This window comes from Phyllobates terribilis, unplaced genomic scaffold (assembly GCF_046119375.1).
Source record: "Phyllobates terribilis strain yellow unplaced genomic scaffold, ASM4611937v1 Scaffold_2__4_contigs__length_985480577, whole genome shotgun sequence".
NCBI classification, from domain to species: domain Eukaryota; kingdom Metazoa; phylum Chordata; class Amphibia; order Anura; family Dendrobatidae; genus Phyllobates; species Phyllobates terribilis.
This window is the reverse complement of record NW_027362762.1, coordinates 214,829,953-214,902,041: the sequence shown is the minus strand read 5'-3', so window position 1 is coordinate 214,902,041 and position 72,089 is coordinate 214,829,953.

The following is a 72,089-nucleotide window of genomic DNA, read 5'->3' as shown; positions in this document are numbered from 1 at the left end:
CCAAGGCGTACAGAGCGAGTTCATTCCAAGTGTCCAGCTTGGATACCCAATAATTAAAAGGCACAGAGGAATCACGGAGGACGCTGGTACGGTAAAGGTATTCCCTCACCATCTTTTGAAACTTTCCACTCCTTGTGAGAGTACCCCGCGCCTCAGGGCCTGTAAGCTGGGCGGGTCTCAGAAAACTGTCCCAGAATATTGACAGTGTTCCCCTGCCTCTGCTGGATTGGAGTTGCGTCTCTCTCGCTTGTACGCCTTGGTTGGGCAACGAACTGTGACCTCTGCCGCTAGTGTGTTCAGATGGGAATTTTTTTAACAGTTCTGCAAGGGCCTTCTGGTACTGCCACATTTTTGAAGACCTCTCCACCTCAGGAATAAGAGAGTGAAAGTTCTCCTTGTAGCGGGGGTCTAAAAGTGTCACCAACCAGGAATGACTGTCACCCAACATTTTGACAACGCGAGGGTCACGGTTAAGGCTGCGTAACATAAAGTCAGCCATGTGTGCCAGACTGGTAATGGGCAAGACTTCCGTGTCCTCACCAAGATGACGAGTGACCATGCTCTCCTCCTCCTCCTCCCCCCTGTCCTCAGGCCACCCACGCTGAACTGACTGTATGACAGTTGTACAGGTACTACCGTCTACAGCGCATGATACCAGCTCCTGTTCTTCCTCCTCCTCTCCCTCTTTGTCCCCCAATGCACGTTGGGATGAGATGAGGCTGGGCTGTGTGTAATCGCCCACTATGGCTTCTTGATCCATCTCATCATACTCTGGCTGCAATGCCTCCTCTTTAATTCTCTGCATAGAGCATTGCAAAAGACAGACAAGTGGGATGCTGACGCTAATGATGGCGTCATTGCCACTTACCATCTTGGTGGACTCCTCAAAGTTTGTCAGGATGGTACATATGTCAGACATCCAGGTCCACTCCTGAGGTCTTATGTGTGGAGTCTGACCTGAATATCGACGGCCTTGTTGCAGCTGGTACTCCACAACTGCTCTCTTCTGCTCACAAATCCTTTGCAACATGTGGAGGGTAGAGTTCCAACGTATGGGGACATCACACACCAGTCGGTGTGCCAGAAGCTGCAAACGCTGCTGCAACACAGCAAGGGCGGCAGAAGCTGTAGCCGACTTGCGAAAATGAGCTGACAGGCGGCGTACTTTGACGAGCAGATCTGGAAACTCGGGGTACGATTTAAGAAACCGCTGAACCACGAGGTTAAGCACATGAGCCAGGCATGGTACGTGTGTGATCTCGCCTCGCCTCAGAGCCGCCACCAGGTTACGGTCATTGTCACACACGACCATGCCTGGATGTAGGTTCAGCGGTCTCAGCCACAGATCTGCCTGCTCTTTCACAGCTGTCCACAACTCACAAACAGTGTGATGTTTATCACCTAAGCTTATGAGTTTCAGCACAGCCTGTTGCCGCTTGGCTGAGGCAGTACTGAAGTGCTTCCAGCTTGTAACTGATGTGGTGATATCTGAGATGGAGGCTGAAGATGAGGAGGAGGAGGAGGATGATGCGCAGGAGCTGTACACTGTGGGGGCAACTCTGACTGACATAGGGCCCGCAATCCTCGGTGTGGCGAGGATGTGTTCCGTCCCAAGGTCCGACTGGGTCCCGGCTTCCACTATGTTTACCCAGTGTGCCGTCAGGGAGATGTACCGTCCCTGGCCACAAGCACTTGTCCACGTGTCCGTTGTCAGGTGGACTCTCCCAGTAACTGCATTGTTGAGGGCACGTCAGATGTTTTGGGACACATGCTTGTGTAGTGCGTGGATGGCACACTAGGCAAAATAGTGTCGGCTGGGGACCGAGTACCGAGGGACGGCCACCGCCATAAGGTTGCGGAAGGATTCCGTCTCCACCAGCCTAAAAGGCAGCATTTCCAACGCAAGCAGTCGCGAAATGTGCGAATTTAGGACTGTGGCCTGTGGGGCGTTGGCTGCGAATTTGCGCTTTCGTTCAAAGCTCTGGGATATGGACAATTGAACGCTGCGGTGGGATGTGGACATTGATGCTGTTTCTTGAGAAACTGCCATAACAAGTGAAGACTGAGAGGAGGGGGCATATTTGCATGCAGTATGGACAGGGGATTGCCTTGCATGCACAACAGGGGGTTCTATTACATGCACAACAGCGAAAGAAGCAGTGGTGACACCCGCTGACACTGGTCGTGGACCCTGGGGTTCGCCCCACAAAGTCGGGTGCTTTGCTGACATGTGCTTGATCATGCTGGTGGTGGTCAGGCTGGTAGTTTTGTCACCCCTGCTGATGCTGGCATGGCAGGTGGTACAAATGGCCTTTTTGGGGTTATCAGCAGAGTCTTTAAAAAAATTCCAGACTCTGGAAGACCTACCGCTTGTACTGGCAACGTCCCTCATGTTGGTGTTACAGGGAACTGTTGCTCGCCTTCTGTGTGCAGCCACCACACTGCTTCTTCCTGCCTGTTGGGGTACTCTGCCTCCCTCCCCCTGTGTGCTGCTGGCCTCGCTCTGCGTGTCCTCCTGCCACGTTGGGCCAGTTACTAGATCATCCACCACCTCCTCCTCTTCCACTTGCGCACCACGATCCTCCTCCTCACTTCGTGGCAATTGTGTCTCGTCATCGTCCACCTCTTGTGACAAAATTGCCAGCGTCGACTTCCTGTGGCCGTGGCTGTTCAAATATTTGGGCATCGCTACATGGGATCTCCTCTTCCACCACTTCAAGCGGAGTAGGCGAGGGGCACAAATATGGAAATGGACCAGTGAGCAACTCTTCAGAGTGTCCAAGTGTGGGATCAGTTGCTGTCTGACGACACTCGGCATGTTGGGAGGAAGGAGCATCAGGGTGAGGAGGAGTATGCAGTCGAGACTCACGGCTACTAAAACTTGACCGTGTGGAAGACAGACCGGAGGTGGTGGTGCCCAGGTAACTGGAAGTATTATCTGCTATCCAATTAATAACCTGTTCACACTGATCAGTTCGCAATACTGGTGTTGTAGTGTGCTTCCCTAGTAATTTGGTCAAGAAGTGGGAGCGAGAAGATGTGGCTGTTGGTTGTGGCACATTTTCACCTTGGCCACGGCCCCATCCTCTACACGCACCATCACCAGAGTGTCCAGTTCCACGTCCCTTGCCACGCGCCTTGCCCATTGTAAATTAAGTAAAATAGCTTACACTCGCACTATCAATGGAAAAAGGGTAATAAAAAAGAGATTAGAACCGTGGAAGAGGAAAACCACAGTTCTATTTCTCTGACCTACACCAGAATCTTTTAAACAGATATATTTGTGTCTGAACACTGAGCGAGACAATCAATTTTTTTATTTTTTATGTAAAAAAGGCAAAAAGGTGGATAATACAGAGATTTGAACCGCGGAACTGCAAAACCACAGTTATAGTTATGTGGCCTACACCAGACTCTTTTAAACAGATATATTTGTGTCTGAACAGTTAGGGAGACACTATTACTGTTTTTTTTTACGGAAAAAATGCCAAAAGCAGGATAATACAGAGATTTGAACCGTGGAACTGCAAAACCACAGTTCTAGTTATCTGGCCTACACAAGACTCTTTTAAACAGATATATTTGTGTCTGAACAGTCAGGGAGACATTATTACTTCTTTTTTTTACGGAAAAAATGCCAAAAGCAGGATAATACAGAGATTTGAACCGTGGAACTGCAAAACCACAGTTGTAGTTATCTGGCCTACACCAGACTTTTTTAAACAGATATATTTGTGTCTGAACATTCAGGGAGACACTATTACATTTTTGTTTTACGGAAAAAATGCCAAAAGCAGGATAATACAGAGATTTAAACCATGGAACTGCAAAACCACAGTTGTGGTTATCTGGCCTACACCAGACTCTTTTAAACAGATATATTTGTGTCTGAACAGTCAGGGAGACACTATTACAGTTTTTTTTTTAACGGAAAAAGTGCCAAAAGCAGGATAATACAGAGATTTGAACCGTGGAACTGCAAAACCAAACTTCTAGTTATCTGGCCTACACCAGACTCTTTTAAACAGATATATTTGTGTCTGAACAGTCAGGGAGACACTATTACTGGGGTTTTTTTACGGAAAAAATACTAAAAGCAGGATAATACAGAGATTTGAACCGTGGAACTGCAAAACCACAGTTGTAGTTATCTGGCCTACACCAGACTCTTTTAAACAGATATACTTGTGTCTGAACAGGCAGGGAGACACTATTACTGTTTTTTCTTTATGGAAAAAATGCCAAAAGCAGGATAATACAGAGATTTGACCCGTGGAACTGCAAAACCAAAGTTCTAGTTATCTGGCCTACACCAGACTCTTTTCAACAGATATATTTGTGTCTGAACAGTCAGGGAGACACTATTACAGTTTTTTTTACGGAAAAAATGCCAAAAGCAGGATAATAAAGAGATTTGAACCGTGGAACTGCAAAACCACAATTCTAGTTATCTGGCCTACACCAGACTCTTTTAAACAGATATATTGGTGTCTGAACAGTCACAGACACACTCAATTTTTTTTGGAGGGGGGGAATACCAAAAGGTTAATAAGACGCGTATTTGTACAGTCTGACTGAGGGAAAAAAAAATACAGGATTTAGATAAAAAAAGAAAGGATTTTTCCTGGCCCCTGAGACCGGGGGATAAGTCTAGCAATTTGACTAACAGGAGCACACAGGACTGTAATGCAGCGTTTGCTGGTATAACCACTGCGTCTCCTATACAGCCTGCCTGCCTGCCTATCTGGGATGGATATTAGTCCTGAGAAGGACTGTTTGTTTGATTTGGCAGGCTTTAGAGACCCTACACTAACTATTTCGCAGTATAAATCTCTCCGTAGCTCTGCAGCACTGACCCTACATTGTCTGATCCGGAGCGACTGTGTCCAAGATGGCGGCGCCCGGTTTTAAATACTCGAGGTGACGCTGTGTGGCCAGCCAATCACTGTAATGCCCACAAACAACATGGCTGCGGCATTACAGTGATTGACTGGCAATCCCTGCATGTTCATTGGCACTGTAAAGAGCGCCAAACGTGCAGGGCGGAGACCCGAGCTCCCGCCCGAGTAACCCGGAAATGCTCGGTGCTCGCCGAACATCCCGAGTAGTAAGATGCTTGGGCGAGTACCGAGCAGTGTCGAGCATGCTCGCTCAACACTAGTTATTAGTATTACAGTCCTGGAAAGTACCTTTAATGTAAGAAAGAGTATTTGTGGTGTCTTCCTTCTCCAGATCAAGTCAAGAAAGAATAATATTAGCCTGTATAAATATTTTTTTTGATCCAGTTAGAGGAGAAGAGATAAATTATTGATAATAAACAAAAGCTGTGGGATGATAATGGTTCTTAACAGATATATTCTGTCATCCCTGGATAAAGGAAGTTAAATTCAAGTCTTGACTAGAGATGAGCGAACCTTACAAGGTTCGGTTCGATTTTGATTGGCGAACTTCCCGATGTTCGTCGAACAGTTTGTTGAACATATCCGAACCCCATTGAATTCAATGAGAAATGCGATAATTTACTGAACTTTGGCCGAATGTTGCCCATTTTGAGTAAAACGCTCGGGGCTCCGAACACAGATCCGAATGTGCAATGTTTGTGCCGACTTTGAGATTGACGAACGTTTTCCGAACAAGTTCGCTCATCTCTAGTCTTGACTTTGTCTAAAATATATATTAGTAGAAGTTTAATATGAAAGTCAACAAAGTTCTGAAAATAGAAGTACCAGATGCCTAAAATTGCAGATAACTTCTACAATAGTTATTCCACCTTGGCCCCTGACTTCAAGAAGAAAAATTGTCAGTAAGTATAGACAGTGCTGACTGAGAAGCCAAAATATTTTTGTAGCAGAAAAGCAGAATCTTCAGAAGATATTATAACTACTGATGAGCGATCGTGTTCGCTACTGCTCGGTACTCGCCCGAGCATCACTGTGCTCAACAAAATCGGCGAGTATTTCCTTGTTGCTCGGGCGGGAACTCGGGTCCCCTCCCTGCATGTTTGGTGCTCTTTAGTGAACCAATGAACATGCAGGGATTGCCTGCCGTGCACTGTAATGCCGTAGCCATGTTGGTTGTGGGCATTACAGTGATTGGTTGGCCGCACAGCATCATCAGGTCTATATAAGACCTGGGGCTGCTATGCTCGTCACTGTCTACCCCGGAATCAGGCAGAGTAGGGAGAGGTGCTGCTGCGTCAGGGAGAGATTTCCTTGTTTATAGTTAGTATAGGTATTCCACAACATATATATATCGAACTGAACTAACAGTACTTCTGAGGACTATTCCAGCTGCATATATTCAGAGGTGATAGCAGGAGTTAGGCAGGCAGGCAGTGTATGTGGCAAACTGCAGTGCATGATACAGCACAAGAGGGCCCATTGAACATCCTGTTAGTATAGGTATTCCTTCTGAGGACTAATCCAGCTGCATATAATCATTGCTAAGCAGGCAGGCTGTGTATGATACAGCATAAGAGGGTCCATTGAAGGCCCCATCTGCTGCTGCTGTAATAATTACAGATATTTGTAGACAGAGCCCCGCATATCAGGGGCCAGGGCCAATTTTTTTTAATCTTAATCCTAGTTATTTGCTTAAAAAGCAATCCAGAGTACACCATTTTTCTGCTCCATTTGCTTGTTCTCACTGCAGAATAAAGCCAGATATGTTCCATATTTCAGCTATAAAAATCCAGAAATTTGAACTGAACGTGGAAAATACTGGCCTCCTTTTCAATTCGTTGCAGTGTGTTGGTCAAGCTATTCACACTAGGTCTCTGTGTAGAATAATATTAGTAAATTACAGGCTTGCTATTTAAAACCGTGGTTCTCTGTCAGACATATCACCTATAAGAGTGTTGCAAAATCAGACATTTCTTCTATTTTCCTTTTGTTGCAGAGTGTTGGTCAAGCTATTCACACTAGGTCTCTGTGTAGAATAATATTAGTAAATTACAGGCCTGCTATTTAAAACCGTGGTTCTCTGTCAGACATATCACCTATAAGAGTTTTCCAAAATCAGACATTTCTTCCATTTTCATTTTGTTGCTGTGTGTCGGTCAAGCTATTCACACTACGTGTCTGTGAAGAATAGTATTAGCAAATTACAGGCCTGCTATTTAAAATCGTGGTTCTCTGTCAGACGTATCACATATAACTGTTCCAAAATCAGCCATTTCTCGTGAACGTGGAAAATATTGTCCTACATTAAAAATGGGCAAAGTGCATGGCAAGGGACCGGGAAGTGGACGTGATGGTGATGGTGAATGCAGAAGCCTAGGACGTGGCCATGGGCAAGCTGAAATTGTGTCACAACAAACATCCACATCTTGTCGCTCAACCTTCCTGTCCCAATTATTAGGGGACCGCAGTACACCACTATTGAACCCAGAGCAGTGTCAAAAGGTTGTTGGTTGGATAGCAGATAATGCTTCCAGTCACTTTGCCACCACCACCCTTTCTTCCACACGGTCAAGTCTCAGTAGCCGTAAGTCTGGACCGCATATTCCTCACCTTGATCCTCCTTCCTCCCACCATGCCGAGTGCCCGGAGACAACTGATCCCACACTTGGACACTCAGAAGAGCTGTTCACTTTTCCATTTGTAGATTCGGGCCTCTTGCCCAGCCAGCTTCAAGCGAGTCAAGATGAGAAAGCGTGTAGCGATGCCCAAATATTGGAGCAGCCACGGTCACATGAAGGCGACGGTGGGAAAGTGCAATTACTGTCGCAAGAGGTGGATGCTGATGATGATGAGACACAATTGCCAGAAAGTCAGGAGGAGGACCAGGGTGTGGAAGTGGAAGATGCGGTTTTGGATGATATAGTAACTGACCTAACCTGTCAGGGGGACATACAGAACGAGAACAGCAACACACAGGGGAAAGAAGACGTAGCACCACAACAGGCAGGAAGAAGCAGTGTGGTGGCCGCAGACACAAGGTGGGAAAGCATTCCTCGTAACGCCAACACGACGGAAGTTGCCAGTACAACTGTTAGGTCTTCTCGAGTCTGATTATTTTTTAAAGACTCGGCAGATAACCCCAAAAAGGCCATTTGCACCACCTGCCAGGCCAGCATCAGCAGGGGTAGCAAAACTAGCAGCCTGACCACCACCAGCATGATCAGGCACATGGCAGCAAAGCACCCGACTAAGTGGGCCAAACCCCAGGGTCCTGTAACAGGATCTGCGGGTGACACCACTGCTTGTTCCACTGTTGTGCATGCACGCCAATCCCCTGTCCATGGTGCATAACAAGATACCTCCCACCCTGCACCTGTGGTTGAACACTCTCATCTAGCACCATCAGGAAGCACATCCACTTCCTTGTCCCAGCGCAGTGCTCAGTTGTCCCTACCCTAGTCCTTCGAACGCAAGCGCAAATACGCAGAGAACGCCCCACAGGCCACACTACTAAATTCACACATTTCGCGAATGCTTGCGCTAGAAATGTTGACTTTTAGGCTCGTAGAGACGGAAGCTTTCCACAACCTGATGGTGGCGGCCGTACTCGGTACCCAGCTTCCACTATTTCTCCTGCTGTGCCGTCCCCGGATTACACGAGCACGTGTCTCACAACATTAGACGTGCCCTCAACAACGCAGTTATTGGGAAAGTCCACCTAACCACGTACACGTGGACAAGTGCTTGTGGGCAGGGACGGTACATCTCGCTGACGGCACTCTGGGTTAATATAGTGGAAGCCGGGACCCAGTCGGACCTTGGGATGGAACACGTCCTTCCGACGCTGAGGATTGCAGGCCCTGGGTCAATCAGGGTTGCACCCACATTCTAAAGCTCCTGCACCTCCTCCTCCTCTTCAGCCTCCATCTCTGAAATGACTAACATCAGTCACAATCTGGAAGCACTGCAGCCCTGCCTTGGCCAAGCGGCAACAGGCTGTTCTGAAGCTAATATGCTTAGGTGACAAACCGCACAATGGTGAAGAGTTGTTGACAACTCTGAAAGAGCAGGCAGATTTGTGTCTGACACCGCAGACCCTACAGCCAGGCATGGTCGTGTGTGACAATGGCCGGAGCCTGGTGGTGGCTCTGAAACAAGGCGAGCTCACACACGTACCATGCTTGACCCATGTGCTTAACCTCATGGTTCAGCGGTTTCTCAAAACCTACCCGGATCTGCCGGCTCTGCTTGCTAAAGTACGCCGCCTGTCTGCCCATTTTAGAAAGTCAGCTGCAGCTTCTGCCGTCTGCCGCCCTTGCCATGCTTCAGCAGCGTTTGCAGATTCCAGCTCACCGACTGATCTGCGATGTCCCCGCGCGTTGGAACTCTACATTGCAGATGTTGGGAAGGATTTGTGAGCAGAGGAGGGCAGTTGTTGACTACCAGCATCAACAAGGCCATCGGTATAAAGGTCAGAATCCACCGGAAGACCTCAGAAGTGGACATGGATATCAGACATATGTACCATCCTCCAAAACTTTGAGGACACCACCAAGATGGTGAGTGTCAATGACGCCATAATTATCGTTACCATCCCGCTTCTCTGTCTTCTGAAACGCTCTCTGCTCACAATTAAAGAGGATGCATTGCAGGCGGAGCACGATGAGATGGAGCAAGGAACCATACAGGATGATTCCACACAGCCCAGCCTCATCTCATCCCAACATGGATTGGGTGACAATGAGGAAGAGGAGGAGGAGGAGGAAGAACAGGAGCTAGTTTCCTACGCTATAGACGGTACTACCTGCACAACTGTCATACCGTCTGTTCAGCGTGGATGGCCTGAGGACAGGGAGGAGGAGGAAGAGGAGGAGAGCATGGTTAGTCATCCTCTTGGTAAGTACACGGAAGTCTTGCCTCTTTGCAGTCTGGCACACATGGCTGAGTTTATGTTACGCTGCCTTTCCCGTGACCCTCGCATTGTCCAAATTTTGGGTGACAGTCATTACTGGTTGGTGACACTTCTAGACCCACACTACAAGGAAAACTTTCTGTCTCTTATTCCCGTGCAGGACAGGCCTAATAAAATGGGGCAGTACGAGAAGGCCCTTGTTGCGGAATTGTTAAAAAAATTCCGATCTGAAAACGCTGGCGGCAGAGGTCACAGTTCGTTGGACAACCAAGGACTACAGGTGAGAGAGACACAAATGCAATTCAGCAGAAGCAGGGGAACACTGTCAAAGTTCTGGGACAGTTTTCTCAGACCCTCCCATCGCACAAGCCCTGAGGCGTGGGGTACTCTCACAAGGAGGGAAACGTTTTGGAAGATGGTGAGGGAGTACCTTGCCGACCGTGCCAACGTCCTCTGTGATTCCTCTGTGCCTTATAATTCTTGGTTATCTAAGCCGGACACGTGGAATGAACTGGCTCTCTTCGCCTTGGAGGTCCTGGACTGCCCTGCCGCTAGCGTTTTGTCAGAATGGGTTTTTAGTGCCACTGGTGGAATTATAACCGATAGGTGCATCTGCCTGTCAACTGAAAATGCTGACAGGCTGGCTCTTATAAAAATGAACAAGGTCTGGATTGGGCCAGACTTCTCAACACCACCGAATGATAGCAGCGTAAAATAAACTCAAATACAGTGTCTTTTTTTGGGAGATCTAACTGTATTCCCATGTACCTCTGTCTTCACACCCAGACATGGGTATACGCTTCCTGATTTTGTCTATTTGCTCTTGTCCTCCTCCTTCTCCGCATCCTCCACCACCATATCACCACCATATGTTCCATATCAACATATCTACGTCTCTTGCAAGGGACATTGGAGTTCCTCCAAATTTTTGTCAGCCATTGCTACACTGCATAGGCAAACAGTATGGGAGACCCACTTCCTAATAATGGGAACATTGTTTTCAGGAGGCCCTCCAACCTTTACGAGGGGCATTGGAGTTCCTCCAAGTTTTTGACAGATGTTGCTTCACTGCATAGGCAAACAGTATGGGAGACCCACTTTCTAATAATGGGAACATTTCTTTCAGGAGGCCCAGGCTCCAACCTGTACGTCTCTTGCAAGGGACATTGGAGTTCCTCCAAATTTTTAGCAGCTGTTGCTTCACTGCATAGGCAAACAGTATGGGATACCCGCTTCCTAATAATGGGAACATTGTTTTCAGGAGGCCCTCCGACCTCTATGTCTCTTGAAAGGGGCATTGGAGTTCCTCAAAAATTTTTGACAGACATTGCAGTCACCGCATAGGCAAATAGTATGGGAGACCCTCTCCTTTCTAATGGTAATATGTTGTTACTGAGGCCCAGCTCTTTGTGTCTTTAAATTGTTAGTGGGATTTTTCCTAAATTTTGGCAGCCGTTGGACTCACTGCATACCCAATAACTGAATAGCAGACCTTCTCCTTTCTAATGGGAACATGTCATTACTGTGGCCTAGCTCTGTGTGTCTTTAAATTGTTAGTAGGGTTTTTCCTAAATTTTGGCAGCCGTTGCACTCACTGCATACCCTATAACTGTATAGCAGACCCTCTCCTTTCTAATGGGAACATGTCGCTACTGTGGCCCAGCTCTATGTGTCTTTAAATTGTTAGTGGGGTTTTTCCTACATTTTGGCAGCCATTGTACTCACTGCATACCCTATAACTGGATAGCAGACCTTCTCCTTTCTAATGGGAACATGTCGTTACTGTGGCCTAGCTCTATGTGACTTTAAATTGTTAGTATGGTTTTTCTTAAATTTTGGCAGCCGTTGCACTCATTGCATACCCTATAACTGAATAGGAGACCCTCTCCTTTCTAATGGGAACATGACGTTACTGTGGCCCAGCTCTATGTGTCTTTAAATTGTTAGTACGGTTTTTCTTAAATTTTGGCAGCCGTTGCACTCACTGCATACCCTATAACTGAACAGCAGACCCTCTCCTTTCTAATGGGAACATGTCATACTCGTTACTGTGGCCCAGCTTTATGCTTCTTTAAATTGTTAGTGGTGTTTTACTAAATTTTGGCCGCCATTGTACTCACTGCATACCCTATAACTGGATAGCAGACCCTCTCCTTTCTAATGGGAACATGTCGTTACTATGGCCCAGCTCTATGTGTCTTTAAATTGTTAGTAGGGTTTTTTCTAAATTTTGGCAGCCGTTGCTTCACTTCATAGGCAAACAGTATGGGAGACAAACTTCCTAATAATGGGAACATTGTTTTCAGGAGGCCCAGGCTCCAACCTCTACGTCTCTTGCAAGGGGCATTGGAGTTCCTCAAAATTTTTGGCAGCCATTGCTTCTCTTCATAGGCAAACAGTATGGGAGACAAACTTCCTAATAATGGGAACATTGTTTTCAGGAGGCCCTCCGACCTCTACGTCTCTTGCAAGGGGCATTGGAGTTCCTCCAAATTTTTGTCAGCCATTGCTTTACTGCATAGGCAAACAGTATGGGAGACCCACTTCCTAATAATGGGAACATTGTTTTCAGGAGGCCCTCCGACCTCTACATCTCTTGCAAGGGGCATTGGAGTTCCTCCAAATTTTTAGCAGCTGTTGCTTCACTGCATAGGCAAACAGTATGGGAGATCCACTTCCTAATAATGGGAACATTGTTTTCAGGAGGCCCTCTGACCTCTACGTCTCTTGCAAGGAGCATTGGAGTGCCTCCAAATTTTTGACAGACATTGCAGTCACCGCATAGGCAAACAGTATGGGAGACCCTCTCCTTTCTAATGGGAATATGTTGTTACTGAGGCCCAGCTCTTTGCGTCTTTAAATTGTTAGTGGGGTTTTTCCTAAATTTTGGCAGCCGTTGGACTCACTGCATACCCAATAACTGAATAGCAGACCTTCTCCTTTCTAATGGGAACATGTCATTACTATGGCCTAGCTCTGTGTGTCTTTAAATTGTTAGTAGGGTTTTTCCTAAATTTTGGCAGCCATTGCACTCACTGCATACCCTATAACTGTATAGCAGACCCTCTCCTTTCTAATGGGAACATGTCGCTACTGTGGCCCAGCTCTATGTGTCTTTAAATTGTTAGTGGGGTTTTTCCTACATTTTGGCAGCCATTGTACTCACTGCATACCCTATAACTTGATAGCAGACCTTCTCCTTTCTAATGGGAACATGTCGTTACTGTGGCCCAGCTCTATGTGTCTTTAAATTGTTAGTAGGGTTTTTCCTAAATTTTGGCAGCCGTTGCACTCACTGCATACCCTATAACTGAATAGCAGACCCTCTCCTTTCTAATGGGAACATGTCATACTCGTTACTGTGGCCCAGCTTTATGCTTCTTTAAATTGTTAGTGGTGTTTTACTAAATTTTGGCCGCCATTGTACTCACTGCATACCCTATAACTGGATAGCAGACCCTCTCCTTTCTAATGGGAACATGTCGTTACTATGGCCCAGCTCTATGTGTCTTTAAATTGTTAGTAGGGTTTTTTCTAAATTTTGGCAGCCGTTGCTTCACTTCATAGGCAAAGAGTATGGGAGACAAACTTCCTAATAATGGGAACATTGTTTTCAGGAGGCCCAGGCTCCAAACTCTACGTCTCTTGCAAGGGGCATTGGAGTTCCTCAAAATTTTTGGCAGCCGTTGCTTCACTTCATAGGCAAACAGTATGGTAGACAAACTTCCTAATAATGGGAACATTGTTTTCAGGAGGCCCTCCGACCTCTACGTCTCTTGCAAGGGGCATTGGAGATCCTCCAAATTTTTAGCAGCTGTTGCTTCACTGCATAGGCAAACAGTATGGGAGATCCACTTCCTAATAATGGGAACATTGTTTTCAGGAGGCCCTCTGACCTCTACGTCTCTTGCAAGGAGCATTGGAGTGCCTCCAAATTTTTGACAGACATTGCAGTCACCGCATAGGCAAACAGTATGGGAGACCCTCTCCTTTCTAATGGGAATATGCTGTTACTGAGGCCCAGCTCTTTCTGTCTTTAAATTGTTAGTGGGGTTTTTCCTAAATTTTGGCAGCCGTTGGACTCACTGCATACCCAATAACTGAATAGCAGACCTTCTCCTTTCTAATGGGAACATGTCATTACTGTGGCCTAGCTCTGTGTGTCTTTAAATTGTTAGTAGGGTTTTTCCTAAATTTTGGCAGCCGTTGCACTCACTGCATACCCTATAACTGTATAGCAGACCCTCTCCTTTCTAATGGGAACATGTCGCTACTGTGGCCCAGCTCTATGTGTCTTTAAATTGTTAGTGGGGTTTTTCCTACATTTTGGCAGCCATTGTACTCACTGCATACCCTATAACTGGATAGCAGACCTTCTCCTTTCTAATGGGAACATGTCGTTACTGTGGCCTAGCTCTATGTGTCTTTAAATTGTTAGTACGGTTTTTCCTAAATTTTGGCAGCCGTTGCACTCATTGCATACCCTATAACTGAATAGGAGGCCCTCTCCTTTCTAATAGGAACATGTCATTACTGTGGCCCATCTCTATGTGTCTTTAAATTGTTAGTACGGTTTTTCCTAAATTTTGGCAGCCGTTGCACTCATTGCATACCCTATAACTGAATAGGAGACCCTCTCCTTTCTAATGGGAACATGTCGTTACTGTGGCCCAGCTCTATGTGTCTTTAAATTGTTAGTAGGGTTTTTCCTAAATTTTGGCAGCCGTTGCACTCACTGCATACCCAATAACTGAATAGCAGACCCTCTCCTTTCTAATGGGAACATGTCATACTCGTTACTGTGGCCCAGCTTTATGCTTCTTTAAATTGTTAGTGGTGTTTTACTAAATTTTGGCCGCCATTGTACTCACTGCATACCCTATAACTGGACAGCAGACCCTCTCCTTTCTAATGGGAACATGTCGTCACTATGGCCCAGCTCTATGTGTCTTTAAATTGTTAGTAGGGTTTTTTCTAAATTTTGGCAGCCGTTGCTTCACTTCATAGGCAAACAGTATGGGAGACAAACTTCCTAATAATGGGAACATTGTTTTCAGGAGGCCCAGGCTCCAAACTCTACGTCTCTTGCAAGGGGCATTGGAGTTCCTCAAAATTTTTGGCAGCCGTTGCTTCACTTCATAGGCAAACAGTATGGGAGACAAACTTCCTAATAATGGGAACATTGTTTTCAGGAGGCCCTCCGACCTCTACGTCTCTTGCAAGGGGCATTGGAGATCCTCCAAATTTTTAGCAGCTGTTGCTTCACTGCATAGGCAAACAGTATGGGAGATCCACTTCCTAATAATGGGAACATTGTTTTCAGGAGGCCCTCTGACCTCTACGTCTCTTGCAAGGAGCATTGGAGTGCCTCCAAATTTTTGACAGACATTGCAGTCACCGCATAGGCAAACAGTATGGGAGACCCTCTCCTTTCTAATGGGAATATGCTGTTACTGAGGCCCAGCTCTTTCTGTCTTTAAATTGTTAGTGGGGTTTTTCCTAAATTTTGGCAGCCGTTGGACTCACTGCATGCCCAATAACTGAATAGCAGACCTTCTCCTTTCTAATGGGAACATGTCATTACTGTGGCCTAGCTCTGTGTGTCTTTAAATTGTTAGTAGGGTTTTTCCTAAATTTTGGCAGCCGTTGCACTCACTGCATACCCTATAACTGTATAGCAGACCCTCTCCTTTCTAATGGGAACATGTCGCTACTGTGGCCCAGCTCTATGTGTCTTTAAATTGTTAGTGGGGTTTTTCCTACATTTTGGCAGCCATTGTACTCACTGCATACCCTATAACTGGATAGCAGACCTTCTCCTTTCTAATGGGAACATGTCGTTACTGTGGCCTAGCTCTATGTGTCTTTAAATTGTTAGTACGGTTTTTCCTAAATTTTGGCAGCCGTTGCACTCATTGCATACCCTATAACTGAATAGGAGGCCCTCTCCTTTCTAATGGGAACATGTCATTACTGTGGCCCATCTCTATGTGTCTTTAAATTGTTAGTACGGTTTTTCCTAAATTTTGGCAGCCGTTGCACTCACTGCATACCCTATAACTGAATAGCAGACCCTCTCCTTTCTAATGGGAACATGTCATACTTGTTACTGTGGCCCAGCTTTATGCTTCTTTAAATTGTTAGTGGTGTTTTACTAAATTTTGGCCGCCATTGTACTCACTGCATACCCTATAACTGGATAGCAGACCCTCTCCTTTCTAATGGGAACATGTCGTTACTATGGCCCAGCTCTATGTGTCTTTAAATTGTTAGTAGGGTTTTTTCTAAATTTTGGCAGCCGTTGCTTCACTTCATAGGCAAACAGTATGGGAGACAAACTTCCTAATAATGGGAACATTGTTTTCAGGAGGCCCTCCAACCTCTACGTCTCTTGCAAGGGGCATTGGAGTTCCTCCAAATTTTTGACAGCCATTGCTTTACTGCATAGGCAAACAGTATGTGAGACCCACTTCCTAATAATATGAACATTGTTTTCAGGAGGCCCTCTGACCTCTACGTCTCTTGCAAAGGGCATTGGAGTTCCTCCAAATTTTTAGCAGCTGTTGCTTCACTGCATAGGCAAACAGTATGGGAGACCCACTTCCTAATAATGGGAACATTGTTTTCAGGAGGCCCTCTGACCTCTACGACTCTTGCAAGGAGCATTGCAGTGCCTCCAAATTTTTGACAGACATTGCAGTCACCCCATAGGCAAACAGTATGGGAGACCCTCTCCTTTCTAATGGGAATATGTCATTACTGTGGCCTAGCTCTGTGTGTCTTTAAATTGTTAGTAGGGTTTTTCCTAAATTTTGGCAGCCGTTGCATTCACTGCATACCGTATAACTGTATAGCAGTCCCTCTCCTTTCTAATGGGAACATGTCACTACTGTGGCCCAGCTCTATGTGTCTTTAAATTGTTAGTGGGGTTTTTCCTACATTTTGGCAGCCATTTTACTCACTGCATACCCTATAACTGGATAGCAGAAACTTTATTTTCTAATGGGAACATGTCATATTCGTTACGGGGGCCCTGCTCTATTTGTCTTTAAATTGTTAGTGTGGATTTTCCTAAATTTTGGCAGCCTTTGCAGTCACAGCATGGGCATTACCACTATAGGAGACTCGCTCCTTTATAATAGGAACATTTTTTTTTACTGAGACCCTCCTCTATGTCTCTTCAAAGGGGTATTGGGTTGCGTCTAAATTTTTGCCAGCCCTTGCAGTCACTGCATATGCAATAACAGTATAGGAGACCCACTCGTTAATAATGGGAACAACAAAGCATAGCCGGCTGATGGCTCTCTAACAATAGCGAGGGCCGACTGCTGGCCCTTTAAGAATAGTAAGGGCCGCCTGATGGCCCTATAAAAATAGACTTTGTGACTTTCAGAGTCCCTTCATCATAAATGAAACAGGATGTGTCTGATGATGTGTCACACATCACATGGCCAGATAAGGTTGTAAAATGTTAAAATGACATTTCCTGGTGAATGCATTTGTCTTAGTTGAAAGCAATGCAAAAGTGCAAAAACGCATCAAAAACGCTATGTGTGAACATAGCCCAAGGTGTGGAGGAGCATTTTTGTTTTTTGCATATTTATTTTGCCTTATATACAAGTCATTACCCTGGAAAGGATGTTCCTTAACATATTTCCCAGGAAAATACAATTTGTTTTCATTTTGGTATGTTTTATTGTGAGTCTGTAAAAGTGGCGTAATACCTCTGACAACATTGACCTGGGAGTCAGAAATGCTTCCAGGGGTCTTCCCCATGCTGTTCCCATTTCATTTGAGCACTGTTTCCATCGATTTGAGCAATTTTTAGGCCCTCTGCAGATCGCTGGGGTGAGTCACCGGAAAAATGCTCGAGTTTCCCACTTGAGCTCTTTACTCGGACTGAGCACTCGAGGATTCCAATTTGCTCGACTCGAACAACGAGTACCGAGCATTTTAGTGCTCGCTCATCACTAAGCAGACCACCTGCATAAGGGGAAATTCTGATATCTCTCTCTTTGGCTGACATCTTAACTTTTGACATACAGGTTCATCTCACTAAATTATATAATCAAAAAGTTAATTTATTTCAGTTCTTCAATACAAAAAGTGAAACTCATATATTATATAGAGTCATTACAAACAGAGTGATCTATTTCAAGTGTTTATTTCTGTTAATGTTGATGATTATGGCTTACAGCCAATGAAAACACAAAAGTCATTATCTCAGTAAATTAAAATAATTAACAAAAAACACCTGCGGAGGTTTCCTAAGCATTTAAAAAGGTCCCTTAGTCTGTTTCAGTAGGCTCCACAATCATGGGGAAGACTGCTGACTTGACAGATGTCCAGAAGGCAGTCATTGACACATTCCATAAGGTCTCAGAGTTCCAATTTTCATTTGGAAATCAAGGTCCCAGAGTCTGGAAAAAGAGTGGAGAGGCTCACAATCCAAGCTGCTTGAGGTTTAGTGTGAAGGTTCCACAATCAGTGATGGTTTGGGGAGCCATGTCATCTGCTGGTGTAGGTCCACTGTGTTTTATCAAGACCAAATTCAGCGCAGCCGTCTACCAGGAAATTTTAGAGCACTTCATGCTTCCCTCTGCCGACAAGCTTTTTGAAGATGGAAATTTCATTCTCCAGCAGGACTTGGCACCTGTCCACACTGCCAAAATTACCAATACCTGGTTTAAAAACAACAGTATCACTGTGCTTGATTGGCCAGCAAACTCGCCTGACCGTAACCCTATAGAGATTCTATGGGGTATTGTCAAGAGGAAGATGAGAGACACCAGACCCAACAATACAGATGAGCTGAAGGCTGCTATCAAAGCAACCTGGGCTTCCATAACACCTCAGCAGTGCCACAGGCTGATCGCCTCCATGCTGAGCCGCGTTGATGCAGTAATTGATGCAAAAGGAGCCCCGATCAAGAATTGAGTGCATTTACTGAACATACATTTCAGTAGGCAAGCATTTCGGATTTTAAAAACATTTTTCAAGTTGGTGTTATAAACTATTATAATTTACTGAGATAATGACTTTTGTGTTTTCATTGGCTGTAAGCCATAATCATCAACATTAACAGAAATAAACACTTGAAATAGATCACTCTGTGTCTAATGACTCTATCTATATATAAAATTGTCTTATCCCGTCTGTCTGTCTGTCCAGGAAATCCCGCGTAGCTCATTGGTCCGGCCGCTGTCTGTCCAGGAAATCCCGCGTCGCTCATTGGTCCGGCCGCGGCCAATCAGCGACACGGGATTTCAGAAAAACGATTGCGGCTGTTAGCGGCTCATCTGCCGGACGGAGGTCAGCGGCGATGCAGCCGGGAGATGAGCGGCGCTAGCAGCAGAACTACCCCGACCGGCGGCGCCGCTGACCTCCATGCAGCTAACGTCGGGAGATCAGCGGCTAGGACCGCTGATCTCCCGACGGCAAGTGTGAAAGGAGGACGGGGGAGCGGCGCCGCCGGTCAGGATGCTTCTGCTGCGAGCAGCCGCTCATCTCCCAGCTGCTCGCAGCGGAAGTACCCGCACAGGCAGCGCCGCTCCCCAGTCCTCGCTAATACGACGCTGATTGGTCGCAGCCGCCGGACGCGACCAATCAGCGATATGGACGGCAAATTGAAACAACGCTCTGCTGATTGGTCGCTGCCGCCGGCCGACCGCGACCAATCAGCAAGATTGGCGCCAAATTCAAACAACGCTCTGCTGATTCGTCGCGGCCGCCGGCTGCCGCGACCAATCAGCGAGATCGGCGCGAAATTTAAACACCGCTCTGCTGATTGGTCGCAGCCGCCAGCCGACAGCGACAAATCAGCGAGATTGGCGCCAAATTTAAACACCGCTCTGCTGATTGGTCGAGGCCGCCGGCTGACCGCGACAAATCAGCGAGATTGGCGCCAAATTTAAACAACGCTCTGCTGATTGGTCGCGGCTGCCGGCCGATCGCGACAAATCAGCGACATTGGCGCCAAATTTAAACACCGCTCTGCTGATTGGTCGCGGCCGCCGGCTGCCGCGACCAATCAGCGAGATTGGCGCCAAATTTAAACAACGCTCTGCTGATTGGTCGCGGCCGCCAGCCGCAAACAATCAGCGAGATTGGCGCCCAATTTAAACAACGCTCTGCTGATTGGTCGTGGCCGCCAGCCGCGAACAATCAGCGAGATTGGCGCCAAATTTAAACAACGCTCTGCCGATTGGTCGCGGCCGCCAGCTGCCGCGACCAATCAGCGAGATTGGCGCCAGATTTAAACACCACTCTGCTGATTGGTCGTGGCCGCCAGCCGCGAACAATCAGCGAGATTGGCGCCAAATTTAAACAACGCTCTGCTGATTGGTCACGGCCGCCAGACGCGAATAATCAGCGAGATTGCTGCCAAATTTAAACAACGCTTTGCTGATTGGTCGAGGCCGCCGGCCGCGACCAATCAGCGATTTTGGCGCCAAATTTAAACACCGCTCTGCTGATTGGTCGCGGCCGCCGGCCGACCGGGACCAATCAGCGAGATTGGCGCCAAATTTAAACAACGCTCTGCTGATTGGTCGCGTCCGCCAGCTGCCGCGACCAATCAGTGAGATTGGCGCCAAATGTAAACAACGCTCTGCTGATTGGTCGCGGCCACCAGCCGCGAACAATCAGCAAGATTGGCGCCCAATTTAAACAACGCTCTGCTGATTGGTCGCGGCCGCCGGCCGACCGCGACCAATCAGCGAGATTGGCGCCAAATTTAAACAACGCTCTGCCGATTGGTCGCGGCCGCCGGCTGCCGCGACCAATCAGCGAGATTGGTGCCAAATTTAAACAACGCTCTGCCGATTGGTCGCGGCTGCCGGCTGCCGCGACCAATCAGCGAGATTGGCGCCAAATTTACACAACGCTCTGCTGACTGGTCGCGGCCGCCGGCCGACCGCGACCAATCAGCGAGGTTGGCGCCAAATTTAAACACCGCTCTGCTGATTGGTCGCGGCCGCCAGCGGCGACCAATCAGCGAGATTGGCGCCAAATTTAAACCCCGCTCTGCTGATTGGTCACGACCGCCAGCCGCGAACAATCAGCGAGATTGGCGCCCAATTTAAACATCGCTCTGCTGATTGGTCGCGGCCGCCATCCGACCGGGACCAATCAGCGAGATTGGCGCCAAATTTAAACAACGCTCTGCCGATTGGTCGCGGCCGCCAGCTGCCGCGACCAATCAGCGAGATTGGCGCCAAATGTAAACAACGCTGTGCTGATTGGTCGCGGCCGCCGTCCGACCGGGACCAATCAGCGAGATTGGCGCCAAATTTAAACAACGCTCTGCCGATTGGTCGCGGCCGCCAGCTGCCGCGACCAATCAGCGAGACTGGCGCCAAATGTAAACAACGCTCTGCTGATTGGTCGCGGCCGCCAGCCGCGAACAATCAACGAGATTGGCGTCCAATTTAAACAACGCTCTGCTGATTGGTCGCGGCCGCCAGCTGCCGCGACCAATCAGCGAGATTGGCGCCAAATGTAAACAACGCTCTGCTGATTGGTCGCGGCCGCCGGCCGACCGCGACCAATCAGCGAGATTGGCGCCAAATTTAAACAACGCTCTGCCGATTGGTCGCGGCCGCCGGCTGCCGCGACCAATCAGCGAGATTGGTGCCAAATTTAAACAACGCTCTGCTGATTGGTCGAGGCCGCCGGCTGCCGCGACCAATCAGCGAGATTGGCGCCAAATTTACACAACGCTCTGCTGACTGGTCGCGGCCGCCGGCCGACCGCGACCAATCAGCGAGGTTGGCGCCAAATTTAAACACCGCTCTGCTGATTGGTCGCGGCCGCCAGCGGCGACCAATCAGCGAGATTGGCGCCAAATTTAAACCCCGCTCTGCTGATTGGTCACGACCGCCAGCCGCGAACAATCAGCGAGATTGGCGCCCAATTTAAACATCGCTCTGCTGATTGGTTGCGGCCGCCATCCGACCGGGACCAATCAGCGAGATTGGCGCCAAATTTAAACAACGCTCTGCCGATTGGTCGCGGCCGCCAGCTGCCGCGACCAATCAGCGAGATTGGCGCCAAATGTAAACAACGCTGTGCTGATTGGTCGCGGCCGCCGTCCGACCGGGACCAATCAGCGAGATTGGCGCCAAATTTAAACAACGCTCTGCCGATTGGTCGCGGCCGCCAGCTGCCGCGACCAATCAGCGAGACTGGCGCCAAATGTAAACAACGCTCTGCTGATTGGTCGCGGCCGCCAGCCGCGAACAATCAACGAGATTGGCGTCCAATTTAAACAACGCTCTGCTGATTGGTCGCGGCCGCCAGCTGCCGCGACCAATCAGCGAGATTGGCGCCAAATGTAAACAACGCTCTGCTGATTGGTCGCGGCCGCCGGCCGACCGCGACCAATCAGCGAGATTGGCGCCAAATTTAAACAACGCTCTGCCGATTGGTCGCGGCCGCCGGCTGCCGCGACCAATCAGCGAGATTGGTGCCAAATTTAAACAACGCTCTGCTGATTGGTCGAGGCCGCCGGCCGCGACCAATCAGCGATTTTGGCGCCAAATTTAAACAACGCTCTGCTGATTGGTCACGGCCGCCAGCCGCGAACAATCAGCGAGATTGGCGCCAAATTTAAACAACGCTCTGCTGATTGGTCGAGGCCGCCGGCCGCGGGCAATCAGCGATTTTGGCGCCAAATTTAAACACCGCTCTGCTGAATGGTCGCGGTCGCCGGCCGCAACCAATCAGCATTATTGGCGCCAAATTTAAACCCCGCTCTGCTGATTGGTCACGACCGCCAGCCGCGACCAATCAGCGAGATTGGCGCCAAATTTAAACACCGCTCTGCTGATTGGTCACGGCCGCCAGCCGCGAACAATCAGCGAGATTGGTGCCAAATTTAAACACCGCTCTGCAGATTGGTCGAGGCCGCCGGCCGCGAGCAAGCAGCGATTTTGACGCAAAATGTAAACAACGCTCTGCTGATTGGTCGAGGCCGCCGGCCGCGAGCAATCAGCGAGATTGGCGCCAAATTTAAACACCGCTCTGCTAATTGGTCGAGGCCGCCATCTGCGAGCAATCAGCGAGATTGGTGCCAAATTTAAACAACGCTCTGCTGATTGGTCGCGGCCGCCGGCTGTTGTTGGAAGACCATTTCCGGTGACTACCTCTTGAAGCTCATCAAGAGAATGCCAAGAGTGTGCAAAGCAGTCATCAAAGCAAAAGGTGGCTACTTTGAAGAACCTAGAATATGACATATTTTCAGTTGTTTCACACTTTTTGTTATGTATATAATTCCACATGTGTTAATTCATAGTTTTGATGCCTTCAGTGTGAATGTACAATTTTCATAGTCATGAAAATACAGAAAAATCTTTAAATGAGAAGGTGTGTCCAAACTTTTGGTCTGTACTGTATGTATGTGTGTGTATGTATGGTATATGTGTATGTACGGTGTATATATATGTACAGTATGTATATAGTGTGTGTGTATGTACAGTATGTGTGTATGTACAGTATGTGTGTGTGTACAGTATATGTGTATGTACAGTGTATGTACGGTATATGTTTATGTATATGTGTGTATGTATCTCAGTGAAAAAATATAAATATTTTTTAGAGGTGTGGGGAGGCCCAAATAGCACTTTTTCTATGGGGCCCTGTGTCTTCTATGTTCGCCCCTGCTTGCAGAATGAGGGAAACCTGGCCTATGGCACGTACGGGGGTCTCACGGCCAGATCATAAGCGGCGTGCCGGGTAGGGAGGGGGGGCTAAGACACATTTCTTGCACGGGGGCCCCAAGCTGTCAGTGTCCGCCCCTGCAGTGTAGGGATATAATACTGTATAAGGGGGATGTGCAGGGATGTCATACTGTTTGAGGGTCTGTGTGGGGACATCATATTATGTTGAGAGCAGTTGATCAAGGTACAATGGCTGAATAAAAGGAGCAGTATGGTTTACTGATTTTTATAAACCTGGTGTTATTTAGGTGCTACTGATCAGAATATAGGTTACAATAAGCCCTATTGTAAGATGTATTAACCATAGCTGTCAGTCAACAGACATAATTCTGCTCAATATTAAGTGATAAAAATTTATATAAAACAATAAATAATGATCAGTATTAAGTTCAGCCGGTTGGTTCGGCACTCCACAACAGTCACAGTTTCTCATGTGGCCCCTTGGGAAAATTAAGATTTCAGTGTGAGATACATATTATTTTCAGTGTAATAGATTCTTATAGACTACACAAAGTAGCAGCAAACTTCAAAAGAAGTAAAAAGAATGATGCGTTTTTCTGTCTGGCTTCTGTCTGTACTTTTATATATCTAATCTGTGTTATAAATCTGATTTATATATTTCTTTTAGTCTATGTTGTACACTCTGTGTGTGATATTGGTTACTGGTCGAGGCCGCCGGCTGACCGCGACAAATCAGCGAGATTGGCGCCAAATTTAAACAACGCTCTGCTGATTGGTCGCGGCTGCCGGCCGATCGCGACAAATCAGCGACATTGGCGCCAAATTTAAACACCGCTCTGCTGATTGGTCGCGGCCGCCGGCTGCCGCGACCAATCAGCGAGATTGGCGCCAAATTTAAACAACGCTCTGCTGATTGGTCGCAGCCGCCAGCCACAACCAATCAGCGAGATTGGCGCCAAATTTAAACACCGCTCTGCTGATTGGTCGCGGTCGTCGGCCGCAACCAATCAGCATTATTGGCGCCAAATTTAAACCCCGCTCTGCTGATTGGTCACGACCGCCAGCGGCGACCAATCAGCGAGATTGGCGCCCAATTTAAACAACGCTCTGCTGATTGGTCGTGGCCGCCAGCCGCGAACAATCAGCGAGATTGGCGCCAAATTTAAACACCACTCTGCTGATTGGTCGCGGCCGCCAGCCGCGAACAATCAGCGAGATTGGTGCCAAATTTAAACAACGCTCTGCTGATTGGTCGCGGCCGCCGGCCGACCGGGACCAATCAGCGAGATTGGCGCCAAATTTAAACAACGCTCTGCTGATTGGTCGCGGCCGCCAGCTACCGCGACCAATCAGTGAGATTGGCGCCAAATTTAAACAACGCTCTGCCGATTGGTCGCGGCCGCCGGCTGCCGCGACCAATCAGCGAGATTGGTGCCAAATTTAAACAACGCTCTGCCGATTGGTCGCGGCTGCCGGCTGCCGCGACCAATCAGCGAGATTGGCGCCAAATTTACACAACGCTCTGCTGACTGGTCGCGGCCGCCGGCCGACCGCGACCAATCAGCGAGGTTGGCGCCAAATTTAAACACCGCTCTGCTGATTGGTCGCGGCCGCCAGCGGCGACCAATCAGCGAGATTGGCGCCAAATTTAAACCCCGCTCTGCTGATTGGTCACGACCGCCAGCCGCGAACAATCAGCGAGATTGGCGCCCAATTTAAACATCGCTCTGCTGATTGGTCGCGGCCGCCGTCCGACCGGGACCAATCAGCGAGATTGGCGCCAAATTTAAACAACGCTCTGCCGATTGGTCGCGGCCGCCAGCTACCGCGACCAATCAGTGAGATTGGCGCCAAATGTAAACAACGCTCTGCTGATTGGTCGCGGCCACCAGCCGCGAACAATCAGCGAGATTGGCGCCCAATTTAAACAACGCTCTGCTGATTGGTCGCGGCCACCGGCCGACCGCGACCAATCAGCGAGATTGGCGCCAAATTTAAACAACGCTCTGCCGATTGGTCGCGGCCGCCGGCTGCCGCGACCAATCAGCGAGATTGGTGCCAAATTTAAACAACGCTCTGCCGATTGGTCGCGGCTGCCGGCTGCCGCGACCAATCAGCGAGATTGGCGCCAAATTTACACAACGCTCTGCTGACTGGTCGCGGCCGCCGGCCGACCGCGACCAATCAGCGAGGTTGGCGCCAAATTTAAACACCGCTCTGCTGATTGGTCGCGGCCGCCAGCGGCGACCAATCAGCGAGATTGGCGCCAAATTTAAACCCCGCTCTGCTGATTGGTCACGACCGCCAGCCGCGAACAATCAGCGAGATTGGCGCCCAATTTAAACATCGCTCTGCTGATTGGTCGCGGCTGCCGTCCGACCGGGACCAATCAGCGAGATTGGCGCCAAATGTAAACAACGCTCTGCTGATTGGTCGCGGCCGCCAGCCGCGAACAATCAACGAGATTGGCGTCCAATTTAAACAACGCTCTGCTGATTGGTCGCGGCCGCCAGCTGCCGCGACCAATCAGCGAGATTGGCGCCAAATGTAAACAACGCTCTGCTGATTGGTCGCGGCCGCCGGCCGACCGCGACCAATCAGCGAGATTGGCGCCAAATTTAAACAACGCTCTGCCGATTGGTCGCGGCCGCCGGCTGCCGCGACCAATCAGCGAGATTGGTGCCAAATTTAAACAACGCTCTGCTGATTGGTCGAGGCCGCCGGCCGCGACCAATCAGCGATTTTGGCGCCAAATTTAAACAACGCTCTGCTGATTGGTCACGGCCGCCAGCCGCGAACAATCAGCGAGATTGGCGCCAAATTTAAACAACGCTCTGCTGATTGGTCGAGGCCGCCGGCCGCGGGCAATCAGCGATTTTGGCGCCAAATTTAAACACCGCTCTGCTGAATGGTCGCGGTCGCCGGCCGCAACCAATCAGCATTATTGGCGCCAAATTTAAACCCCGCTCTGCTGATTGGTCACGACCGCCAGCCGCGACCAATCAGCGAGATTGGCGCCAAATTTAAACACCGCTCTGCTGATTGGTCACGGCCGCCAGCCGCGAACAATCAGCGAGATTGGTGCCAAATTTAAACACCGCTCTGCAGATTGGTCAAGGCCGCCGGCCGCGAGCAAGCAGCGATTTTGACGCAAAATGTAAACAACGCTCTGCTGATTGGTCGAGGCCGCCGGCCACGAGCAATCAGCGAGATTGGCGCCAAATTTAAACACCGCTCTGCTAATTGGTCGAGGCCGCCATCTGCGAGCAATCAGCGAGATTGGTGCCAAATTTAAACAACGCTCTGCTGATTGGTCGCGGCCGCCGGCTGTTGTTGGAAGACCATTTCCGGTGACTACCTCTTGAAGCTCATCAAGAGAATGCCAAGAGTTTGCAAAGCAGTCATCAAAGCAAAAGGTGGCTACTTTGAAGAACCTAGAATATGACATATTTTCAGTTGTTTCACACTTTTTGTTATGTATATAATTCCACATGTGTTAATTCATAGTTTTGATGCCTTCAGTGTGAATGTACAATTTTCATAGTCATGAAAATACAGAAAAATCTTTAAATGAGAAGGTGTGTCCAAACTTTTGGTCTGTACTGTATGTATGTGTGTGTATGTATGGTATATGTGTATGTACGGTGTATATATATGTACAGTATGTATATAGTGTGTGTGTATGTACAGTATGTGTGTATGTACAGTATGTGTGTGTGTACAGTATATGTGTATGTACAGTGTATGTACGGTATATGTTTATGTATATGTGTGTATGTATCTCAGTGAAAAAATATAAATATTTTTTAGAGGTGTGGGGAGGCCCAAATAGCACTTTTTCTATGGGGCCCTGTGTCTTCTATGTTCGCCCCTGCTTGCAGAATGAGGGAAACCTGGCCTATGGCACGTACGGGGGTCTCACGGCCAGATCATAAGCGGCGTGCCGGGTAGGGAGGGGGGGCTAAGACACATTTCATGCACGGGGGCCCCAAGCTGTCAGTGTCCGCCCCTGCAGTGTAGGGATATAATACTGTATAAGGGGGATGTGCAGGGATGTCATACTGTTTGAGGGTCTGTGTGGGGACATCATATTATGTTGAGAGCAGTTGATCAAGGTACAATGGCTGAATAAAAGGAGCAGTATGGTTTACTGATTTTTATAAACCTGGTGTTATTTAGGTGCTACTGATCAGAATATAGGTTACAATAAGCCCTATTGTAAGATGTATTAACCATAGCTGTCAGTCAACAGACATAATTCTGCTCAATATTAAGTGATAAAAATTTATATAAAACAATAAATAATGATCAGTATTAAGTTCAGCCGGTTGGTTCGGCACTCCACAACAGTCACAGTTTCTCATGTGGCCCCTTGGGAAAATTAAGATTTCAGTGTGAGATACATATTATTTTCAGTGTAATAGATTCTTATAGACTACACAAAGTAGCAGCAAACTTCAAAAGAAGTAAAAAGAATGATGCGTTTTTCTGTCTGGCTTCTGTCTGTACTTTTATATATCTAATCTGTGTTATAAATCTGATTTATATATTTCTTTTAGTCTATGTTGTACACTCTGTGTGTGATATTGGTTACTGGTCGAGGCCGCCGGCTGACCGCGACAAATCAGCGAGATTGGCGCCAAATTTAAACAACGCTCTGCTGATTGGTCGCGGCTGCCGGCCGATCGCGACAAATCAGCGACATTGGCGCCAAATTTAAACACCGCTCTGCTGATTGGTCGCGGCCGCCGGCTGCCGCGACCAATCAGCGAGATTGGCGCCAAATTTAAACAACGCTCTGCTGATTGGTCGCAGCCGCCAGCCACAACCAATCAGCGAGATTGGCGCCAAATTTAAACACCGCTCTGCTGATTGGTCGCGGTCGTCGGCCGCAACCAATCAGCATTATTGGCGCCAAATTTAAACCCCGCTCTGCTGATTGGTCACGACCGCCAGCGGCGACCAATCAGCGAGATTGGCGCCAAATTTAAACAACGCTATGCTGATTGGTCGCGGCCGCCAGCCGCAAACAATCAGCGAGATTGGCGCCCAATTTAAACAACGCTCTGCTGATTGGTCGTGGCCGCCAGCCGCGAACAATCAGCGAGATTGGCGCCAAATTTAAACACCACTCTGCTGATTGGTCGCGGCCGCCAGCCGCGAACAATCAGCGAGATTGGCGCCAAATTTAAACAACGCTCTGCTGATTGGTCGCGGCCGCCAGACGCGAATAATCAGCGAGATTGGTGCCAAATTTAAACAACGCTCTGCTGATTGGTCGAGGCCGCCGGCCACGACCAATCAGCGATTTTGGCGCCAAATTTAAACACCGCTCTGCTGATTGGTCGCGGCCGCCGGCCGACCGGGACCAATCAGCGAGATTGGCGCCAAATTTAAACAACGCTCTGCTGATTGGTCGCGGCCGCCAGCTACCGCGACCAATCAGTGAGATTGGCGCCAAATGTAAACAACGCTCTGCTGATTGGTCGCGGCCACCAGCCGCGAACAATCAGCGAGATTGGCGCCCAATTTAAACAACGCTCTGCTGATTGGTCGCGGCCACCGGCCGACCGCGACCAATCAGCGAGATTGGCGCCAAATTTAAACAACGCTCTGCCGATTGGTCGCGGCCGCCGGCTGCCGCGACCAATCAGCGAGATTGGTGCCAAATTTAAACAACGCTCTGCCGATTGGTCGCGGCTGCCGGCTGCCGCGACCAATCAGCGAGATTGGCGCCAAATTTACACAACGCTCTGCTGACTGGTCGCGGCCGCCGGCCGACCGCGACCAATCAGCGAGGTTGGCGCCAAATTTAAACACCGCTCTGCTGATTGGTCGCGGCCGCCAGCGGCGACCAATCAGCGAGATTGGCGCCAAATTTAAACCCCGCTCTGCTGATTGGTCACGACCGCCAGCCGCGAACAATCAGCGAGATTGGCGCCCAATTTAAACATCGCTCTGCTGATTGGTCGCGGCCGCCGTCCGACCGGGACCAATCAGCGAGATTGGCGCCAAACTTAAACAACGCTCTGCCGATTGGTCGCGGCCGCCAGCTACCGCGACCAATCAGTGAGATTGGCGCCAAATGTAAACAACGCTCTGCTGATTGGTCGCGGCCACCAGCCGCGAACAATCAGCGAGATTGGCGCCCAATTTAAACAACGCTCTGCTGATTGGTCGCGGCCACCGGCCGACCGCGACCAATCAGCGAGATTGGCGCCAAATTTAAACAACGCTCTGCCGATTGGTCGCGGCCGCCGGCTGCCGCGACCAATCAGCGAGATTGGTGCCAAATTTAAACAACGCTCTGCCGATTGGTCGCGGCTGCCGGCTGCCGCGACCAATCAGCGAGATTGGCGCCAAATTTACACAACGCTCTGCTGACTGGTCGCGGCCGCCGGCCGACCGCGACCAATCAGCGAGGTTGGCGCCAAATTTAAACACCGCTCTGCTGATTGGTCGCGGCCGCCAGCGGCGACCAATCAGCGAGATTGGCGCCAAATTTAAACCCCGCTCTGCTGATTGGTCACGACCGCCAGCCGCGAACAATCAGCGAGATTGGCGCCCAATTTAAACATCGCTCTGCTGATTGGTCGCGGCCGCCGTCCGACCGGGACCAATCAGCGAGATTGGCGCCAAATTTAAACAACGCTCTGCCGATTGGTCGCGGCCGCCAGCTGCCGCGACCAATCAGCGAGATTGGCGCCAAATGTAAACAACGCTCTGCTGATTGGTCGCGGCCGCCAGCCGCGAACAATCAACGAGATTGGCGCCCAATTTAAACAACGCTCTGCTGATTGGTCGCGGCCGCCAGCTGCCGCGACCAATCAGCGAGATTGGCGCCAAATGTAAACAACGCTTTGCTGATTGGTCGCGGCCGCCGGCCGACCGCGACCAATTAGCGAGATTGGCGCCAAATTTAAACAACGCTCTGCCGATTGGTCGCGGCTGCCGGCCGATCGCGACAAATCAGCGACATTGGCGCCAAATTTAAACACCGCTCTGCTGATTGGTCGCGGCCGCCGGCTGCCGCGACCAATCAGCGAGATTGGCGCCAAATTTAAACAACGCTCTGCTGATTGGTCGCAGCCGCCAGCCACAACCAATCAGCGAGATTGGCGCCAAATTTAAACACCGCTCTGCTGATTGGTCGCGGTCGTCGGCCGCAACCAATCAGCATTATTGGCGCCAAATTTAAACCCCGCTCTGCTGATTGGTCACGACCGCCAGCGGCGACCAATCAGCGAGATTGGCGCCAAATTTAAACACCGCTCTGCTGATTGGTCGCGGCCGCCGGCCGCAAACAATCAGCGAGATTGGCGCCCAATTTAAACAACGCTCTGCTGATTGGTCGTGGCCGCCAGCCGCGAACAATCAGCGAGATTGGCGCCAAATTTAAACAACGCTCTGCCGATTGGTCGCGGCCGCCAGCTGCCGCGACCAATCAGCGAGATTGGCGCCAAATTTAAACACCACTCTGCTGATTGGTCGCGGCCGCCAGCCGCGAACAATCAGCGAGATTGGCGCCAAATTTAAACAATGCTCTGCTGATTGGTCGCGGACGCCAGACGTGAATAATCAGCGAGATTGGTGCCAAATTTAAACAACGCTCTGCTGATTGGTCGAGGCCGCCGGCCGCGACCAATCAGCGATTTTGGCGCCAAATTTAAACACCGCTCTGCTGATTGGTCGTGGCCGCCGGCCGACCGGGACCAATCAGCGAGATTGGCGCCAAATTTAAACAACGCTCTGCTGATTGGTCGCGGCCGCCAGCTGCCGCGACCAATCAGTGAGATTGGCGCCAAATGTAAACAACGCTCTGCTGATTGGTCGCGGCCACCAGCCGCGACCAATCAGCGAGATTGGCGCCAAATTTAAACAACGCTCTGCCGATTGGTCGCGGCCGCCGGCTGCTGCGACCAATCAGCGAGATTGGTGCCAAATTTAAACAACGCTCTGCCGATTGGTCGCGGCTGCCGGCTGCCGCGACCAATCAGCGAGATTGGCGCCAAATTTAAACAACGCTCTGCTGACTGGTCGCGGCCGCCAGCCGCAACCAATCAGCGAGATTGGCGCCAAATTTAAACAACGCTCTGCTGATTGGTCGAGGCCGCCGGCCGCGACCAATCAGCGATTTTGGCGCCAAATTTAAACAACGCTCTGCTGATTGGTCACGGCCGCCAGCCGCGAACAATCAGCGAGATTGGCGCCAAATTTAAACAACGCTCTGCTGATTGGTCGAGGCCGCCGGCCGCGGGCAATCAGCGATTTTGGCGCCAAATTTAAACACCGCTCTGCTGATTGGTCGCGGTCGCCGGCCGCAACCAATCAGCATTATTGGCGCCAAATTTAAACCCCGCTCTGCTGATTGGTCACGACCGCCAGCCGCTACCAATCAGCGAGATTGGCGCCAAATTTAAACACCGCTCTGCTGATTGGTCACGGCCGCCAGCCGCGAACAATCAGCGAGATTGGTGCCAAATTTAAACACCGCTCTGCAGATTGGTCGAGGCCGCCGGCCGCGAGCAAGCAGCGATTTTGACGCAAAATGTAAACAACGCTCTGCTGATTGGTCGAGGCCGCCGGCCGCGAGCAATCAGCGAGATTGGCGCCAAATTTAAACACCGCTCTGCTAATTGGTCGAGGCCGCCATCTGCGAGCAATCAGCGAGATTGGTGCCAAATGTAAACAACGCTCTGCTGATTGGTCGCGGCCGCCAGCCGCGAACAATCAACGAGATTGGCGCCCAATTTAAACAACGCTCTGCTGATTGGTCGCGGCCGCCAGCTGCCGCGACCAATCAGCGAGATTGGCGCCAAATGTAAACAACGCTTTGCTGATTGGTCGCGGCCGCCGGCCGACCGCGACCAATTAGCGAGATTGGCGCCAAATTTAAACAACGCTCTGCCGATTGGTCGCGGCTGCCGGCCGATCGCGACAAATCAGCGACATTGGCGCCAAATTTAAACACCGCTCTGCTGATTGGTCGCGGCCGCCGGCTGCCGCGACCAATCAGCGAGATTGGCGCCAAATTTAAACAACGCTCTGCTGATTGGTCGCAGCCGCCAGCCACAACCAATCAGCGAGATTGGCGCCAAATTTAAACACCGCTCTGCTGATTGGTCGCGGTCGTCGGCCGCAACCAATCAGCATTATTGGCGCCAAATTTAAACCCCGCTCTGCTGATTGGTCACGACCGCCAGCGGCGACCAATCAGCGAGATTGGCGCCAAATTTAAACACCGCTCTGCTGATTGGTCGCGGCCGCCGGCCGCAAACAATCAGCGAGATTGGCGCCCAATTTAAACAACGCTCTGCTGATTGGTCGTGGCCGCCAGCCGCGAACAATCAGCGAGATTGGCGCCAAATTTAAACAACGCTCTGCCGATTGGTCGCGGCCGCCAGCTGCCGCGACCAATCAGCGAGATTGGCGCCAAATTTAAACACCACTCTGCTGATTGGTCGCGGCCGCCAGCCGCGAACAATCAGCGAGATTGGCGCCAAATTTAAACAATGCTCTGCTGATTGGTCGCGGACGCCAGACGTGAATAATCAGCGAGATTGGTGCCAAATTTAAACAACGCTCTGCTGATTGGTCGAGGCCGCCGGCCGCGACCAATCAGCGATTTTGGCGCCAAATTTAAACACCGCTCTGCTGATTGGTCGTGGCCGCCGGCCGACCGGGACCAATCAGCGAGATTGGCGCCAAATTTAAACAACGCTCTGCTGATTGGTCGCGGCCGCCAGCTGCCGCGACCAATCAGTGAGATTGGCGCCAAATGTAAACAACGCTCTGCTGATTGGTCGCGGCCACCAGCCGCGACCAATCAGCGAGATTGGCGCCAAATTTAAACAACGCTCTGCCGATTGGTCGCGGCCGCCGGCTGCTGCGACCAATCAGCGAGATTGGTGCCAAATTTAAACAACGCTCTGCCGATTGGTCGCGGCTGCCGGCTGCCGCGACCAATCAGCGAGATTGGCGCCAAATTTAAACAACGCTCTGCTGACTGGTCGCGGCCGCCAGCCGCAACCAATCAGCGAGATTGGCGCCAAATTTAAACAACGCTCTGCTGATTGGTCGAGGCCGCCGGCCGCGACCAATCAGCGATTTTGGCGCCAAATTTAAACAACGCTCTGCTGATTGGTCACGGCCGCCAGCCGCGAACAATCAGCGAGATTGGCGCCAAATTTAAACAACGCTCTGCTGATTGGTCGAGGCCGCCGGCCGCGGGCAATCAGCGATTTTGGCGCCAAATTTAAACACCGCTCTGCTGATTGGTCGCGGTCGCCGGCCGCAACCAATCAGCATTATTGGCGCCAAATTTAAACCCCGCTCTGCTGATTGGTCACGACCGCCAGCCGCTACCAATCAGCGAGATTGGCGCCAAATTTAAACACCGCTCTGCTGATTGGTCACGGCCGCCAGCCGCGAACAATCAGCGAGATTGGTGCCAAATTTAAACACCGCTCTGCAGATTGGTCGAGGCCGCCGGCCGCGAGCAAGCAGCGATTTTGACGCAAAATGTAAACAACGCTCTGCTGATTGGTCGAGGCCGCCGGCCGCGAGCAATCAGCGAGATTGGCGCCAAATTTAAACACCGCTCTGCTAATTGGTCGAGGCCGCCATCTGCGAGCAATCAGCGAGATTGGTGCCAAATTTAAACAACGCTCTGCTGATTGGTCGCGGCCGCCGGCTGTTGTTGGAAGACCATTTCCGGTGACTACCTCTTGAAGCTCATCAAGAGAATGCCAAGAGTGTGCAAAGCAGTCATCAAAGCAAAAGGTGGCTACTTTGAAGAACCTAGAATATAAGACATATTTTCAGTTGTTTCACACTTTTTGTTATGTATATAATTCCACATGTGTTAATTCATAGTTTTGATGCCTTCAGTGTGAATGTTCAATTTTCATAGTCATGAAAATACAGAAAAATCTTTAAATGAGAAGGTGTGTCCAAACTTTTGGTCTGTACTGTATGTATGTGTGTGTATGTATGGTATATGTGTATGTACGGTGTATATATATGTACAGTATGTATATAGTGTGTGTGTATGTACAGTATGTGTGTATGTACAGTATGTGTGTGTGTACAGTATATGTGTATGTACAGTGTATGTACGGTATATGTTTATGTATATGTGTGTATGTATCTCAGTGAAAAAATATAAATATTTTTTAGAGGTGTAGGGAGGCCCAAATAGCACTTTTTCTATGGGGCCCTGTGTCTTCTATGTTCGCCCCTGCTTGCAGAATGAGGGAAACCTGGCCTATGGCACGTAGCCCAAGGCTCCGGGGGTCTCACGGCCAGATTGCCCTGATCATAAGCGGCGTGCCGGGTAGGGAGGGGGGGGGCTAAGACACATTTCTTGCACGGGGGCCCCAAGCTGTCAGTGTCCGCCCCTGCAGTGTAGGGATATAATACTGTATAAGGGGGATGTGCAGGGATGTCATACTGTTTGAGGGTCTGTGTGGGGACATCATATTATGTTGAGAGCAGTTGATCAAGGTACAATGGCTGAATAAAAGGAACAGTATGGTTTACTGATTTTTATAAACCTGGTGTTATTTAGGTGCTACTGATCAGAATATAGGTTACAATAAGCCCTATTGTAAGATGTATTAACCATAGCTGTCAGTCAACAGACATAATTCTGCTCAATATTAAGTGATAAAAATTTATATAAAACAATAAATAATGATCAGTATTAAGTTCAGCCGGTTGGTTCGGCACTCCACAACAGTCACAGTTTCTCATGTGGCCCCTTGGGAAAATTAAGATTTCAGTGTGAGATACATATTATTTTCAGTGTAATAGATTCTTATAGACTACACAAAGTAGCAGCAAACTTCAAAAGAAGTAAAAAGAATGATGCGTTTTTCTGTCTGGCTTCTGTCTGTACTTTTATATATCTAATCTGTGTTATAAATCTGATTTATATATTTCTTTTAGTCTATGTTGTACACTCTGTGTGTGATATTGGTTACTGTAGATAATTGTAGCGTGTGTATATACCGTAAGTGTATATGTAAATGTGTTAGTAGAGTGTGATTACTTCGTGATGTTTTTTTTATTTCCAGATATTATCTTTCTACATTTATATAGGATTTTTTTTTATCTGAGAAAAATTAATTCAGTATCAAAAATTGCTAAGATAAATACATTTATATGACAAAATGTGTTTTTTTTTATTCAATTTTCAATTCAGTTCACCAATGTTAACTTTTTCTAGAATGTATAGGGTAGGGTAATGGAGGTTACTGTTTCAGGACCCTGGACAGCAGAAAGGTGTATACAATTTTTATGGATTGACAAGTGCATGCAATTTGAGCACTTGTGTATATAGTGACTGAAAATGTAAAAATGCAGAAATATAATGGTGATTGGTAAGTGAACATTCCATATGATAAAGGAAAGCTGAGGAGGATTCCTTATTTAATAGGCCCAGTGCTTATTTCTTTGCTATTTTGATTAACTATGATGTCTTAACCTGATTTGCATTGATTACTTGTGTAGTTTGATTGTAGTTATAATGCTCATATATTGTCAATTGAGCCTGATCTGATTTTAGTGATCATAATAATAATAATTAATAAAGTTTGTTATAGCATTTCACATTCATTAGGTTTTATGTATAATCCATATGCCTTCATTTAAAATAGCCATGTAAAATCTTGGAATGAAACTGTACATAATAATATTTCTGCAGTCTAGTCTAATTAGTGGTAAATGCGAATACAGTAGATATAAAAAGTCTACACACCTCTGATAAAATGCCAGGTGTTTATTATGGAAAAAAATCATACCAAGAAGACTCATTGCAGAATTTTTTCACCTTTAATGTCACTTCAATTCAATTGAAAAAGAAACTGAAATGTTTTTGGGTGTAAAAAGAAAAAAAGAACTAAAATAATGTGTTTGGTTTGCATAAATGTGCATACCCTTATACTAATACTTTGTTGAGGTACCCTTTGACTTTATGGCAGCATTCAGTCTTTTGGGGTAGGAGCATGGCACATCTATTATTGAAAAATATTTGTCCACTCTTCCTTGCAGTAGCTCCAAATCTGTCAGATTGTGAAGTCATCTCCTGTGTTCAGATCAACTCACAGATTTTCAATTGGACTCAGGTCTGGGCACTGGCTGGATTAGGGGCGTGTAGACTTTTTATATTCACTCTATGTATATCTAACTGTTGAATTACTTTTCATTCCATTATTTATTATATAAATAAACACCCAAATTCACAAGCTCAAAGCTGCGTAAAGCTTCAGTCAATATGGTTTTGCAGGAGAGCTCATATTCAAAGTCCATTCAAAGTGTTGAAGCAGGTAACAGCTGATCGGTGGGGTTGCCAGACGTCGGACCCTAAGTGATCTGATATTGATGACTGACCTGTTCATAGATCATCAATATGTTGTAATCAGACAAACCCTTTAACTTTGATCTTTGATTCATTATTTCTTCGCATGCACAGACTTGTAAAACCTGGCTGCAAATCTGTGCTAACTTGTCCCCACTAGCATTAGCAATTTTCCTGCTAAAATGTATTAACAAATCTATTCACATAGAGAAATTATATGTAGATTTAAAAAAGCAAACAAAGTCAAATTGAAATGAAATTATGCTGACACTTGAATTCACATTTTTAACATTTCCTCTTGCAATGCTATATGTCACAGCAAAGTCTAAAATATTGTCTTATCGGTTCTTTTGTTCGTGAACAGACAGCCAAAACAACATTTGTCATTTTCAAGCAATGGGAAACAGGGATCAGTAACAGAAGTGACACTTCATAACCATTCAGATTTATATGCATGTCAGGGTGTCTAGAGAGGGATGACACAACAACCAGGGCCGCATCTCGCCTCAGGCAACAGTCTGAGGTATCTCTCATTGGTCGGCTCAATCCTCCTGATTCTAATCAGTCAGCGGAGGCGCTGGCTGGCTAGAATCAGAAGCAGCACTGCTCTTGACAATAATCAGCCAGTCGAAGCATCATCATGTCCTGTGGAGGTAAACAAAAAATCACAGTCAAGGCAGTACTGGTGGTACTTTTGTCCGGGACTCAAGTAAAAAATACAAAAAGGTTTCTGCTGCCACAGCTAATATCTGATACTGAGACTGTATACATAGCATAGCTTCTTCCAGGGGGGTGTCTTCCCCCTAGAAGAAGCTCACGCGAAACACGTGTCGGTGTCATCTGTCGTGTTCCTCCCAGTACTATAAGTTAGTATTCAGGCAACTTGTTAGAGCATTGCTCTCTCCCAGCACCCCCATCACTGTTCTCCCACCACCCCCATCATTGCTGTCTCCCAGCACCCCCGTCATTGCTTTCTCCAGCCCCATCATTGCTCATCCACCCCCACCATTGCTTTCCCCAGCCCCAGCATTTCTCTCCCCAGCTGCGTGGAGCTGGAGGGATCCGGCTTCCTCACCTTTGCTTCCTGCCTGCCGCTGCAGCTTCCTCCATGACACAGGCCCATTCTGCTTAATGACATCATCATGCAGCGTGGGCCTGGGGAGAGCAATGGTGGCGATGGGGAGAGCAATGATGGGGCTGGAGAGAGAAATGATGGGACTGGTGAGAGCAATGATGGGGCTGGAGAGAGGAATGATGGGGCTGGGGAGAGCAATGATGGGGCTGAGGAGAGCAATGATGGGGATGGGAGGAGGAATGTTGGCGATGGGGAGAGCAATGATGGGGCTGCGGTGAGCAATGATGGGGCTGGGGACAGCAATGATGGGGATGGAAGGGCAATGATTGGGCTGGAGAAAGCAATGACGGGGGTGCTGGGAGAGAGCAATGGTGGGGGTGGTGGGAGAAAAATGATGGTGCTGGGAGAGAGCAATGATGGGGGTTGCTGGGAGAGAGCAATGACGGGGGTGCTGGGAGAGAACAATGACGGGGGTTGCTGGGACAGGGCAATGATGGGGGTGCTGGAAGAGAGCAATGATGGGGGTGCTGGGAGAGAGTAATGATGGAGGTGCTGGGAGAGAGCAATTATGGAGGTGCTGGGAGAGAGAAATGACGGGGTGCTGGGAGAGAGCAATTATGGAGGTGCTGGGAGAGAGCAATGATGGGGGTTTCACTTTGCTTGTACTGTAAAGCCTTGTATATTTTCCGTGAGCACATAGCCTTACAGTTAATTGGGTATAGTCACAGAGACTGAATAATTTATATTATTGGCCGGTGGAGATTATAGTTAATGAGGGGTGGGGTACATATCTGTAGTCAGAGGCGCAGTGGGGGTGAAACGCATGTATATATACAATATATGTGACCTTGTTATTTTCTAGGCTGGAGATCATCGTGACAAGACGAGACATGGCTGGGAGACGTGGATATGAAGGTCTGACCAGATGGAGAAGAAGCAGCAGAAACCGACTCTGATCAGATGAGACGTCAGCGGTAAGTGCCTGGATATAAATATTATTCTGTATCTGCACTAAAATGCTTGGGTACTCGTTGCTCGGGTCGAGCAAATTGGAATACACGGGTGCTCGACCCGAGCAACGAGCCTAATGTAAGTCTATGGGAAACTCAAGCATTTTTCAGGCGGCTCCCCCCCGGCGGTCTGCAGAGGGCCTAAAAATTGCCCAAATCAATGGGAACAGAGCTCAATTGACATGGGAACAGCATGGGGAAGACCCCTGGAAGCATTTCTGACTCCCAGGTCACTGCTGTCAACAACATTGTCAGAGGTATTAAGCCACTTTTACGGACTCACAATAAAACATACAAAAACGAAACCAAAATGGATTTTCCTAAGAAATATGTTAAGGAACATCCTTTCCAGGGTAATGACTTGTATATAAGGCAAAATAAATATACAAAAACAAAAATGCTCCTCCACACCTTGGGCTATGTTCACATGTAGCGTTTTTGATGCGTTTTTGCACTTTTGCATTGCTTTCAACCAAGACAAATGCATTCACCAGGAAATGTAATTTTAACATTTTACAACCTTATCTGGCTATGAGGTGTGTGACACATCATCAGACACATGCATACAATGCTGAAAAGACATAGGAACAGCATGAGGAAGACCCCTGGAAGTATCTCTGACTCCCAGGTCACTGTGCCCATCATAAGTTATCCTTTGGCGAGTGCGAAGATGCATCCCACCATGCACCTGTCGTTGCAGACTTGCAACAATCACCGTCCATGTCCTTGTCCCAGTGCAGTGTTCAGTTGTCCCTACCCCATTCCTTGGAATGCAAGCGTAAGTATGCAGCCAGCCACCCACCCACAGGCTACAATACTTTACTGCCAAATTTTTGACAGCTGCTTACAATTGAAATGTGGCCTTTTAGGCTCGTGGAGGGGGAAGCTGTGCACACTCTTATGGCAGTGGCGACCAGGTATCCATACTCGGTCCCCAGCCGCCACTATTTGTCCCGGTGTCGTCTCACAACATTACCCGTGCCCTCCCCAGTGAACTTACTGGGAAGGACCGCCTACCCACAAACACATGGTCTTGTGAATGTGGCCAGGGAAGGTACTGAGCCAGTCCACACCTTTTTTTGCTAAGTTGTATTTTATCACAGCCATATCCTTTAGCTTGGTGAAAGGACTTGGGAAACAATATTTACTCCAGCTGTCATTTCTCCCAGGAAGTCCTCTAAAGCTGCTTTCACTTGAAATGTGGCCTTTTAGGCTCATGGAGGCGGAAGCTTTTCACAACCTCATGCCGGTGGCGGTCGGGTGTCCATACTCTGTCCCCAGCCGCCACTATTTCTCCTGGTATCGTCTCCGCCTTCCACAAGCACGGGTCCCACAACATTACCCGTGCCCTCCCCAGTGCACTTACTGGGAAGGACCGCCTAACCACAAACACGTGGACAGGTGAATGTGGCCAGGAACGGTATGGAGCCAGTCCACAGCTTTTTTTGCTGAGAGTTCTTTTTCGCCACAGCCATATTCTTTAGGTTGATGAAAGGACTGGCATAGAGGGAAACCGTATCTACTCTGGTGTCATTTCTCCCAGGAAGTCCTCTAATGCAGCTTGTTGCAGAAGCAATGGCAGCCCGTCCAACCTCAGCTCGCACTTGGTGGTGCTTTGACACACAAACATCTTTCTTTGCGCATTAAATTTCATGACTGCAGAGTTGGGCAATGGCCTGATCTGCAATGCGGTTTGAGAAATAACATGCATAAGCACGTCCGATCCACATTAAAAAAGCAGCCATAGAGTGTCCAGGAACCTAACCCCACATTTTTATTAGCCAGAGCTGCTTCTCGGCAGGGTTGGACGGGCCCACCAGAGAACCAGAGGCTCCTCCGGTGGCCCCTGGCTTCTCCTTCAGGAGAGTTCATAGTGCCTAGATGAGGCCATGATGTTGATAGAGGCCACCATCTGCTTAGTTTTCTGTTACTTGGAATGCAAGCGCAAGTATGCAGCCAGCCATCCACCCACAGGCCACAATACTAAACTGCCAGATTTCTGGGCAGCTGCTTGCACTTGAAATGTGGCCTTTTAGGCTCGTGGAGGCGGAAGCTTTTCACAACCTCATGCCGGCGGCTGCTGGGTGTCCGTACTCGGTCCCCAGCCGCCACTATTTCTCCCGGTGTCGTCTCCGCCTTCCACAAGCACAGGTCACACAACATTACCCGTGCCCTCCCCAGTGAACTTACTGGGAAGGACCGCCTACCTACAAACACGTGGTCAAGTGAATGTGGCCAGGGAGCCAGTCCGCAGCTTTTTTTGCAGAGTTGTATTTCACCACAGCCATATTCTTTAGCTTGGTGAAAGGACTTGGGAAACCATATTTACTCCAGCTGTCATTTCTCCCAGGAAGTCCTCTAAAGCTGCTTTCACTTGAAAGGTGGCCTTTTAGGCTTGTGGAGGCGGAAGCTTTTCAAAACCTCATGCCTCGTGTCCACACTCGGTCTCCAGCCGCCACTATTTCTCCCGGTGTTGTCTCTGTCTTCTACAAGCGTGGGTCCCTGAACATTACTGCTGGTATTTTTCTGTGGGAATCTGCTTGCCTCCTACCAACCTGGAATATTTCCAGTAAACTATGGTACGATGCCATGGTATTAGCACTGCCCCCAGTACCAGTAGCGAAGCCATCCCTAATTTCCTTCTCATGAATTTTATTTGGTAGACTGAGTGGCTGCCCAAATACATTCGTTTCTCACAAAGGAGCTGAAGCTAGAGTGGCAGTAGGTGCAAGTTTCTCCAGCCTGTTAGATTTCAGAGGGTGAACAGCAGCACATTGGATCAGTGGTTAGCACTGAAGTCTTGCAGCGCTGGGATCCTGGGTTCAAATCCCAGCAAGGACAACATCTGCAAGGATTTTGTATGTTCTCCCCGTGTTTGCGTGGTTTTCCACCTCAGTAAAAAAGCAGCCATAGAGTGTCCAGGAACCTTCCCACACACTTTTCTTAGCCAGGACTGCTTCTCGGCAGGGTTGGACGGTCCCACCAGAGAATCCTCTGGTGTGCCCTGGCTTCCACATCAGGAGAGTTCATGATAGCGCTAACTTTGCAGCAGCTATGGGGCTCTTGAGCGGGGGAGAAAGGTGAGCCCTCACAATCAAATCCTCTGGTGGGCCCAATGTTTTTCAATCTGAAACAGCTTCTCAATAGGAATTGTATTTCACCACAGCCATATTCTTTAGCTCGATGAAAGGAAAGGACTGGCATAGATGGAAACCGTATCTACTCCGGCTGTCATTTCTCCATCACCAGGTTCCGCCCATTGTCACACACGACCATGCTGGCTGTATGTTCAGCGGTGAGAGCCACAGATCAGGCTGCTGTGTTACAGCTTTCAACAACTCTGCAGCGCTGGGCGGTTTGTCACCTAAGCATTAAGCATGTTATCTTCATCACAGCTTGTTGCCGATTGGCTAAGGCAGTGCTGCAGTGCTTTCAGCTTGTGACTGATGTGGTCATTTCGGAGATGGAGGAGGAGGTGCATGAGCTGAACAATGTGATTACATAGAGGTTACATTGGCGACTCTGTTTTTTATACTAAAGAAAGATCCTACTGTTTTGTTTTTTTTAAGTTATTTTTTAAGACAAATGCATTCACCGGGAAATGTCATTTTAACATTTTACAATCTTATCTGGCAATGTGGTGTGTGACACATCATCAAATACATCCTGTTTCATTTATGATGGAGGGACTCTGAAAGTCACAAAGCCTATTTTTATAGGGCCATCAGGCGGCCCTTACTATTCTTAAAAGGCCAGCAGTCGGCCCTCGCTATTGTTAGAGAGCCATCAGCCAGCTATGCTTTGTTGTTCCCATTATTAACGAGTGGGTCTCCTATACTGTTATTGCATATGCAGTGACTGCAAGGGCTGCCAAAAATTCGGAAGCAACCCAATACTCCTTTGAAGAGACATAGAGGAGGGTCTCAGTAAAAAAATGTTCCCATTATAAAGGAGTGGGTCTCCTTTAGTGGTAATGCCCATGTTGTGACTGCAAGGACTGCCAAGATTTGGGAAAAACCCCACTAAGAATTTAAAGACACATAGAGCAGGGCAACAATAACGAGTACGGCATGTTCCATTAGAAAGGAGAGAGTCTGCTATTCAGTTATAGGGTATGCAGTCAGTCCAACGGCTGACCAAATTTAGGAAAAACCGCACTAAGAATTTAAAGACACATAGGGCAGGGCCACAGTAACGAGTACGACATGTTCCCATTAGAAAGGAGCATGTGTGCTATACAGTTATAGGGTATGCAGTGAATCCAACGGCTGACCAAATTTAGGAAAAATCCCACTAACAATTTAAAGACACATAGAGCAAAGCCACAGTAACGACAAACTCCCATTAGAAAGGAGAGGATCTCCCATAGTGTTGGCCTATGCAGTGAATGCAAGGGCTTCCAAAAATTGGGAGGCACTCCAATGCCCCTTGGAAGAGACTTAGAGGGCCTCATAAAAAAATGTTCCCATTAGAAAGGAGCGAGTCTCCTATACTTGTAATGCTCATGCACTAAGTGTATGGGCTAACAAACATCTACCCCTGGGGGATATACATGAACATACTGTATAAAAAAATTATTTTACGAGCATCATAAACACTCTTTAAAAAAATGATGCGGGTGTTGCATCACGGACCATGGTCACCCTGGTGATATGGTGGTGGAGGATGAGGATGAGGAGAAGGAGGAAGACAAGAGCAAATAGGCAAAATCAGGAAGCGTATACCCATGTGTGGGTGTGAAAAGGTTCATGGGAATACACCTCACAAAAAAAGACACTGGATTTGAGTTTATGTTACGCTGCTATCATTCGGTGGTGTTGAGAAGTCTGGCCCAATCCAGCCCTTGTTCATTTTTATAGGAGTCAGCCTGTCAGCATTTTCAGTTGACAAGTGGATGCGCTTATCAGTTATAATTCCACCAGCGGCACTAAAAACCCGCTCTGATAAAACACTAGCGGCAGGGCAGGCCAGGACCTCCAAGGCGTAGAGAGCCAGTTCATTCCACGTATCCACCTTGGATACACAATAATTATAAGGCACTGAGGATGTTGGTACGGTCGGAAAGGTACTCCCTTAGCATCTTCCAAACTTTGCACTCCTTGTGAGAGTACCCTGCGCCTCAGGGCTTGTGCGATGGGAGGGGCTGAGAAAATTCTCCCAAAACTTTGACAGTGTTCCTCTTCCTCTGCTGCATTGGAGTTGTGTCTCTCTCGCCTGTAGTCCTTGGTTGACCAACAAACTATGATCTCTGCCGCCAGCGTTTTCAGATGGGAATTTATTTAATAATTCCGTAACAAATGCCTTCTGGTACTGCCCTAGTTTTGTAGACCTGTCCACCTCAGGAATAAGAGATATAAAGTTCTAGAAGTTGGGTCTAGAAGTGTCACCAACCAGTAATGACTGTCACCCAAAATTTTGAGAACGCGAGGGTCATGGGAAAGGCAGCGTAACATAAACTCAGCCATGCGTGCCAGACTACTAACAGGCAAGACTTCCGTGTCCTCACCAAGAGGACGAGTGATCATGCTCGCCTCCTCCTTCTCCTCCTCTCTGTCCTCAGGCCATCTACGCTGAACAGACGGTATGACAGTTGTGCAGATAGTACCATCTATAGCGCATGAAACTAGCTATTGTTCTTCCTGCTCCTCCTCCTTCTCTTCCTCATTGTCACCCAATCCACATTGGGATGAGATGAGGCTGGGCTGTGTGTAATCACCCTGTATGGTTCCTTGCTCCATCTCATCGTGCTCCACCTGCAATGCATCCTCTTTGATCGTTGATCGTGAGCAGAGAGCGTTTCAGAAGACAGAGAAGTGGGATGGTGATGCTAATTATGGCTTCATCGCCGCTCACCATCTTGGTGGAGTCCTCAAGGTTTTGGAGGATGGTACATATGTCTGACATCCATGTCCACTCCTGAGGTCTTATGTGTGGAGTCTGAACTGAATACCGACGGCCTTGTTGATGCTGGTACTCAACAACTGTCCTCTTCTGCTCACAAATCCTTCCCAAATTCTGCAGTGTAGAGTTCCAACGCGTGGGGACATCACACACCAGTCTCTGAGCCGGAATCTGCAAACGCTGCTGAAGCACGGCAAGGGTGGCGGAAGCTGAAGCTGACTTTCTAAAATGGGCACACAGGCGGCGTACTTTGACAAGCAGATCTGGCAGCTCTGGGTAGGATTTGAGAAATCGCTGAACCACGAGGTTAAGCACATGGGCCAGGCATGGTACGTGTGTGAGCTCGCCTCGCCTCAGAGCTGCCACCAGGTTCCGGCCATTGTCACACACGACCATGCCTGGCTGTAGGTTCAGCGGTGTGAGCCACAGATCTGCCTGCTCTTTCAGAGCTGTCCACAACTCTTCAGCATTGTGCGGTTTGTCACCTAAGCATATTAGCTTCAACACAGCCCGTTGCCGCTTGGCCGAGGCAGTGCTGGAGTGCTTCAAGCTTGTGACGGATGTAGTCATTTTGGAGATGGAGGCTGAAGAGGAGGACGAGGATGAGGTGCAGGAGCTGTAGACTGTGGGGGAAACTCTGATTGACCTAGGGCCTGCTTTCCTTGGCGTCTAGAGGACGTGTTCCATCCCAAGGTCCGACTGGGTCCTGGCTTCCACTATGTTAACCCAGTGTGCCGTCAGCGAGATGTACTGTTCCTGTCCGCAAGCACTTGTCCATGTGTCCGTGGTTAGGTGGACTTTCCCGGTATCTGCGTTGTTGAGGGCACAGCTAATGTTTTGGGACACTTGCTTGTGTAATGCGGGGACGGCACACCGGGAGAAATAGTGGCGGTTGGGGACCGAGTACCGAGGAACGGCCGCCGAAATCAGGTTGTGGAATGCTTCGATCTCCACGAGCCTAAAAGGCAACATTTCTAGCTCAAGCAGTCACAAAATGTGGGAGTTTAGTAGTGTGGCCTGTGGGGCGTTGGCTGCATATTTTCGCTTGCGTTCCCAGGACTGGGGTATGGACAACTGAACGCTGCGCTGGGGCAAGGATGTGGACGTGCTTCCTGATGCTGCTACTTGAGAGTGTGCAATGACAGGTGCAGGGCAGGAGGCATCTTCGCATGCACCATGGACAGGGGATTGGCTTGCATGCACAACAGCGGAAGAAGCAGTGGTGCCACCAGCAGACACTGTTCCTGGACCCTGGGGTTCGGCCCACAAAGTCGGGAGCTTTGCTGCCATGTGCCTGATCATGTTGGTGGTGGTCAGGCTGGTCAATTTGCCACCCCTGGTGATGCTGGCCTGGCAGGTGGTGCAAGTGGCCTTTTTGGGGTTATCGGCAGAGTCTTTAAAAATGAACCAGACTCGGGAAGACCTAAAAGTTGTACTGGCAACTTCCTTCATGTTGGTGTTACGTGGAACAGCTGCCTGCCTTCTTTCTGCGGCCACCACACTGCTTCTTCCTGCCTGTTGGGGTGCTCTGCCTCCCTCCCCCTGTGTGCTGCTCTCCTCGCTCTGCACGTACTCCTGCCAGGTTGGGTCAGTTACTATATCATCCACCACCTCGTCTTCCACTTCGCACTCTGGTCCTCCTCCTGAATTTCTGGCAATTGTGTCTCATCATCGTCCACCTTTTATGACACTTTCCCACCGTCGCCTTCATGTGACCGTGGCTGCTGAAATATTTGGGCATCGCTACATGCGATCTCCTCTTGCCCCGCTTCAAGTGGACCGGGCGAGAGGCCTGAATCTATAAATGGAAAAGTGACCAGCTCTTCGGAGTGTCCAAGTGTGGGATCAGTTATCTCCGGGCACTCAGCTTGGTGGGAGGAAGGAGGTTCAGGGTGAGGAATATGCGGTCCAAACTCACAGCTACTGAGACTTGACGGTGTGGAAGACAAGGTGGTTGTGGTGGTGGCTAAGTGACTGGAAGCATTATCTGCTATCCAGCTAATAACCTTTTCACACTGCTCTGTGTTCAATAGTGGTGTTCTGCGGTCCCCTATTAATTGGGACAGGAAGGTCGAGCGAGAAGATGTGGGTGTTTGTTGTGGCACAAATTCAGCTTGCCCTCGGCCTCTGCATGCACCATCACCATCACGTCCATTTCCCCGTCCCTTGCCACGTGCCTTGCCCATTTTAAAAGGAGGACAATATCTTCCACGCTCACTAGAAATGACTGAGTTTGGAGCGAACTTATATGTGATCCGTGTGACGGACAAACCACAGTTTTAAATACCTGGCCTGTAGTTAACTATTTTGAACAGCAAACTGGTGTCAATTGCTTCACTGACACACTGAAACAAATTTTTAATGGAGGCCAGAAATGACAGTATTTTCTGAAAACGTATATGTGATCCGTGTGACGGACAATCCACAGTTTTAAATACCTGGCCTGTAGGTAACTATTTTGAACAGCAAACTGGTGTCAATTGCTTCACTGACACACTGAAAAAAAAATTTAATGGAGGCCAGAAATGACAGTATTTTTTGAAAATGTATATGTGATCCGTGTGACGGAGAAAACACAGTTTTAAATAGCTGGCCTGTAGGTAACTATTTTGAACAGCAAACTAGTGTCAATTGCTTCACTGACACACTGAAAAAAAAATTTAATGGAGGCCAGAAATGGCAGTATTTTCTGAAAACGTATATGTAATCCGTGTGATGGAGAAAACACAGTTTTAAATACCTGGCCTGTAGGTAACTATTTTGAACAGCAAACTGGTGTCAATTGCTTCACTGACACACTGACATTTTTTTTAATGGAGGTCAGAAATGGCAGTATTTTCTGAAAACGTATATGTGATCCGTGTGATGGACAAACCACAGTTTTAAATAGCTGGCCTGTAGGTAACTATTTTGAACAGTAAACTGGTGTAAATTGCTTCACTGACACACTGCAACAAATTTTTAATGGATGCCAGAAATGGCAGTATTTTCAGCGTAATTATATGTGATCCGTGTGATGGACAAACCACAGTTTTAAATAGCTGGATTTTTAGCTCTGTAATATGGAAAGGACCTGGCTGTTAGTATTTTGTCAATCCATATTTGACTTTCAAAACTCTCTGAATCCTTCTGGCTCCTTCAGAGTCCCCAGACCTCAACTCAATCAAGCACTTGTGGGTATAGTTGAAGGAATAGCTATACACATACCCAAGTGAGTCGACCATTATGCACCAACTTTGGGAATGTGTAGAAGAGACCTGGGATCAGATTTCAGTCGAGGCATGCTTGAGTCTGATTGAGAGCATGCCCAGAAGGATTCAGGCAGTGTTGAAAGCCAAAGGTGGATTTACAAAATACTAACATAATAAAAATTAAAATTTAGGTTTTTAGGAGCAAAACAGTAACAATGCAGTGACATGACAAGAATCTGCATAACTAATCATATGCTAAATAGTTGCAAGTCAAATTTATGTAAGATAGCCAAGATGATATTCCCCACGTGTGCGCAGTAAAGCTGTGTAGTTTGCAGCTTCACTGCGCATGTGCTATGACGCTCTATTCCCCGTGGTTGCGTATTGATACTGTGTGATTACCAGCTTCACTGCTCATGCGCGGGGAACATAGCGCATCATAGCGCATGCGCAGTGAAGCTGGTACTCACACAGCCTCACTGCGCAGGCGGCTGGACATCTACAAGTGCGAATGCGCCCCACAATATTAGCGCTTGCCGGGAGCAGTATTCAAATACATGGGCGGCGCCAGCAGTGAGTGAATGCTGCTCCCTCCTATGACTGAATATGACAAGCACACCCCTATGACTGAATGAGCAGGTAGAATCTAAGTATATTTAAGATTATAAAATCATTATAGCTGCACCAATTTTAATGGAAAAAGCTTGTTAGTGATGCACATTGCATCACTAACAACGCTATGGGGGCAATGTCGAGGGTACCTAGGATGTGACAGGTTCCCTTTAAGGACCAAGCCACTTTGTAGGTCAGGCCTGGTCAAAGTGTAGCAGGCGGGCCACATCTGGCACTGTGGCTGTCCCAGTCCGGCCCGCGGACCGAGACGGCCGTGGGCTGAAAACAGTGGCCCACTGGCCACACCGTGCCCTCCACCACCTATCCGTTGCCTCAGGATGCAGACAGCGGGGATTGCATTGGTGGAAGATGGCGCTGCCGGCCCCTTCTTCCACTAATCAGCGAGTGAGACAATGGGGGTCAGTTGCGGGACATGGGGAGGCTATGGCGGTCAGTTGCTGGACATGGGGAGGCTATAGGGGTCAGTTGCTGGACATGGGAAGGCTATGGGGGTCAGTTGCTGGACATGGGGAGGCTGTGGGGGTCTCCTGTTGGACATGGGGAGGCTATGGGGGTCTCCTGGTGGACATGGGGAGGCTATGGGGGTCTCCTGCTGGACATGGGGAGGCTATAGGAGTCTCCTGCTGGACATGGGGAGACTATGGGGGTCTCCTGCTGGACATAGGGAGTCTATGGCGGTCTCCTGCTGGACATGGGGAGGCTATGGGGGTTTCCTGCTGTACATGGGGAGGCTATGGCGGTCTCTTGGTGAACATAGAGAGGCTATGGGTTTTTTTCTGCTGGACATGGGGAAGCTATGGGGGTCTCCTGGTGGACACGGGGAGGCTATAGGGGTCTCCTGCTGGAAATGGGGAGGCTCTAGGGGTCTCCTGCTGGACATGGAGAGGGTATGGGAGTCTCATGCTGGACATGGGGAGGCTGTGTGGAGGCCCTTACAGTATATAGGGGGCTGTGTGTGTACTCAAACGGTATATAGGGGGATGTCTGCATACTTAATTCCGCTCAATATTAAGTGATGCAATTAATGTTAATATAAAGTAATTATAATTAATATGTTAATATTGAGCAGATTTAATTTCAGCCTATTGGTTTGGCCCTCCACAACAGTCACGGTATCTCATGTGGCCCCTCTAGAAAATGAATTGCCAACCCCTGTTGTAGGTTAATGACCAAGACTCATTTTTTAAATTTGACCATTTCACTTTATGAGTTACTTTGTACAGTGTTAGCCAGAAGATAGAAAAATATTTAGATTTGAGAGTCCTCAGTGGTTGATACCTTTTAATGGCTAACTTAAAAGATGGTAACAAGTTGCAAGCTTTCCAGACTACTCAGGGTTCTTCATCAGGCATAGTATAACACAAAATGTAAAGAGTCACATATTTATACACAGCAAGACACAGAAATAATGCAATAGATGAGATAAGAGCGGAGGATAAATGTGAGCCAAGCCTTACTTCGATCTCTGGGAGGCAGAATGAACAAATCAACAGCACGTATGGGATTATTTATTTCTTACACAGTTTCTCATACGGTATAAGTGATTAGACAACTTTATTCTTCGAGTCGATTACAGCGATGCTAGATTTATATTGTTTTGTTTTTTTTTATGTTTGGTTGCATTCACACACTAAAAAACGCTTTTAGAGCTATAATTTTTCCAGATTTCAGCAGACAAAGTAATATGATGGCTTATTTTTTGCTGAACGAGCTGATGTTTTTATTAGTATAATTTTCGTGCACATGACATTTTTTGATCACTTTCTATTACGATTTTCGGGGAGGCAGAATGAACAAAAAGCAATTCAGGAATTGGTTTTTTTTCATTTTTTTATGCCGTTCTGCATGTGGCAAAATTGATAATGCAGCTTTATTCTTCGGGTCAGTACGATTATAGCGATACCTCACTTATGTCATTTTTTTATGTTTTTGTGCTTTTACATAAAAACTTTTATAAAAAAACAATTATCTTTGCATCGCTGTATGTTAAGAGCTGTAACTTTTTAATTTTTCAGCTGATGGAGCTGTATGGTGGCTTGTTTTTTGCGGGATAAGATGATATTTTCAGTGATACTACTTCTATTTACATTTGTATTTTTGAGAGCGCTTTATTCCACTTTTGTCCAGCTTTATGATGAAAAAACATAGTTTGCCATGTTTTCTTTTAAGGCGTTCACTGAAGGGGTTAACTAGTGTGACAAGTTTATAGATCGGGTCGTTTCAGACACGGTGATACCAAATATGTGTACTTTACTTGTTTACTTTTATTTTTTTTACATAAAAATGTGTATTTATTAGTATAATATTTTTTCTTTTTTTTTTACATTTTTTTCAGTTTTTTACAAAAAGTTTTTACTTTTTTTTTTAAACTTTTCCCAATACGGGACTTTCATTTTTTTTAACGTTTTCACAGGTATAATGTATTGCAATGCACTAGCATTGCAGTGCATTATACCTGTATAGAAAGCTGTGAGCATGGTCTCAGAAGCTCTCCGTAGCTTGGTGACCCGGGGGTCATCATGACGACCCCGGGTCTGCATGGCAACGATCGGGCCCCCGGGATGATGTCGTGGGGATGCCAATCTGAAGGCAAAGGGAGCTTCTGTCCCTCTGCCTGCCTCCTGAATGTTACCATCGCTTGCGATCACAGCATTTAAGGGTTTAACATCCAGGGGAAGCTCCTGGCTATTTCATGCAGGAGCCTGAACACTGGCAGTGCCGAGCTCGTGCTCTGATCAAAATTTCAGCATCTCCTGCGTGATCATGCTGTGATTAGTCAGTCAGATTGACTGACCGATCACAACTACCTGGGTGCGGGGACCAACGGCATGGGTCCCCGCTTCTCTTCCCGTGCAGCTCAGCTGTCACTGACAGCTGTCGGCACTGAACTGTCACTGCGTGTTTACATGCAGCGGCAATTCAAAGTCATGACGGGCATAGCCCGTCATGGTGCGGGAACTGATACCTGCTCATGATGGGATATATCCGTCATTGGACTTAATGGGTTTAAATGAAGGTCTTTATCATTATGGGAAAAAGAAATCCAAACCTACAGTGCCCGGTGTGAGGAAGTGATTGCCTCCCTCCCCTTAAAACATTAATTAACTGTGGTTTATCACATCTTTGGGAAGCTGAGTGCAATTTCCTTAAGGACACACAAGCTTGATTACTGACACACCTGTTCTCAATCAAGAAATCACTTAAAAAGGAACTGACCTGACAAATTGAAGTAGACCAAAAGATCCTCAAAAGCTATACACCATGCTGCGATCCTAAGAAATTCAGAAACAAATGAGAAACAAAGTAATTGCAAAGTAATTGAGATCTATCAGTCTAGACAAGGTTATAAAGCCATTTCTAAAGTTTTGGGACTCCACTAAACCATAGTGAGAGCCATTATCCACAAATGGTGAAAACATGGAACAGTGGTGAACCTTCCCAGGAGTGGCCGTCCGAACAAAATTACGCCAAGAACACAGCAATGACTCAGCCAAGAGGTCACAAAAGAACCCACAACAACATTCAAAGAACTGCAGGCCTCATTTGCCTCAGTTAAGTTCAGTGTTCATGACTCCACCATATGAAAGACACTGGGCAAAAATGGCATGCATGGCAGAGTTCCAAGATCAAAACCACTGCTGAGCAAAAAGAACATAAGGGCTCGTCTCAGTTTTGCCAGAAAACATTTTGATGATCGCCAAGACTTTTGGGAGAATCCTTTGTGTACTGATGAGACAAAAGTTGAACTTTTTGGAAGTTGTATGTCCCATTAAATCTGGCATAAAAGTAACAGCATGTCAGAAAAGGAACATCATACCAACAGTAAAAAAAGATGGTGGTAGTGATGGTTTGGGGCTGTTTTGCTGCTTCAGGACCTGGTAGACTTGCTGTGGTAAATGGAACCATGAATTCTGCTGTCTACCAAAAAATCCTGAAGGATAATTTCTGGCCATCTGTTCTTGATCTTAAGCTGAAGCGCACCTGGGTTATGCGGCAGGGCAATGATCCAAAACACACCAGCAAGTCTACCTCTGAATGGCTTAAGAAAAACAAAATGAAGACTTTGGAGAGGCCTAGTCAAAGCACTGACCTTAATCCGATTGAGATGCTGTGGCATGACCTTAAAAAAGCGGCTCATGCTCGGAAACCATCCAATGTGGCAGAATTACAACAATTTTGTAAAGATGAGTGGGCCAAAATTCCTCCAGAGCATTGTAAAAGACTCATTGCCAGTTATTGTAAAGGCTTGATTGCAGTTGTTGCTGCTAAGGGTGACCCAACCAGTTATTAGGTTTAAAGGGCAATTACTTTTTCCCACAGGGCCCTGTAGGTTTGAATTTCTTTTTCCCTTAAAGAAGTTGTCCACTACTTTTTAAGATTGCCCCAATGTATTAACCCTGTGATTATAAGACTTTTTGTAAATTATCTTTGGTAGTCTTTATTGCCTGTGAGCGGCACTATCCTTTTATGGACTCACAAAAATAAACAAAAATGGATTTTCCTGGGAATAATGTTAAGGAACATCCTATCCAGGTAAATGACTTGTATATATGGCAAAATAAATATACAAAAACAAAAATGCTCCTCCACACCTTGGGCAATGTTCACACATAGCGTTTTTGATGCGTTTTTGCACTTTTGCAATGCTTTCAATGGTGAAAAATGTATTCAGACATCATCAGACACATCCTGCTTCATTTATGAAGAAGGGACGCTGAAAGTCACATACACTATTTTTATAGGGCCATCAGGCGGCCCTTACTATTCTTAAAGAGCCAGCAGTCGGCTATGTTTTGTTGTTCCCACTATTAAAGAGTGGGTCTCCTATACTGTTATTGCGAATGCAGTGACTGCAAGGGCTGCCAAAAATTTGGTCGCACCCCAATACCCTTTTGAAGAGACATAGAGGAGGGCCTCAGTAAAAAAAAGTGTTCACATTATAAAGGAGTGGGTCTCCTATAGTGTTAATACCCATGCAGTGACTGCAAGGGCTGCCAAAATTTAGGAAAAACCCCAATACCAATTTAAAGACACATAGAGCTGGTCCACATTAATGAGTATGACATGTTCCCATTTGAAAGGAGAGGCTCTGCTATACAGTTATAGGGCATACAGTGAGTCCAATGGCTGCCAAAATTTAGGAAAAACCCCACTAACAATTTAAAGACACATAGACTGGGCCACAGTAACGACATGTTTCCATTAGAAATGAGAGGTTCTGCTATATAGTTATAGGGTGTGCAGTGAGTCCAACGGCTGCCAAAATTTAGGAAAAACCCTACTAACAATTTAAAGACACATAGAGCTGGGCCACAGTAATGACATGTTCCCATTAGAAAGGAGAGGGTCTGCTATACAGTTATAGGGTATGCCGTGAGTCCAATGGCTGCCAAATTTAGGAAAAACCCCAATACCAACTTAAAAACACATACAGCTCGGCCACAGTGATGATATTGTAGTGTAGTGCAGAGACGCCGCTCCCCTTACCACCGTGGCCCTTGTCCGGCATCCTCCACTCCTGACTCCTCCCACGCCGTGTCTGCCCGGAGTGCGCTCACTGTGCGCAGATCCCCGGGCACTGTTTTTAGGACACGCGCCCGCGTCCCCTGTTTCTTAAAGGGGCCGTGCGCACCGTCCTAAAATGTACCCGACCAATGGCCGGAGGACATCTGCTATAAAAGGCACCTCCTCCAAATGGAGGTCCCTGTGCAATGTTGTAGTTTGTTTTTTTAACACTCTCTCCAGCCCTCAGATTCCAGTGTTTGCCCGCCAGTCTGTCTATCAGCCGTGCCCTCCAGCTTGTCTATCAGTCAAGCCTGTCCATCTTCCTGCACTACCAGCCATGCTCATCAGCCAGACAATCTACCGTGCCTGTCCACTTTGGCTGCCAATCCCGTGGGGGTCGCCTGCTCTCTCAAGGTCGGTCCCAGAATGGCACCTGGTCCACCTTCCGGGTCTCTCCTTGGCTCACGGAGTCGACTAAGCCGCCGTGTAGCCAGGGTCAGTCCGGGTAGGCTCTTAGTTACGCCCCTCTTGTCCCTCCTTGTACCACGGCACAGTGGTTCCAACATCCGGATCCGTAACAGTTTGCACAGGCCATGGAATCTGGTGGCTCCCAGGCTCCCTCGCTCTCAGACCTGTACCAAGAGGTCTCCCGCCAGAGATCTCAACAGGATACAATCCTGTCCTATCTGCAGACTGTAAACTCCCGCTTGGATGCACTGTCTGTCCCGGCTGTGTCCGCCTCTAACCAAGCGGCATCTGCTCCGGTGGCACCTCTACCCAGTGGTGGAGTGGCATCCAGCTTTGGACCCCGACTATCTGCCCCTGCATGCTTTGACGGGGATCCCACTCTATGTCGGGGCTTCATCAACCAGTGCACGCTGCACTTTGAGCTCCTGGCTCATCAGTTCACTTCTGACCGGGCTAAAGTGGCATTCGTCATGTCTCACCGGTGAGGCGTTGGTGTGGCTCAATCCCCTATGGGAGAGAGGGAATCCTCTGGTGTCCAACCTCCAGGCTTTCCTTGTGGCCCTCCGGAGGGCTTTCGATGAGCCCGGACGCAGATCCTCGACTGCCTCCTCTCTTCTTCATCAACGCCAAGGGAACCTCACGGTGGGCCAGTACGCTGTGCAATTCCGCACCCTAGTGTCTGAATTTGCCTGGAACAACAAGGCTCTGGTGTCTACCTTTTGGGAAGGTCTTTCAGGGCGAATCAAGGATGAACTAGCCGGTTGTGACATACCCACCTCTCTGGACGACCTGGTGTCTTTGGTCACACGGATCGACATCAGGTTCCAGGAACGTTCTAAGGAGGTCATCCATGAGAGGAAATCTCCGCGCCTTGCACCAACCTTCCAAAGGCCAGTCTCTCCACAAGCCTTTGCCTCGGCATCCATCCCTGAATCTATGCAGGTAGACCAGGTAAAGATGGTCTCGCCAGGAGGACCGCCGCGCCGAGGGAAGATGCTTTTACTGTGGCAGTTCAGAGCATCTAATCCGCTCATGTCCAGAAAGACAGGGAAACTCCAGTGCCTAGGATCGCTTGGAGAGGTCGATTTGGGCAAAAATCCTTCCTCTCCATCCCTGACTCTGTCTGTATTGATAACATGTGGTAAGATATATTTTTTCGAGACTGCCTATCTGGATTCCGGTGCTGCTGGGAATCTTATTAAACAGGCCATTGTGGAGCAGTATCAGATCCCCATTCAACGTCTTTCGGATCCATTGGCGGTTTCTTCAGTGGACGGGAGGCCCCTTTCTGAGTCCATCATGTTTGTCACCAAGCCCGTAGTTCTCCAGATTGGTATGCTACACATGGAGAAAATCTCCCTCTACGTGCTGTCCGGCCTCTCTCATCCTTTACTGCTCCGACTGCCTTGGCTTCAGAGACACGAGCCAGTCTTGAATTGGAGTTCGGGAGAGGTGCTCCGCTGGGGCCAGGAGTGCCACAAGACCAGCTTGGTTCCTGTCCATCCTGCTCGACCTCCATCCACTCCAGCTAATATGCCCGGCTTGCCAGCACCCTACTGGTCATACACTGATGTCTTCAACAAGAAGGAGGCTGAGACACATCCTCCTCATAAGCCGTATGACTGTCCTATCGATATCATTCCTGGCGTCTCACCACCCCGAGGTCGAGTTTACTCCCTGTCATTGGCCGAGACCCGTGCCATGTCTAAGTACATTGAGGAGAATCTTGCTAGAGTATTTATTCAGAAATCCACCTCTCCAGCTGGAGCTGGATTTTTTTTCATCAAGAAGAAGGATGGCTCTCTTCACCCTTGTATCGACTATAGGGGTCTAAATCAGATTACCATCAAAAGCAAGTATCCTCTGCCTCTCATCTCCGAGTTGTTTGATCGCCTCACGGGCACCAAGGTCTTTACTAAGCTCGATCTCTGTGGCATATACAATCTGATCCAGATTCACCAAGGTGACAAGTGGAAGACGGCATTCAACACTTGGGATGGCCACTACGAGTACCTTGTGATGTCCTTAAGACTCTGCAACGCACCAGCAGTCTTCCAGGAACTGGTGAATGACATCTTCCTAGATCTTCGATATTCATGCATGGTAGTGTACCTGGACGATATCCTGGTGTTCTCTTCAGATCTGCCCTCACATCGAAGAGACGTTCGACAGGTATTGCAGAGGCTCAGGAGGAATCGTCTGTATGCCAAATTGGAGAAATGTGTTTTCGAACAGACATTCCTTCCCTTCCTGGGGTATATAATCTTGGAGACTGGGCTCATGATGGATCCTGAGAAGGTATCTGCTGTCCTAAAGTGGCCCCGACCTGAGGGGTTGAAGGCTATTCAGTGGTTTCTGAAATTCACTAATTATTATCGCCTGTTCATTCCTCATTTTTCCTCCCGGACTGCTCCCATCTCCACCCTCCAAAAGAGTCAATCCCAAGGAATGGACTCCAGAGGCAGAAGAAGTCTTTGTGTCCTTGAAACAAGCGTTCTCTGCTGCTCCGGTGCTTCATCGTCCTGACTGTAACAAGCAGTTCTTCCTAGAGGTTGGTGCCTCTTCATCAGGGGCCAGGGCAGTTCTCACCCAGAACTCCTCGTCTGGACGAATGGTGACCTTCGGGTTCTTTTCCAAGCTCTTCTCGCCCTCGGAACGCAACTATTCCATTGGAGATCGGGAACTGCTGGCCATCAAACTGGCGCTGGTAGAGTGGTGGTTCCTACTGGAGGGGGCCCTGCATCCATTGGTCATCTACACGGACCACAAGAATCTCGCCTACTTGCAGTCCGCTCAACGACTCAATCTTCGTCAGGCCAGATGGTCTCTGTTTTTTGACCGCTTCAATTTCATTCTCCACTTCCGGTCGGGAGATAAGAATATCAAGGCAAACGCACTCTCCAGATCGTTTCTGTCGACTGACCAAGAAGAGGAGCCTTAACACATGGTAGAGTCCTCTAAAATAATTACTGTTGCTCCATTTGATCTGTCTCATCTTCCTCCTGGTAAGACTTTCGTGTTGGCTCCGGATAGGAAGAGTGTCCTACTCTGGGGTCATTCGTTTAAACTGGCAGGCCACGCCGGACAGAGAAAAACGTCCCTTATTTTCCGACATTATTGGTGGCCAACTCTACGCAAGGATGTTGCAAATTTCGTCTCTGCCTGCTCTTCCTGTGCCCGAAACAAGACTCCTAAGCAACTTCTGACAGGTCGACTGCTTCCTTTACCCTTGCCTTCCGCTCCATGGCAGCATATTGCAATGGATTTCATCACGGATCTTCTTGTATGGCTGGGTGCACACTATGCGTTTATCAAGCGTTTTTGCCGCGGATTTTCCGCTTAAACTCTTAAAAAACGCTTGGTAATATGTGCCCCATGGTCCCCAATGATAATACGCATGTGCTGTGCACATGCTGCGGAAATTTCCGCTGCGGATTATCATTGCGGAAAAATACTCAGCATGTCCAGTAATTTTGCAGACACGCAGCGTAATTGCCGCCATTGACTTGCATTGAATCGCTTAATATCCGCATGACTACATGTGCACATGCGGATATTAAGCAATTCAATGTGCGGATGGTACCCGGGCCTGGAGAAGAGGAGACTCTCCTCCAGACCCAGGTACCATGGTACCTACCTGTTAAAAAAAGAATAAAAAATAAAAATTATACTTACTTTCCGATGGCCCCAGGTCTCCTCAGCGAAGCGTCCGGTGTGTTGGGCGGCTCGCGATGGTCTAAAAGGACCTTCCATGTCGTCATTTAGTCATGTGACAGGTCATCGCTGAGGAGACCGGGGGCCATCGGAAGGTAAGTATAATCTTTATTTTTTATCATTCTTATTCTTTTTTTTAACTATTACTTGGTCACACTATATAAATCCATGCTGGTTGCATGGATTTATATAGTGTGACCAAGTTGTCAAGCACTTTTACAAGTGATGCTAAAATCGCTTGGAAAAGCGCTTGATAACCCGCATGCAGAAATGCATGCAAAAACGCTTGACAAACGCTTCTACCTGGCAGGAAAAACGCATGTAAAATCCGCATGCATTTTTCCTGCCAGGAAGATGCGGAAAAAATATGCCGCATTTCTGCATCGTGGGCACTTAGCCTATCGGCCAAATGTACTGTCATTTGGGTGGTTGCTGACCACTTCTCCAAGATGGCTCACTTCATTCCTCTACCTGGTCTACCCTCTGAGCCAGAGCTTGCTAAAGTGTTCTTTCTGCACATCTTCCGTCTTCACAGCCTACCTCTTCATATTGTCTCGGATAGAGAGTTTACTTCACGCTTCTGGAGAGCCGTGTGCAAGCTGCTAAATGTTGCATTAGACTTCTCTTCGGCTTATCATCCACAGTTTAATGGTCAGGTTGAGCATATCAATCAGATCCTCACTTGCTTCCTTTGGCACTTCGTCAACACCCACCATAGCAACTGGGTGGAACTCCTGCCTTGGGCCAAATTTTCCTACAATAATCATGTGAGTGAATCCTCTGCCCAGTCTCCGGTTTTTGTGGTATACAGACAGCATCCATTATTCTGTTTCCTGTTTCCACTTCTGTTGATAATCCCGCTGCGGAATCTCTTGTTAAAGACTTTTCTGTGATCTGGGAGGACACAAAGCCTTCATTGCTACAGTCCTCTCAGCGGATGAAGAGACATGCAGACAAGAGACATCTGGATCCGCTGGTACTTCGCCCAGGGGACAAGGTTTGGTTATCATCCAAGTATGTTCGCCTTAAGATACCTTCATACAAATTGGGTCCGCGGTTCATTGATTCGACTCAAAATTTTGAAAGGACCAATCTGGTGGAGTACAAGTTGAAACTCCCTGCTTCGTTATGGATCCCCAATTCCTTTCATGTGTCTCTCCTCAAGCCTGTCGTCCTCAATTCCTTCTCTGATGACTTAGGTACCACTCCTGCTGCAGTCTCCTCTGAGGACGTTTTTGAGGTAGAGAACATTCTGGCTACCAAGAGGGTAAGAGGAAAGACTTTCTTTCTTGTGGATTGGAAGCGGTTTGGTCCTGAGGAGAGATCTTGGTAGACCAGGGATAACATTCATGCTCCTCTTCTTCTGAAAAAATTTCTTGTGGGCTTGAAGAAGAGAGGGTGTAAATGGTGGGGCACTGTAGCGTCAGCGTCTCTGCCTCCTGCCCGGCAGAGACGCTGCTCCCCTTGCCCTGGTCCGGCATCCTCCTCTCCTCACTCCTGCTCCCACGCCGTGTCTGCTCAGAGTGCGCGCACCACGCGCAGATACCCCGGGCACTGGTCTTAGAACACACACACGTGCTCCATGTTTCTTAAGGGGGCTGCGTGCGCCATCCTAAAATGTCCCCAGCCAGTGGCCGGAGGACATCTGCTATATAAGGCACCTCCTCCAAAATGGAGATGCCTGTGCAATGTTGTAGTTTGTTTTTCTAACACTCTCTCCAGCCCTCAGGTCCCAGTGCTTGCCACCAGCCTGTCTATCAGCCGTGCCCGCCAGCCTGTCTACCAGCCGTGCTCATCTGCCAGACCATCTGCCGCGCCTGTCGGCTTCGGCTGCCAATCCCATGGGGGTCGCCTGCTCTCTCAAAGTCGGTCCCAGAGTGACACCTGGTCCACCTTCCCGGTTCCTCCTTGGCTCATGGAGTCAACTAAGCCGACGTGTAGCCAGCGTCGGTCCGGATAGGCTCTTAGTTACACCCCTCTGGTCCCTCCTTGTACCACGGCACAGTGGTTCCACCATCCGGATGGTGCTCACAAATCCTTCCCAACATCTGCAATGTAGAGTTCCAACGCATGGGAACTTCGCACACCAGTCGAGGAGCTGGAAGCTGCAAACGCTGCTAAAGCACAGCAAGGGCGTCGGAAGCTGTAGCTGACTTTCTAAAGTGGGCACACAGGTGGCGTACTTTGACAAGCAGATCCAGCAGATCCGGGTAGGTTTTGAGAAACATGGGCCAGGCATGGTACGTGTGTGAGCTTGCATTGCTTCAGAGCAGCCACTAGGCTCCGGCCATTGTCACACATGACCATGCCTGGCCCATAGGGTCAGCGATGTCAGCCAGAGATCAGCCTGCTCTTTCAGAGCTGTCCACAACTCTTCAGCGTTGTGTGGTTTATCACCTATGCATATTAGCTTCAGCACAGCCTGTTGCTGCTTGGCCGAGGAAGTGCTGCAGTGCTTGTAGCTTCTGACTGATGTGGTCATTTTGGAGATGGAGGCTGAAGAGGAGGAGGAGGTGCAGGAGCTGTAGAATGGGGGGGTCAACCCTGTTTGACCCAGGGCCCGAAATTCTCAGCGTCGGGAGGACATGTTCCGTCCCAAGGTCCGACTGGGTCCCAGCTTCCACTATATTAACCTAGTGTGCTGACAGCAAGATGTGCCGTCCCTGCCCACAAGCACTTGTCCATGTGTCCGTGGTCAGGTGGAATTTCCCAGTAACTGCACTGTTGAGGGCACGGCTAATGTTGTGGGACACATGCTCGTGTAATGCGGGGACGGCACACCGGGAGAAATAGTGACCAAGTACCGAAGGACAGCCACTGCCATCAGGTTACAGAAAGCTTCCGTTTCCACAAGCCTAAAAGGCAACATTTCGAGCGCAAGCATTCACGAAATGTGTGAATTTAGTAGTGTGGCCAGTGGGGCGTTGGCTGCGTATTTGCGCTTGCGTTCCAAGGACTGGGGTAGAGACAACTGAATGCAGCTCTGGGACAAGGATGTGGACGTGCTTGCTAATGGTGCTAGTTGTAGCGCCGGCGTCCCTGCCCTCTGCTAGGCAGGGACGCTGTTCCCCTCACCTCCCTGCTCCGTGCCCGGCGTCCTCCTCCCGCTCTGCTGGCAGCGCGCGCTCCTTCCCGTCCACTGTGCTTAGGGCGCGCGCTCTCCCTCCCTCTTAAAGGGGCCGCGCGCGCCGTCCTAAGGAGTCCCCGGCCAATGGCCGGAGGACTTCACCATATATAAGGCACCTCCTCCAAAATGGAGGTGCCCGAGCAATGTTGTTGCACTGTTCTACTCTGCTTCAGCCCTCAGGTCCCGTTGCCAGTTACCTGCCAGTTACCTGCCTGATTCCTGCCAGAGTCCTGCCAGTTTGCTGTCTGTTTCCTGCCAGTTATTCCTGCTACCTGCTTGCTAGCCTGAGGTCCGACGGTCTGCCTTACAACTCCTGTCAGTCTGTCTAAGGACCAGCTTGCCCGCTCACCTGGGAGCGCACTTCAGCTACCTGCCTGCTTGCTATCCTGAGGTCCGACGGTCTGCCTTTCTACTCCTGTCAGTCTGTCTATGGACCAGCTTGCCCGCTCACCTGGGAGCGCTCCTCCGCTACCTGCCTGCTTGCCTGCCCGGAGGCTCCGCCGTCACGTGCTGTGACCACCAGCTATTCCAGAGACTCTTGCCCGCTCACCTGGGAGCGCTTCTCCGCTACCTGCCTGCTTGCCTGCCCGGAGGCTCCGCCGTCACGTGCTGTGACCACCAGCTATTCCAGAGACTCTTGCCCGCTCACCTGGGAGCGCTTCTCCGCTACCTGCCTGCTTGCCTACCTGGAGGCTTCGCCGTCACGTGCTGTGACCACCTGCTATTCCAGAGACTCTCGCTTGCTCACCTGGGAGCACACATCCTCCATCTGCCTTGCTAGCCTACCTGGAGGTTCAGCCATCACAGGTCGTACCTACCCTTTACCTAGAGACTGCCCCGGTCACTTGCCGTGACCTCCAGCCCGTTCACCCAGAGACTGCCCCGGTCACTTGCCGTGACCTCCAGCCCGTTCACCCAGAGACTGCCCTGGTCACTTGCCGTGACCTCCAGCCCATTCTTCCAGAGACTGTCCCGGTCACTTGCCGTGACCTCCTGCCCGTACACCCAGAGACTGTCCCGGTCACCTGCTGTGACTGCCTGCCTGGTCGCCACCCGCTCCCTTACAAGGACCGCCCCCTTGTATAGTAGCTCAGAGGTTCCGCCTTCCAGACCCGTTACAGTTTGCTCGGGCCATGGAACCCGGTGGCACCCAAGCTCCCTCGCTCTCGGACCTCTGTCATGAACTGTCCCGTCAGAGGTCCCAACAGGAGTCCATCCTGGGTCACCTGCGGAATGTCAATTCTCGCCTGGATACTCTGACTGCTCCACCAGCAACCACCGCCAGTGCCATGACTCGCAACCCGGCAGCTCCGCTGCCCACCAATACCATGGTATCCTACCCCGGACCCCGGCTTTCTGCACCTCCTCGCTTCGGAGGCGACTCCGCCCAGGCTCGGGGCTTCATAAATCAGTGCACCCTGCACTTTGAACTATTGTCCCACCAGTTTAACTCCGACCGGGCCAAAATTGCCTTCATCATGTCCCATCTCACCGGGGAGGCCCTGGCCTGGCTAAATCCTCTATGGGAGAGAGGAGACCCCCTGGTGTCCGACTTGCCTGCCTTCCTCACGGCTTTCCGGAAAGTCTTCGACGAACCCGGACGGAAGACCTCATCCGCATCATCTCTGCTACGCCTCCGTCAGGGAAGTCTCACCGTGGGCCAATATGCCATACGGTTCCGTACCCTTGCCTCGGAGCTGGCCTGGGATAACGACGCTCTGGTATCCGTCTTCTGGGAGGGTCTGTCCGGCTGTATTAAAGATGAACTTGCCGGTAGGGACATTCCTACCACTCTCGATGACTTAATAACTCTTGCCACCCGGATTGACCTACGGTTCCAGGAGCGTGCCAAAGAGGTCACCCGTGAGAGGAGGTTTCCACGTCTAGCTCCTACTTTTCAGAGACCCGTCACTCCATCCGTCTCTCCCCAGGTACACTCTCCTGAGCCTATGCAGGTCGACCAGACCAAGATGGTCAAAACCCGTCAGGACTTACGCCGTGCCGAAGGGAGCTGCTTCTACTGTGGCAGTAAGGAGCACCGGATCCGTACCTGCCCGGAGAGGTCGGGAAACGCCTGTGTCTAGGTTCGCTCAGAGAGGTCAACCTAGACAAGAATAAATCCTCTCCATCTCTGCTACTGTCAGTCTCAATTATCTGCGGGGAGAATCGTTATTTCGAACTAGCCCAACTTGACTCTGGAGCGGCCGGGAATCTTATCTCACAGTCCCTGGTAGAAAAATACCGCATTCCCACCAAACCTCTGGCTGTACCAATATCTGTCGCTGCTGTGGATGGGGGCCTCTTACCACGACCCATCCAACTCATCACCGAATCCGTAACTCTGCAAGTGGGAATGCTGCATTCTGAGAGCATCTCCTTTCATGTTCTGCCTGGACTCTCTCACGCCCTCTTGCTAGGCCTACCTTGGCTCCAGAGACATGCATCCGTGCTTGACTGGCAGACCGGAGAAGTCCTTCGCTGGGGACAGGACTGCCATAAGACCTGTCTGGTTCCCGTCCATCCCGTCCGTCCTTCTCCTACCCCAGCTAATCTACCTGGACTTCCGATTCCTTATTGGTCTTATGCTGATGTCTTTAATAAAAAGGAAGCAGAGACACTACCTCCTCATAGACCATACGACTGCCCTATCGACCTGTTACCTGGTACTCCTCCTCCCCGTGGGCGTATTTATCCTTTATCCGCTGCTGAGACCCGGTCGATGTCCGAATATATTGAGGAGAATCTGGCCAGGGGATTCATCCGGAAATCTACCTCTCCGGCGGGAGCAGGCTTCTTTTTCGTCAAAAAGAAGGACGGCTCTCTCCGTCCCTGTATAGACTATAGAGGCCTTAACCAGATCACGGTGAAGAATAAGTACCCCCTTCCGCTCATTCCGGAGTTATTTGATCGCCTGAGGGGGGCTAGAATCTTCACCAAACTGGACCTCCGTGGGGCGTACAACCTGGTTCGTATCCGTCAGGGGGATGAATGGAAGACGGCATTCAACACCCGGGACGGCCACTATGAATATCTGGTAATGCCCTTTGGTCTCTGTAACGCTCCTGCCGTCTTTCAAGAGTTGGTCAATGACATCTTCCGGGACCTTCTCTACTCCTGCATAGTGGTGTACCTGGACGACATCTTGGTCTTCTCTCCGGATCTCCAGACTCACCGGAGGGACGTTCGTCAGGTCCTGCTCAGGCTCAGGCAGAATCACCTCTTCGCTAAATACGAGAAGTGCCTCTTTGAGCAGACCTCGCTTCCGTTTTTGGGCTACATTATTTCTCAGACCGGCCTACGAATGGATCCAGAGAAACTGTCTGCCATCGAGAAATGGCCTCGACCGGAGGGGTTGAAGGCCATTCAGCGATTCCTGGGCTTCGCCAACTACTACCGCCTCTTCATACCACACTTCTCTTCCCGGACTGCCCCAATTTCCGCGCTCACCCGTAAGGGTACTAATCCCAAAGAGTGGCCGCCCGAAGCAGAGGAGGCCTTTCTTTCCCTAAAACAGGCCTTCTCTTCCGCCCCGGTGCTGCATCGCCCAGACGGCAACAAGCAGTTCTTCCTGGAAGTTGACGCCTCCTCCTCTGGAGCCGGAGCGGTACTTACTCAAAAATCATCTTCCGGGAGAATGGTAACTTGTGGCTTCTTCTCCAAACTCTTCTCCTCTTCTGAGCGCAACTATTCCATAGGAGACCGAGAGTTATTGGCCATCAAACTGGCATTGGAGGAGTGGCGTTACCAACTCGAGGGGGCTCTTCACCCGGTAATAATTTACACTGACCACAAGAACTTGGCTTACCTCCAGCATGCCCAGAGACTTAACCCGCGCCAAGCCCGGTGGTCCTTGTTTTTTGCTCGCTTTAATTTTGTTCTTCATTTTCGCCCGGCTGACAAAAACGTCAAAGCAGATGCCTTGTCCCGATCCTTTCTGGTGTCCGATCTCGAGGAAGAACCTAAACATATCATCGATCCCGCCAGAGTAATGCAGGTGGCTCCCGTGAGTCTAAATCGTCTCCCTCCCGGTAAGACGTTCGTATCAGTACCTGATCGGGAGAAGATCCTACACTGGGGTCACTCATCTAAACTAGCTGGCCACGCCGGTCAGAAAAAGACCCTCCAGCTTATTGCCCGGCACTACTGGTGGCCTATCCTGCACAAGGACGTAATAGACTTTGTTTCTGCCTGTGTGTCCTGCGCCCGCAACAAAGTCCCGAGACACCTGCCAGCCGGTCGCCTTCTTCCGCTTCCTGTGCCTGCTGCCCCCTGGCAGCATATTGCTATGGACTTCATAACTGATCTCCCTGTCTCTGCCGGTTGTACGGTCATTTGGGTGGTCGCTGACCGCTTTTCCAAGATGGCTCACTTTATTCCCCTGCCTGGCCTCCCGTCTGCACCTGAGCTGGCTAAAGACTTTATCCGCCACATCTTCCGTCTTCATGGCCTGCCCCTCCACATCGTGTCGGATCGTGGGGTACAGTTCACCTCACGTTTCTGGAGAGCCACTTGTAAACTGCTAGACGTCACCCTGGACATCTCTTCCGCTTACCACCCACAGTCTAATGGTCAAGTGGAGCGGATCAATCAGAACCTGACCAGTTACCTCCGGCACTTCGTTAATGCCCATCATTCTGACTGGGTGGATCTCCTACCATGGGCCGAGTTCTCCTATAACAATCACGAGAGCGAATCCTCCTCCAAATCCCCGTTTTTTGTAGTCTTCGGTCAGCATCCTCGGATTCCTTTTCCTGTCTCCACCTCTGTGGACAACCCGGCTGCGGAATCTCTCGTTAGCAAATTTTCCTCCATTTGGGAGAGTACCCGATCCGCACTCCTCCAGTCGTCCGAACGGATGAAAAGACACGCTGACAAAAAACGCCTGGATCCTCCACAATTTCGTCCTGGAGATAAAGTCTGGCTCTCGTCTAAATATGTCCGACTCAAGATACCTTCTTACAAGTTAGGGCCTCGGTTCATCGGTCCTCTGGAGGTCATCAGTCAGATCAACCCGGTGGCCTATAAATTAAAACTCCCGGCCAACTTACGGATCCCTAACTCCTTCCATGTATCTCTCCTCAAACCTGTGGTACTTAACTCTTTCTCCAAGTCTACAGGTATGCCTCCTGCTCCGGTTTCTGCTGAGGACGAGTTTGAGGTAGAGAACATTCTTGCCGCCAAAAGGGTAAGAGGAAAGACCTTTTTTCTAGTAGATTGGAGGGGGTTTGGTCCTGAGGAGAGAACGTGGGAGCCCCGGGAGAACATCCATGCCCCTCTTATCCTAGCTAAATTTCTGTCTGGCCTAAAAAAGGGGGGGCCTAAAGGGGGGGGTACTGTAGCGCCGGCGTCCCTGCCCTCTGCTAGGCAGGGACGCTGTTCCCCTCACCTCCCTGCTCCGTGCCCGGCGTCCTCCTCCCGCTCTGCTGGCAGCGCGCGCTCCTTCCCGTCCACTGTGCTTAGGGCGCGCGCTCTCCCTCCCTCTTAAAGGGGCCGCGCGCGCCGTCCTAAGGAGTCCCCGGCCAATGGCCGGAGGACTTCACCATATATAAGGCACCTCCTCCAAAATGGAGGTGCCCGAGCAATGTTGTTGCACTGTTCTACTCTGCTTCAGCCCTCAGGTCCCGTTGCCAGTTACCTGCCAGTTACCTGCCTGATTCCTGCCAGAGTCCTGCCAGTTTGCTGTCTGTTTCCTGCCAGTTATTCCTGCTACCTGCTTGCTAGCCTGAGGTCCGACGGTCTGCCTTACAACTCCTGTCAGTCTGTCTAAGGACCAGCTTGCCCGCTCACCTGGGAGCGCACTTCAGCTACCTGCCTGCTTGCTATCCTGAGGTCCGACGGTCTGCCTTTCTACTCCTGTCAGTCTGTCTATGGACCAGCTTGCCCGCTCACCTGGGAGCGCTCCTCCGCTACCTGCCTGCTTGCCTGCCCGGAGGCTCCGCCGTCACGTGCTGTGACCACCAGCTATTCCAGAGACTCTTGCCCGCTCACCTGGGAGCGCTTCTCCGCTACCTGCCTGCTTGCCTGCCCGGAGGCTCCGCCGTCACGTGCTGTGACCACCAGCTATTCCAGAGACTCTTGCCCGCTCACCTGGGAGCGCTTCTCCGCTACCTGCCTGCTTGCCTACCTGGAGGCTTCGCCGTCACGTGCTGTGACCACCTGCTATTCCAGAGACTCTCGCTTGCTCACCTGGGAGCACACATCCTCCATCTGCCTTGCTAGCCTACCTGGAGGTTCAGCCATCACAGGTCGTACCTACCCTTTACCTAGAGACTGCCCCGGTCACTTGCCGTGACCTCCAGCCCGTTCACCCAGAGACTGCCCCGGTCACTTGCCGTGACCTCCAGCCCATTCTTCCAGAGACTGTCCCGGTCACTTGCCGTGACCTCCTGCCCGTACACCCAGAGACTGTCCGGGTCACCTGCTGTGACTGCCTGCCTGGTCGCCACCCGCTCCCTTACAAGGACCGCCCCCTTGTATAGTAGCTCAGAGGTTCCGCCTCCCAGACCCGTTACACTAGTTGAGAATGTGCAATGACACGTGCAGGGCGGGAGGCATCTTCGCATGCGCCACGGACAGGGGATTGGCATGTACGCACGACTGTGGAAGAAGCAGTGGTGTCACCCGTAGACACTCTTTCTGGACCCTGGGGTTCGGCCCACTTAGTCGGGTACTTTGCTGCCATGTGCCTGAACAAGCTGGTGGTGGACAGGCTGCTAGTTTTGCTACCCCTGCTGTTGCTGGCCTGGCAGGTGGTGCAAATGGCCTTTTTGGGGTTATTTGTAGAGTCTTTAAAAAACAATCAGACTCGGGAAGACCTAACAGTTGTACTGGCAACTTCCTTCGTTTTGGCATTACGGGGAACGCTTTCCCGCCTTGTGTCTGTGGCCACCACTTCTTCTTCCTGCCTGTTGTGGTGCTACGCCTCCCCCCTCCTCCCATGTGCTGCTGTCCTTGCTCTGCATGTCCCCCTGCCAGGTTGGGTCAGTTACTATATCATCCAACACCTCGTCTTCCACTTCCGCACCCTGGTCCTCCTCCTGACTTTCTGACAATTGTGTTTCACCGTCCTCATCCACCTCTTGCGACAGTAATTGCACTTTCCCACTGTTGCCTTCGTGTTACCGTGACCGCTCAAATACTTGGGCATCGCTACACGCGTTCTCCTCTTGACTCGCTTGAAGCTGGCCGGGCGAGAGGCCTCAATCTACAAATGGAAAAGTGAATAGCTCTTCTGAGTGTCCAAGTGTGGGATCAGTTGTCTCCGGGCACTCGGCATGGTGGGAGGAAGGAGGATCAGGGTGAGGAATGTGCGGTCCAGACTCACGGCTAATGAGACTTGACCGTGTCGAAGACAGGGTGGTGGTGGTGGTGGCAATGTGACTGGAAACATTATCTGCTATCCAACCAACCACCTTTTGACACTGCTCTGGGTTCAATAGTGGTGTGCTGCAGTCTGCATACCCTATAACTTTTATTGGGACGGCCACATCCTCGGCCTCTGCATGCACTATCATGTCCACTTCCCTGTCCCTTGCCACGCACCTTGCCCATTTTAAGTGGAGGACAATATTTTCCACGTTCTTGAGAAGTGGCTGATTTTGGAACACTGTTATATGTGATACTTTTGACAGAGAACCACAGTTTTAAATAGCAGGCCTGCAGTTTACTAATACAATTCTTCACAGAGACCTAGTGTGAATAGCTTGACCGACACACTGCAACAAAATGGAATTAGAAATGGCTGATTTTGGAGCGCTGTTATATGTGATACGTCTGACAGAGAACCACGGTTTTAAATAGCAGGCCTGTAGTTTACTAATACTATTTTTTCACAGATACCTAGTGTGAAAAACTTGACCGACACACTGCAAAACGGAAAAGGAGGCCAATATTTTCCACGTTCAATTCAAATTTCTGGATTTTTATCGCTGTAATATGGAAAAGATCTGGCTATATTCTGCAATGCTAACAAGCAAATGGAGCAGAAAAATTGTATACTCTGGATTGCTTTTTAAGCAAAAAACCAGGATTAAGATAAAAAAAAACAATTTGCCCTGGCTCCTGGTACCTGGGGCTATGTCTACAAATATTTGTCACAGCAGGATCAGTCAGAATTTCAACATGCTATGGACGCTCTTGTGCTGTATCATGCACTGCAGTCTGTCACATACCCTGCCTGCCTTGCTTTTTAAGCAAATAACCAGGATTAAGATGAAAAAAAAATTTGCCCTGACCCCTGATATCTGGGGCTATGTCTACAAATATCTGTAAGAACAGCAGCAAGAGACAGGACGTCTTGCATCCTCTTGCACTATATGCACTGCAGTCTGCCACATACACTGCCTGCCTACCTAATTCCTGCTATCACCACTGAATATAAGCTGCTGGATTAATCCTCAGAAGGACTGTTAGTTCAGATGGATACAGTTGTGCTCAAAAGTTTACATACCCGAGCTGAATTTTTCATTTCTTGGCCTTGTTTCAGAGAATATGAATGATAGCAAAAAAACTTTTTTCTCCACTCATGGTTATTGGTTGGGTGAAGCCATTTATTGTCAAACTGTGTTTTCTCTTTTTAACCCTTAATCGCAACCAAAAACATCCAAATGACCCTGATCAAAAGTTCACATACCCTGGTGATTTTGGCCTGATAACATGCACACAAATGGGTTTGAATGGCTACTAAAGGTAACATCCTTACCTGTGACCTGTTTTCTTGTAATCAGTGTGTGTGTGCATAAAAGCTGAGTGAGTTTATAGGATCCAGACAGACTCTTGCATCTTTCATCCAGCCACTGACGTTTCTGGATTGTGATGGGGAAAGCAAAATAATTGTCAATGGATCTACGGGAAAAGGTAGTTAAACTGTATAACACAGGAAAGGGATACAAAAAAATATCCAAGGAATTGATAATGCCAGTCAGCAGCGTTCAAATTGTGATTGACGAATGGAAAATCAGGAGTTACAGTGGTGGCCAAAAGTGCATTGAGGTGAAGGGTACATTGCTGGAAAAGGAAAAAAAAAAAAAAACTCTTTAAATCTCTTAGTTTGCGAGTGTGAACGAGCTGCGTGTGTCCGGAGCGTAAGTGCGAACGAAAGTAAGTGTGTGACTTGTTTTTCAGTGAAGAGGTATTTGGGAATCCTGCAGAAAATACCTGTGTGAATTGTGGTGAGTGCTGCATTGTGACCTGCTGAGTGCTTTTCTACCTGTTTAGATTTATTGGGCTTTTTAAAACCTATTTTCTCACTACAGTTTTAGTTTCTTAGTTTACTACCTGTGTATTTAAGGGTTAACTACATTGCACTAAAATCCTGAGGTGTAGATTTACTCACAAGGGGTTAATTAAGGGGAAGGGGTCATAATTAAGGGTTTATAAGGGGCAGCTGGTTGGACATCAAGTCCTTTGGAAGTGCATTGAGGTGAAGGGTACATTGCTGGAAAAAAAAAAAAAAAACTCTTTAAATCTCTTAGTTTGTGAGTGTGAACGAGCTGCGTGTGTCTGGAGCGTAAGTGCGAACGAAAATAAGTGTGTGACTTGTTTTTCAGTGACTTTGGATTCAGGGAGTTTGGAAGGGAGGACTTAGGACTGAATTGCTGACTGTATTTCATCTTTCTTTACTTTACTTTTTACTTAATTAATCCACCTGACCTACTTATCTGATTCCCCCGTCCATACTTGATACTTAATTGATCCCCGTCCATACTTTACTGATCCCCCGCCGATATCTAATTGATACACTTGCACATCCCTAATTGATCCCCGTCCATACACCTATATATAAATAATTGTGTTTTGTACTTGTATATATATACTGACTGTATCCCCATATTTAGAATGACGTCCATTTTGGCCGGAGCCGTGCAGTGTACATCTTGCGCAATGTATGCATTCTGTGAGCAACCGCTCGAGGATCCATACTGCTGCGAGAGATGTGAGCATATCGTGCACTTGGAAGCCCAAATTCTGGATCTAAGTGCTCAGATAGCGGTACTGAGGAGCATCGACAACATGGAACGGAGTTTGCTGCTCACCGAGCAGACACTCAATGGGTCAATACTGGGGGTGGAGCATAGAGGGGAAGTGCAGGCTGAACAGGCAGGGAGCTGGATAACAGTTAGGAGGGATAGAGGGAAGAAGTATAGGAAGGCTGGTTCAGAACCGGCATTATTGGAGCACGACAGATCCTCTGACCGCCGGGGGAGTGTATGCTCCAGTAATGAGGGGGAGGGGGGAAGTGTAGGGCAGGCAAGACAGGTTCTGGTAGTGGGTGACTCTATTATTAGGGGGACAGACAGGGCAATCTGTCACAAAGACCGGGATCGCCGAACGGTGTGCTGCCTCCCTGGCGCTCGAGTCCGGCACATCGCCGATCGGGTTGACAGGTTACTGGGTGGGGCTGGCGAAGACCCAGCGGTCATGGTCCACATCGGCACCAATGACAAAGTGAGTGGTAGATGGAGGGTCCTTAAAAATGATTTCAGGGACCTAGGTAGGAAGCTTAGGGCAAGGACCTCCAAGGTAGTTTTCTCAGAAATACTACCAATCCCGCGAGCCACACAGGAGCGCCAACGGGAAGTTAGGGAGGTGAATAAGTGGCTAAAGAGTTGGTG